At 47.7% G+C, this 70,987-nt stretch overlaps 2 protein-coding genes and 1 long non-coding RNA gene across 3 annotated transcripts; 2 read left to right on the top strand and 1 right to left on the bottom strand.

The window, feature by feature from the left end:
- The first annotated feature begins 24,784 nt into the window (after positions 1-24,784).
- FMOD (fibromodulin) lies at positions 24,785-35,139 on the top strand. The gene is made up of 3 exons (XM_081254733.1): positions 24,785-25,041; positions 27,742-28,729; positions 33,232-35,139. The coding sequence occupies exons 2-3, from the start codon at positions 27,751-27,753 to the stop codon at positions 33,381-33,383; spliced, it is 1,131 nt and encodes a 376-aa protein (XP_081110859.1). The 5' UTR covers positions 24,785-25,041; positions 27,742-27,750; the 3' UTR covers positions 33,384-35,139.
- A 20,365-nt stretch (positions 35,140-55,504) lies between these two features.
- Positions 55,505-60,039, bottom strand: BTG2 (BTG anti-proliferation factor 2). Its single transcript, XM_081223573.1, has 2 exons — positions 59,728-60,039; positions 55,505-58,368 (listed from the first exon to the last, which is right to left on the bottom strand). Exons 1-2 carry the CDS (start codon positions 59,879-59,881, stop codon positions 58,034-58,036), a joined length of 489 nt encoding a protein of 162 aa, XP_081079699.1. The 5' UTR covers positions 59,882-60,039; the 3' UTR covers positions 55,505-58,033.
- LOC308610508 lies at positions 58,885-64,266 on the top strand. Its single transcript, XR_014014565.1, has 3 exons — positions 58,885-59,359; positions 60,329-60,510; positions 64,065-64,266. It is a non-coding gene; the product is annotated as an uncharacterized lncRNA (long non-coding RNA).
- The last annotated feature ends 6,721 nt before the right edge of the window (positions 64,267-70,987 follow it).

Genomic DNA, 70,987 nt, shown 5'->3' with positions numbered 1-70,987 from the left:
CCCAAGCCGTGCGGCTCGGCCAAAAAAACCAAGAAACCAAAAAACGAAAACAAAACAAAACAAAAACCAAGGTAATAAATACTCAACACTCATCACTCACTAACTATCTTACTGCGTTTTATAATTACTTACGTTCTGGAGGTTACGTACATCTATTGTATCAGATGGTAGAAATATTATGAAATGGAGTGCCAGTGCACATCTCTTCCCAACTCCATGTTCAGGGACTTCACTTTTGGTAGTTCCAAATAGGCCATGGAAATCAGCAGGCACTACGCATCAGCCTCCGGCCCCGCCCTGCCCTGAGAATTGGTTGTTAAACATTTACCAGCACACCACTGGACTCCACGGACCTGAGGGAAGTCAGTTAGAACAACCCCAGCATCAGCCCTCCTCCGGAACCCAACGTTTTCTCTGCCTTTTTCGTACACCCTCCTCTGCTCAGGGACGGGGCAAAACTGTATTTACTTACTTAAAGAGCATCTGGGTCAGATGGTTTCCCTCAGACAGCAGTGCTGAGGAGCTGGCTGAAGAAATATTTTCCCAATTCTGCCTGGTTTCCATTTGAACAGGAAAAAAAACTGGTTCTAAGGAATGCAGCCGGTAGGTAAGTAAATAGGGCAGCTGTGATGTGAGTTCCAGCTGAAATAAAGAAAACTTATGAGTCTGGTTTATATAAAAAGAAAGCTTATAGATTCAGATTTTCCTCCCTCCTGCCTCTGGTCTCTCTCCTACAACAGGGCACAGTCTGTGCTTGCATTGCCCTTCCCTTCCCCCAGGGATGTAATTGGCACCTGGTTGCTCCTTGGCTCTAGCACAGGATAAACTTGCTGTTTTCTGGACACTTGTTTTCAGTGGTGGAGTTATTCATTTCTCTTTTCATAGTGGACATTACTTAGACTCCATTGGACTCTCTCAAGGGCCCATGTTCAAGGATCCACTATTCTGAGTTGGAATAATCCTCCAGCCCCAGTTCCGTTCAAAACTCAGTCATTTCCCTGGAGAGCCAAGGACTGAAGGAGGAGATGGGGAACCCAGCAGGTTTAGGAATTCAGCTAGACTTCTGATCCTCCCTGAAAAGATGCAATTTTCTTTCCTACCCCCAAACCTGGTAGTGAATTAGCCACACCAAAGATGCATGTGTATATGCACTCCATGTCAGTACAGGCAGACCTTGGAGTCTGCCTGTACTGACATGGAGTGCAGGCTGGGTTCCAGACCACTGCAATAAAATGAATATCACAATAAAATGAGTCACACAAATTTTTTGGTTTCCCAGTGCATATAAAAGTTATGCTTACACTACACTGTAGTCTATTAAGTGTGCAATAGCATTAGGTCTAAAAAAGTACATATCGCAATTAAAAAATACTTTATGGCTAAAAAAATGCTAAGTATCATCTGAGGCTTTAGTGAGTAGTAGTAGTCACATCAAAGACCACTGATCACACATCACCATAACAAATATAATAATAACAAAAAAGTTTGAAATATTGAGAGAATTACCAGAATGTGACACAGAGACATGAAGTGAGCAAATGCTGTTGGAAAAATGGTGCTGATAGACTTGCTCAGTGCAGGGTTGCCTCAAACCTTCAATTTGTGAAAAATGCAATATCTGCAAAAGCAATAAAGTTAAGCACAATAAAATGAAGTATGCTTGTATATCGCAATAACACTGCAGAAATGGCTCTATTTACTAGTTTCTATTTGTTCATATGTATGTGTGCCATCTATTGTGAATCTGAATGTTTGTAGGTATACGTGTGTGTGTGTGTGTGTGGTGTGTGTGTAGACAGGCATGTGTGAGTGCCATTTTGTAGATACCTATGTGTTTGAATGTGTATAAAATCACGTTTGTGTGTTCCTCTGTCTGTATTTTTGCATATGCAGATGTGATTCGTGTGAGCAGGAGTGAGACTTTCACAAACCTGGTTGAAATGCTTGGAGAATGTCATCATCTTCTAAAAAGAGAGGAATGAAGCATTTTGAAGGAAGGATTAAAACACCCAAACATTTCTTTTTTAAGACTCCCTATGTTTTCTCTATGTGTAATGGAAAAGTACCAGATATTTGCATTTTTCTGTCATGATAAGGATGGTTGATTTCATCTAGGGACAGGATTTCATCATTAAGTTTAAGCTAAAAATTCTTTAGAAGGAATGTTGTAAGAGGAGAGATGAGAGACCATGGCCCCTGAAGGGGCAAGTTTGGACATGTCAAGCTTCCCTTCCCCTTTCTCCAGCTGCTGCCATCTGCCTCTAAAACATCGTGGCCCTCTTCCCACTGTTCAAAGGGAAAGGTCTGGTCTCTAGCTGTGGATCCCTTTAGCACACGGGCAAGGGGCCATGCCCTTCTTCCTTCTGAGGACAAGGAGACACAAAGAAGACATGAGATTGTGTTGTAGCAGAATGAGCAGGGGAAAATGTCTCTACTTCTTTATGGGCCAGGGGATACAATAAGGCCTTTCTGAAGTGTTTGTGAATTCTCTTCCAGGTGATTCTAAGAGGAGACGACTCATAGTTCTCTGAGGTGAATTAGAAGTAGAATCATGGAGGGGCATACAATCGGCAGGATGACCTCTGGAAGTTTTACTAATACAATAACTTATGTTTATCGGGTATTGTTATGGTGCCATGAGGGCTCTGTGTGTGTCAACTCATTTAATCTCTGCCACACCGTTTAAAGATAATTATTACCCTTATTTAACATATGAGGAAAAAGAGACACAAAGAGGTAAAGACACTTGGCTAAGGTCATATAGCTAGTAAATGATGGATTCAGGATTCACACCAGGTGGTCTGGCTCCAGAGTCCACCCAGTCAACCATTAGACTGTCCTAGTCCTGACAACTCTGCTCTAGGGCTCTGCATCACTTCAGAGAAGTCAGTGCCTCTTCTTGTTGCTGACACCTGGAGGGTTAGGGCTAAAACGGGTGTGCATCAAAGGCCCAACTACCAGGAATACTTTCAGATGCATGTGTCCATTCCATGAAAACCCAAAGCTGGAACAGAACCTCAGGAAACCACCTGCCCTCACAAGTTTGGGGTTGGAAAGTTTCTGGCAGGAAGAAAACTCACATATTTAGCGCTGTGTGTGTAACAGCTGCTGTGCTCCTTGCTTGTTATAATCACCATGTCCTGACACACTGGCGTAACAAACCCTTTGCCTTGTTGTTTCCCCTAGAGTTGTAAAGTGTTTCTTCAGTGAAAGCTTACCATACCCACAGACTTCTCCTACGGAAAATTGCCCTGCCCAACGCCCCTGTAACTTTGCGATTCTGTCTTCTCAGATACAGCTGACTGGGGCAAAGGTGACCCAGTGGCAGCCAATTCACAGACTGGCCAGCCCTGGCTAGAAGATTAACCAGGACCCTCAGATGGTTGCTTTCAGAAATCCAAGGTTGAAACTATTGGAAGGAGGAGGTAGTTAACAGTGGATGTTGAGGTGGAAAGATATAGAGAAGGGAAAGGCCATGAAAGTTGTGTGCAAGATGAGGTTATAAGGAAGCAAAACTGGGAGTGAACAGAGGCTCTAAGGAAAAGAAGGCATGCACAGGGAGAGAGAATTGGCTGAGTCCCAACAGCCTTCTGGTTTCAGAGCAGCCACCAGCCTGCCTATGCCCTAAAGCAGCTTGAATGAGCTCCTTGCTATACAAAGACCTCTTAGAATACCAAAGTTTTCAGATTATTTACATTTTTTATATTATGTTAGAATTAAAACAGAATCAAGGTTATCACATAATAAGTCTTCTGCTGATTTCTGTTCCAAAATGCCATTTTGGGTGGGGGGAAAAATTAGTAAAGGTAGGCAAATTTCACATAACACGAGATTTATCTTATCTGTGCTTGTAGTAACTACATCTCACATACATTACTAGTTGTAACAAATACAGACTATTGTAGTGCTTTACTTCCCTGCAAAATTGTTTTAGGTATTATAAACATCTGGTGTGTCATTCATGTGAATATCATCCATTCCAATTTGCAGTGTGTGGCAGTGGGAAATGGATGGGAACAACTGTGAGGTATTTTTACACATCTTTCCACAGAGAGTCAAATTGAAACTCAAAAGGTTAAGTTCCATGCAGCTAGCACATGTCAGAGGCAGGATATAAATTTAAATCTTGACTTCATAAGGCAGCAGTTTGATGGACTAAAAATTCTGAAGATTTCTGCTACAAAACAACTAGACCCTATACAAAATATAATTGTTACTTCAGTGCCAGACTTGTAATAAACAATTCTACAAGGACGAAAAAAGGCCTTATCAACCATGAACTAAAACCAGTACTGTGAATGGTTAAGCATAAGTAAAAGGTGAGGGTTGCCCAGAGGATAAATGCTGATATCAGGGCTGCTTTTAGGAGACTAAGCCTTGGGCCATCAGCAAAGTAGAGGAGCTGAACCCAAGACCCCGAGGTTTAGCCAAGGACCCACTAGGGTATAAAGCTTTCTGTGGTCCGTGGTGGTCCTAGCTTCCATCAAAAGCAAATGCAAATTCTCACTGAGAAAAGAATCTTCATTTTAGTTCTCTAGGTTTTTCAGAAATAAAAATCAAATATGAGCTCGCCATCAAAGACCAGTAAACACACAAGAAATAAACCACCACAACAAATGTAGCCCCCTGCCTCCCAACAAGAGCTTCAGGTATTGAAATGATCAGATACAGAATATGAAGTCATGGTATATGAAATGTTTAAAACATTTTTGAAGTGGAATGACAGATATGAAATAGACATTACCAGAAATGACAGGCATACATATTTGAGGGCGTTCCAGGGCCTAAACCCTTAGCAGCTCTCCTTCATGAAAAGCCCCGAAGAAGTGAAAACATCACTGCTGTTCCCTAGTGGCGGCCTGTGGCTGAGAGGGAGCTGGAGCTGAGCGGAGTTGGAGGCAGTCATGGAACTCACTGTGAAGGCCCCTCAACCCCTTCTAGACCTTTCATGCTACCTCTGAAGCCACAGCTTGGTAAACACTATACATTTAAATACTATCTTACTGGAGTGAACATAACCTGCAGGCATAGCAATAATCAACTCTGTTCTCTCTAGGCCTGGGGAGGGGGTGCTTAGGAGGAGCTGGATTTTGCCTTCTATTTTTCCAAGGTCAGAAGTTACTTTGTAGTTCACTTGGCTCAATTTCCCTTTGGATCAGCACTAAAACAGCTTTTAACTAAAAGTTTTCTCCCCATTGAAGTGCACCAAGGTCAGCTAAGACTTCTGGCCTTAGATCATAATTCCCTTCCTTTTCCTCCCCTGAGAAGCAGCCCTGAAGGGTGATTGATTTGCTTAACATTTGTTGGTGCAGATATGAAAGGCAGCTGCTTCTCCTGCTAACATTTGAATCAATGTATGCTGTTTCTTTCTAGGGCCTGGTATTTCTTGAAGGTCTTCTCTGGCCTTCCTCCACAAAGAGGCAAGATCCTCCTCTCAACAGGAAATGGGAGGAAACACAGGAGCAAAAAGGGGTTAAAATGTTGAAGTTGCAAAGAGGAAAAAGGAGATAGCTGGCCAGGGGACACAAGAAGTCAGTGGAATGACTGCTCGTCCCTCCCAGGATCTGCATCTCAGCTTCCCTGGCTTAGGGCTGGTCTATACCTCCTCTCTGCCCCACCTTAGCCTACCCGGGTCCTCTTCTTCTTCTCCTGGACCCCTGGACAAAAAAAGACTTTCCTTTTGTAACCTAGACCTTGCTGCACCATCCCTCCTTCACATTTAATCAAGGTCTCTCAGGCTTGGGTGCCTGGAAGTCCTACCCTCACTCCTAAGTGTTATAACAAGTAAACCCTTTGTTCAGATTGTCCATATGCCTTCCTGATTGCCAACAAGATGCAAATACATTCGAATCTCCTCCCCAGGTACGCTTCTCTAAGGTAACAAAGTACCCAGTTAATCCAGCCCTGAGGGTCAGGAGCAATAGAACAAGAATGCCCAGTCCCTAGGCCCGAAAGAGGGAACAGTCAGCCTCTGCAAAGTTCACAGTCCTTGGTGCTCATCAGAAACACCCAGAGAGATTGATAAAATTACAAATTCCTGGGCCCCAACACAGAACCACTGAATTAGAATCTCCTGAGATAGAGACCCCCGTGACTGCACCAATAGATCTTCAGGTAATCCAGATGCACACAAAAGTTTGGGGATTACTGGTTTAAGGGTATCAGTTCTATGGAATCTGGAATGAGAGATACTCCAAAGAGACCCTGAGATATCATAACTTAGAATCCTGTAACAATAGTAATAGAGGTGGGAGTAGTAATGATTGCTAGCACTTATAGCTACCCTCCATGTGGCAGGTACTATTTCTAAGTGCTTTACATGTTATTTCCTTCTCACAGTAACCCTCTGAAGTAGGCACTACTATTATCTCCATTTTATAGATTAGGAAACTGACACATAGAGGGGGTTGTCCTAAGATCGCATAGCTAGTAAGTAGGAAAACTTAAATTTGATCGGACAGTCTTACTGCAAAGTCTCTGCTCTGAGCCACTATACCATACAGTTGCCCTGCCCTAACTGGCCCCCTCTCCTTGTTTAATAGGTGTGTGGGGGGGGCGGTTGAAAGGGGAGAAGGAGTCTAGAGAAGAGCTGGGAGGAAGATGGAAAGACCACTGAGCTCCATCTCTCCCACCTGTCACCAATCCCTGCCACACTAATAAGAGGAGGACAACAAAGGGGTCAGAGAGGGGGTGCTGAGAAAGAACGGCCTCCCCATTCAATTTGACCACTGTGGTAATAACTTCCTGCTGGCCCATCCATGCGTCTGAGGAATGGCCAAGTCTGCTCCCTTTGTCTGCCATGTCCTTTCTCTGCATCAACACCTGACAAGATCCTCCTGATCCTTCAAGGCTCTCTGGAAAAGCATTAGTAACTCTCCACCCTGACGGGGCTTATGGTGACAATAATGATATATGTTTTTTGCAATGATATATGTTCATCTCTTTCTTCAGCCATGTGTTCCTTAAAAGCAGGGACTCCACAGTCCTGTTTATCAATGTAGTCCCTATACTCGGCACTTAAGGACTCTCAATAAGTGTTGTTGAAAAAAAAAACGAATGAGGGACCTACTGTGTGCAGGCACCACTAGACCCTGTGGATCATTGAGGACCGTGCACGGTCCCTGATTGCATGGAATACACAACCCTGTTAAGAGGAGCAGATGTGACCCCAAGCATCACTGGCCTGCTGTGTCACTGTGAGTCAGCCACTGCCCAGTAGAAATTCTTTCCTGGTAGAAAAAATTTATAAAGCCTTTGGGGATATTTTCTATAATTCTGTTACCTCCTGTTTCCACATAGAGACATCTTTAAATAGAAAGACCCGTGTACTTGTGTACTTGTGGTTTGGAGGATGGGAGGGAGCCAGAGAAGGGGAGATGAAAAGGCCACTTTCTGACTGTACTGGGGGAGGGTAAGTGGTGACACAGTGAGGAGGAGAGGGAAACTGACCGAGGCTCCAGGTTGCTGGTGAAGAAATGAGGGAATTCTCAGGGAGCCAGCCTGGGCAGAGGCAATGATCTTAGGGGTGATTTTTACATCTGGGTGCCAGTCCAGGGCTGTTCTGCACAGTCTTGCTATTTTAGGTGGGGCGTGAGGGGCTACCTTCCTATTGCTCCCTCTCCTCAGCCAGCTCTACTCAGAGCCCAGAAACCCTGGGGCCGGATTGGATCCTCCGCAGGCTGCCACACAACATTTGTTTGGGCCTTGCATACCAACTGGCTCCATGCTGTGGTTTCAGGACTTAATTGTGAGCCCATCACGACCCCTTCTGTCCTCAGATAGGAATGTGCACAGACTCATAGCAGAAACCGGGGTTGCACAAGTACAGGAGGCTGGAGGGGGTGGGGGGTGGGAGATCTTGGGTGTTAAACTTTGCCTGAATGGATGCACGGTCATCTTCTGAAGGATGAGAGGAAGCAACAAGGTCAGGAGGCCCAGCCAGGGCCACAGAGGTCAGGAAGGAGGCAGTGGCATCCCATGAATTTCCCCAGTGGAAAACCAGGTGTCAGAACACAGGGTGTGGAAAGTTAATGCATCTCCCAGATATGGGCTATTTTCTTTTTCTTCTGATCTCAGATGCTTCCAAATGACTTGTCCAGGCCTGGCCAGTCCCCCAGCAGAGCCTGGATGGATGAGGTTAGGGACGAGAGGTCAGCACTGCCAACAGGACTCAGGAGCCCCAAATTTGTCTTCTTTCCAGAATGAGTCAGTCCAGGCTGCCCGAGCAGGCTACCTCGCCTGGTCCCCGCTCCTTCAGGGGCCCCAACACAGTCTGGTGTTCCAGTCCTGGACCTGCGCAGGAGGGATTAAAAGTGTTGGAGCCCTGGATTTGTGCATCAAGCCCTTGCCTGTTCATCCACCTCTGACCTCAGGCCCCAGTTCTGACAACCAGCTTTCTTCCTCGCTCCTGAGGGCCAGTTCCTCATATCCTGAAGATCTCAGCCTCTCCACCAGAATTATAGTAAAGACTCAGTCTGGTAAACCCCTGCCTCTGGGGGGGGGACAGCCCCCTGCTCTTGCCCAGGGACAGCAGATCCTCACTAGGCACCCGTGGTAGCCACTGTTAATCAATCACACCACTCTTTCCCGCTTTTTCTGCTGAGGTCAGACTTAAATCCCCCCCCTTGACTCAGAGCTCCAAACAGTCACTACTAATTCATCAGACCTGGCATGGGAGTTCCCATTCCCTCCTAATCTCAGAGGGCTACTGACATTATTCTACCTATTTTAGGAAGAGGAGAATTTGGTAGAGAAAGAAGATACAAGAATCTTATCTGGTTCTTAATCCAAAGTGGGAAATATCCTCTAATCAGGCTGAGCAAAGTCCCAGAATGTAACCAGGACCACTAGCTTTATTCAATGCCTCCCTCATTAAAGAAACAAAGTGCGTGATCTCCATTTACCCCAGGGGAAGTCCTAGCTTTCACTCAGCCATAAACTCTCATTTCACACCTCTTTCATGCTGCTTGCTGCCAAATACATACAGAGATGTCTATGTATATGACACTGTCCTTGCCCTAACTGTACTCAAAGTCCACTTCCTCAGTATCCCCTGAGTGTGTCTTTGGGAATCCTAAGCCCTGACTTACAATGTAGCTCTAAGGCACTGATTTCCTAAACCTTGTGCTTCAGAATCACCTGCAAGTTTGTTAAAAATACAGATGCCTGGGCCCTATCTTATTCTCACTAAGAATCTCCTGGACTGGGGCCCGAGATTCTGGTCCTATACCAGTAATCTTGAAGGGTGGTCACAGACCAGTGGCATCATGAACACCTGAGAACTTCTGATAAATGCAAATTCTCCCTACGTACCACAGACTCTGGAGATGGGGCCCAGCAATCTGTGTTTTAACAGCCCTTCAGGTGATTCTGGTGCACACAAAATTCTAAGAACCACTGCCCTAGGTGATTCTGAGACAGATTCAAATTTGAGGACCATTGATCCGAGGGGCCTTCCAGAATTCTGATTTCAGCCACTGTTCCTTCGGGCACATCCAGTGCAGCCCAAGAGGTAGGGAGAAAACACTGGAACATCTTTAGTCTTCTCTAGGGGACCGGCATATTGCAAGGGAGAGGCTGGAAGGGACAACTTCTCCAGGCTATTGCTATACCTGGCGTTAGTTTCTGCTGGCTGCTAGACCACTAGCCAGCCAAAGGCCCTTCTGAAAGGTTCTATTCAAAATTGTTAAATGAGCAAACACCATCATTTTTTCCTTTCCTCTGCACCTGGAGCTGTGACCAGAAGTGTTGGCAGCTGCAGCTGTGGACCCAGAAAATGGTCAGAGCAAAAGAAGATCAGTCCTCACCTGCTGGGGAGCTGGATCCCTGGGAAGGAGCTAGCCAGTGGGTTAGAAAGAGAAAATGTCTGACGGAAAATTGGGCCAATTCCTTGGAGTGGGAAAACCAACCCTTGTCTATATCCCTAGCACAGTGCTTACATTTGACAGGTACCTGAACAGTGAGCTGTGCTGAATGCTTACCAGACGGTCTCTGGGGATCTCTCAGTCTGAGGGGGACACATGGACAGGCCAACCACCCACAGACAATCCAACAGCAACATTATAACCAAGATAGGAACCTATGCCATAGCCCAGTCAGGGGTCAGGGCACTTTGGGGTGGGAGCTGTGGACCTTTATAGTTGCAGACAGAGCAGAGATTTGAATCTGTCCTGTCCTCCACAGCCCATATCACATGACCAGTGCAGGACTCTGTGCTGAGCTGGCCACTGAGCAGAGGGAATTACACAGCTGTGCATCCTCTCTCAGGGGTGTACACTCATAATCATTTCCACAAGGCAGTGTAAGTCCTGGGTTCTGAGTTCAACTACAGTTTATTTTTTAACTTCCTATCCTTTGATTCACTTGGGGACCAGGAATAAACCCTCTGGTGTTTTATAAAATCATATGGCTTTGACTTGTTGAATTTGAGCCCCAGAAGGGGTCACCATGCACTTCCTCTCCACTCATATCCCAGAAGACCCTTCTTACTAGCAGTGGAATCGGGTAACTTCCATGCCCTTTCCCAGCCTCAATCTTTTTATCTGCAAAATAAGGATGACACTGTCAACCTCACAATACCCTTACACCACGTTACAGGCATTTAACAAATTCTAATTTCCTACTTATTTTCTCATTTAGGCTGAAGAAGCCAGTGCCCAAGTCCACAAAGTGGTAGAAGTGGGGCCTGAGTCCAGTTTCTCTTATCTCTCCATCCAGAATTCCATTGCAGTGGGTTGAATTGTGTCCCCCAAGAGGATATGTGGAAGTCCTAATCCCTGGTACCTGCGAATATGACCTTATTTGGAAATAGGGTCTTTGCAGGTGTAATCAAGTTAAGATGAAGTCATACTGAACTAGAGTTGGCCCTAAATCCAATGACCTGTATCTTGATAAGAGACAGGAGACTGAGATTTGGATACAGAGACACACAAAGAAAAAGATAGTGTAAAGATGAAGGCAGAGATGGGAGTGATGCAGCTGCAAGCCAAAGAAATCCAAGATCTACGGGGAGCCAGGAGAAGGTAGGATGAGGCAACGAAAGGCTCTTCCTTGGAGCCTTCAGAGGGAGTGTGGCCCTGTCAATACCTTGATTTCACACTTCTAGGCTCTAGAACTGTGGAAGAATACATTTCTGTTGTTTTAAGCCACCCAGATTGTGGTAATTTGTTCTGGCAGCCTTAGGAAACTAATACCTCCATCCTCCCCACAAACCTGAAGCATGGCTGCTGACCTTTCCTTGGCTGGCCCAGTTCCCATCAGCAGCCTCTGCTCTCCTGCTGATCTCTACCCTTATCTGACTCTCCATAAAATAAAATAATATTCTACATGTGAATCATGCTTTATAGTTTACTGGGTATCAACAACACACAAGTTTTTCACTCAACCCTCACAGCCACCCTGAGAGCTTTAAGGGTTGTTGACCCCATTTTATAGACGTGGAAACTGAGGACCAGAGAGATTAAGTTGACTATACTATGATCTCATGACAAATAAGTGGAAGAGCCGAGGACGAACCCAGATATTCTGACTCGTAAGCCAGGATTGTTCTTCTTTAAGCTTTTTTGTTGTGAAATATAACAATACACATACGTAAAGATGCACAAAACGGGGGACTTCCCTGGTGTTCCAGTGGTTAAAAATCTGCCTTCCAATGCAAGGGACGTGGGTTCTATCCCACATGCCGCGGGGCAACGAAGCCTGCGTGCTCTAAATCCCGCATGCCACAACTAGAGAGCCCACACGCTGCAACTAGTGAGCCCACGCGCTCTAGAGCCCTCATGCCACAACTGGAGAGAAGCCTGAATGCCGCAACGAAAGATCCCGCATGCTGCAACTAAGACCTGACTCAGCCAAATAAATAAATAAATTTTTTTGTTTAAAGATGCACAAAACACAAATGTATAGCTCAAGGTCAGCAACACCCACATAACCACTCACTAGGTCAAGGAATAGAACGTTGCCAGCTCCCAGGCACCCTCTGCCAATGACTCCTCCTTCCTTCCGCCCAAGGTAGTCACTGCCAGGCCATTCCTCTCTGTTCCATTTTGACCTTTGCATCATTAGGAATCAACAGAGACCACAGGAAAAGACAGGAATCTGTCAACTTTTTCCCCTAAGGCTTTTCTCCGGAAGCTAGGACACTCTAGGGCTCTTCCCCACCCTACTCTTCAGGAGAAAAGCAAAAATAAAAACAAAACTCCCAACTGGTCTTGACATTTCAGAACTATAAAATCTGGGAGTGGCTGCCACTTTTTGAAGTGGTCAAACCACAGACTTTTAACAAGAAGAGAGGGAGGGGGGAAAGCAGAAGGATAGGCCCAAGGGCGACAATCATGGACGAGTTAAATAAACAAAACAAAAATTACAAAGTCCCCCAGGACCCCCTGGCTGCCACATCTTCCTCCCCATCCCATCCGAGATGCCTCTGCTGTACTTGCAGGGGTCAGCTAGATCCACAGGATTTCAGCCTAATCTCATCCAGAGGCAGGGGTGAACCACATGGATTCTTGGATCTTTCGTGCCTGAGTTTGTGACACCTCTCTTCTCCAGAAGTCTGTGCTCCTGCTCTTGGTATCATGGGGCAGGGCAGAGTAAGAGAATGGGGGCTGAGCAGAAAGCTCCTGCTGGGAATCTGTGCCGTCTTTCCCTTGCCTGACTGCTGGAAAGTCACTTAACTCCTCTGGGCTGCAGACCCAGCCCTCTGAGGTGAGGGTACTGGTCAAGTCCCTCTGAGGTGCTGGTGAGTTAACTTTGATGCAGACGTGAAATGCTCAGGCGGGCTCCCAGATGAGAAGAGACAAGCAGATGGATCCTCTGCGCAGGGGCGAGCCTCTGGGTCACACACCCGCCCTGGGTTGCCCCAGGAGGAGGTTCATTGTAACTATTTCTGCAGATGGGCCAAAGGCAGGAAAACCAGGGGCTCTGGAGGGACAACAGGAGTTCAGGGGAAGTGAGAGCCCAGCCAGCTGTCAGTTACACTCAGCGCCACTCTCCACCTGCTGTCAGGCTGCTGTTGCAGAGCTGAGGCCCCGGGAGAAGGCAGGACAGAGCAGAGGTTGGGAGAGTAGAGTGGGAGGTCTCTCCCTTCTCAGTTCTCCCGTCTCTTCTCCTTGGGCTACGGCAGGGCAGGTCCCTGAGCCCAAGGGGAAATTCACACTATTGGGTGTTTTTTTTTTTTCCTGGGGAAAAGCCATGGCCTGAGTTCCTGAAATCTGTTGGAAGAAGACTGGCTCTATGGTCTAAAATTGGAAGCTGTGGATTTCGTTTAGATTCTATTATTTACAGGGAGCTTGAGCAAGTCACTTGAACCCTCTGAGCCTCAGTTTCTGCATCTGATAATAATAATATTTTAAAATTTATTGAGCACTTATTATGTGTAGGTAATGAATGACCTAGATGCTTAATATGCATTCTCTCTAATATCTGCCCTGTCTACTTCACAGGGGTGCTGTGAGGACCAAATAAAAAATATATTTCCTCAAAAAGTTGAACATAGAATTATGTTTAACCATATTACCCACGATTCCACTACTAGGTATATTCCCCAAAGAACTGAAAGCAGGTACTCAAACAAATACTTGTTCACAAATACTCATAGCAACACTATTCACAATAGCCAAAAGGCTGTAACAACCCAAATGTTTATCAATGGATGAATGGATAAACAAATTGTGGTATATACATATAACAGATTATTATTCAGCCATAAAAAGGAATGGAGTCCTGATACATGCTACACTTTGGATGAAACTTGAAGACATTATGCTAAATTAAAGATGTCAAAGAATCACACATTGTATGATTTCATTTGTATGAAAAATTCAGAAGAGGCAAATCCATAGAGCTAGAAACTAGATTAGTGGTTGCCAGGGACTGAGCGGGAGGGAAGGATGGGGAGTGATTGCTTGTTGGGTGAGGGGCATTCTTCAGGGGTGACAAAAATCTTTTGAAACCAGAGTGGTGGTAGCTGCATAACATTGTGAATGCACTAAGTGACACTGCATTGTACATTTAAATGGCTAATTGTATTTTTATCTCAATAAAATATGTACGTATAGATGGAAGCGTGCAATGTGTGAAGCCTTTGGTGTAAATGACCACTGGCTTGCTTACTCCTGTGCGATGAGAAGAGATGAGGGCAGCTTGCCTTAACTCTCCTCTAAAGCATATTGCAACCATGCTCCACTACCTAGGGTTCAATTCAGCCTCCCGGGTCAGTATTGTCGCCAGACTGTGCGGGCATATGTTATCATGCATACACTGATGTGCCCACAGGCGGTGGTGCTCTTCAGAGAACACAGTTCCCACGTGGAGCACCCATCCCTCTGCAGTGAGCAAATATGTCCTAATTCACCCATCTCAGGTAGTAGGGAATTATCAGCAAATCCAATGAGTTCCTACTCTCATTGAGTCTCTTCACACATAGCAGTGCCCACAGAAGGCTCACAGGAATGCAGGGCAGGCTCCAGAGACAATAGCAAGTGGGAGGCTGCGGGCACTTGCAGCCAAATGCGAAGGCAGGATTTGCTTTTAGCTAGTGAATGACACACACACTCCCCTGGCGCCTCCCGCACTGATCTCCAAGCACTTAAAGGGTACTGCTTTCCTCGGGGAGGGTCCCTGGAGAGGCAGGGGCCCAGAGGGACCCAAAGCCTGTAGGGCTGGATGTGTGCCATGGGGAAGGAGTGTGGCCAAATTGTTGCTGCTCTGGGCACTCCGGGTTGGTACCCAGGCTTCTTCTGCTGTTAGGGCCATTAGGCCCGGGTTTATTACTTTGCATGAAGATCCCAGTAGGGTTGGGTGGACAGGACAGTGTGTGTGAGGTGAGGAGAGAACAGTCTTGGGGGCTGTAAGCTCACCAGGAAGACTGCTTTCTCAGACTGCCAAGCAAGAGGGGCTCCAGCTCCCTTCCATCCGTCGCCTGCTCTAAGCCCCAGAGGATGCAGGGTTCTAGCAGGCGCCTGGTCACCAACCTCTAGAGGAGCTGCCTTGCTGCCCCTGGGGCCACTTCCTTAATGACCCCAGATGAATGGGGCCAGGTGACCTCTCTGGATCCCAGAGCTTAAAGTGGAAGTGAGTTCATGCCCTGGGCTCCTTTGCCCTGGTTGACGGGTTGGAGCCACGGTTTCTAAATGAGCAGCCAGAGGCCCTGCCAGCAGCACTCAAGGTTCCTTCTGCCTGGTGGCCAAGCCCACTCAACTGCCAGAAGCCAGAGGTCTTAGGTAATGGCTCCTTGCTGTTTCCTTGCATTTCCCCCAGGCCTGGGAGGTACTGGGCTTTAGGAGATGCTGCTGGCAGCCTGGGGCACAGACAACAGTCTGCATGAGGTAGGGAACCGGCACAACCAGACAAACTGTGCACACCTATCGCCCTCCCCAGTGCTCGTGCACGTGTACGCACACAGGCACTCATATGCGTAAGAAGCAAGAGGATGAATAATGCAGAAGGGAGGAGGTTTGTCAGGAGGTGGTCCTCTGTAGTTGGAGAGGCATCCAGCCAAAAAAAAAAAGAAAAAGAAAAAAGAAACAACAACAAAATCTGACTTTCCTTGACCTATAACCAGCTGGTGCTCTCTTCCCATCCCTCCTGCTACGTTAAATTAGGAGAGGGCCTCACACAGCAGAGGAGAGGATGTTAATTAAAGCATCAACTTTGTGCCTGAACCCCAGTCACTTTTCTCACTCACTTAAAATGCCTCCTGATGATACAGCGACACAGCTCAGAGCTTCCATGGGGCTCCCAGCCCTGGGCTGCAGACATAGGTCTCTAAGAACAACGGTATGGCTAGGCAAGAACATCTCTTCAGCTACTAACCTTTCAATTCTTCATTCCCTTCCAAATAACAGCACTTGTTCATGTCAAATCCCACTAATTGGTGACACTAACTCCTCCCTCCAGCAAACCCACAGTAGCCAACTAAAGACCAAGGCCTTCCTAACTCAGGGCCTCCTCCTCCTCCCTTCCCCAGTGTCTCCCTCCTCTCCTCCACTTCTTGTCCTGTCCGGGCTCTCTTCCCTCCTGTTGAGACAAGATGGTATGTCTGGCAGCTGTCAACTCAGTGCACTTGACCAAACCTTGACTGAATACCCACGATGCCCTAGGCATGGGTGCAGAGTCAGAGGAGATGTTCCTTCAGCAGTGTCACTACCAACCAGGGCCAGAGTCAAAGAAAACTAGGCCAGAACACAGAAAAAGAAAGAAAAAAAGAATCAAAGAACACCTGGACTTCTGTCCCCTTCAGGGTTAGTTCTCATGGAAACTTGGCTCTGGAAGAAAGAGAGACGTGGAAGGTGGGTGTTCTGCGGCAGGTCAGGTGGCTTCCCACAGTCCTGGACTCCGTGGTGGAGACCCCAGGAGCAGATCTTCTGGAATTGGGGCTTTCTGGGAGAACTTCCTTCCAACTAACTTTCCCAGGTGGGCACAGAAGACTCACTTAGACCGTATGGGTTATAATACAGGTCCCAGGGCAAATGCTGAGTGCCTCTGCTGCTGCCCTGGGCCAACAATGGGAGGCTGGGAGCCGCAGCAGCAGGAGAAACACAGACAATAAGGAGTTGGCACTGCCTGTGAGAAGCCAGGGACAGTCTCCTTCAGTATATTTCCCTGAGGGGATCACTGACAATAGGGACTTCTGGTGACCCTTGGGCAGGTGGTGCAGTCAAAAGAATCCTAATTTTGTTTCCTAGTTTACTCCATCCATTCATTCATTTATCTGTTCATTCATTCATACATACTATATATGCCATATGCTTGTGTTTAAATCTTAGTTCACCTCTTTGAGCCTCAGTTTATCTCATGTGTTACATGGAGATAATTGTAGCTGTGTTCCAGCATTTTATGACGTTTAAATGAAATGATGTATGAGGACTTAGCCTTAAAAAATGTTAATTCCCTCTGTTTCCTTCTTCTAGTTCTCTGGAAAGAAGGCAGCTCCTTCTAATCCTACACCCCACATCCCACTTATCCCCTCAAACCAGAACATGTTTGCTCCTGGAAGATGTTGTTTTGTTGAAATGTATGAAATGGGGGGCTGGAGGAGGAGGGGGCAATGGATTTGGAGAGATGGGCAGGTCCAAAGGAAAGTAGTAGGCCAGACAGAAATGCCTCAGGGCAGGTGAAGTTCAAGAACTTTCAGTGAGGCTGGCTGCTGGCAGGGAGGTAGAGGAGAGAGCAAATTCTCCCACAAGGATGTGTTTCTTAAAGCAGTTGGGGATCTAAAAAGTGGGAGGAAGGGGGGAGAGAGTGAAGCTTTCTGTATCTTGACTGAAGTTGAAAACAATTTCTATTCTTATAAATTCCCTTAGAAATACAGCCTCAGGAGGATTGGGAAAGGAATCTATTTCTTCACAAAGCTTTATCAAGCTGCCTGGCTAGGAGTCATTGGGCAGTTTCTCTAGCAAGAAAGTTGTGGAAGAAGCAACAGTGCCCCCTCTCAGGCTACAGCAACAGACATAGGGATCTGGGCCTGTCAGTTCCTGCTCTGGGTGACCCCACAGCCAGCATGATGCACAGGGGCAACCCCCCGCCCAGCTGTCCCTCCAGTGGCCGAGGAGCTCATCAGCCAAGGTGAATGACCTAAAATTATGCTGTTCAGTTGGGGATTCCTGGGATTCATGATGCCCTGGAGAAGCATGGCATATCTGGGGCACCATTTTCACTAAAGGAGATTTTTTTTGGGGGGGGGAGGGGTAATTTCTATTGAAATAAACATGAATGCTTTATGGAACAAAATTCAAAATTCAGATGATATTTTTACATCAAATGTGAGATTTCAGTTTGAATGAGCTGCTTTGGATTATGTTCCTTGATCACATTCATTCTCTCCTTTTCTGGGTACTTCATAAAGAAAAGTTTGAAAAGCCCTTCTTTTTGGAGCTAGATGTTAGGATGACCTCTATCTTAGAAGTCATCATGATCATCCCCCTGCCTCCAGATAGCACTCTCAAACCTGGTTTCACACTAAAATCATCAATCAGTCCACAAAAAGATGTCAGGCTCCAACTTCAGAAATTCTATTCCACTTGTCTGGAGTGGGGCCTGGGCCCGGGTGTGTTCCAAAGCCACCCTAGTGGCTCCCATGTGCAGCCGGGGCTGAGAACCACTCCTAAATGGAGGGCTGTATTGTCAGACTCCTAGACCCTTTGGGCCTGCTAACCCCCATTTCTGTTTTTTCTTACAAGTGTCAGGTATTTAGTCTGTTTTCTTTCCAGGCTGTCACCAGCTACAGTCCTACTGAAATTGTCTTCCCTCTGGCCTTCCCATAGATTAGGATATAAGGTCCTATTTTTAACCAGTTCCTGGACAAACACGCAAGGTGAGGAAAGGAAATGACATTTTCTAAATGTCTCCCATGTGCCAGGTGCTGTACTAGATACTTACAATTGTTTTAAAACCACCCAAAGAGCTAGGTGTTAACATCCTCATGCTACAGATAAGGAACCTGAAGGAGAACCAAGGAAATTAAGGAAACCAAGGAAATTAAGGGGCATGCTGTAGATTCTGGGATTCAAAGCCATTCTGTCTGACTCAAAATCCCTGTCCTTTCCAAGACAATGACAATATATTGCCCTTCCTCTTTTTGTTTTTAAGGAATTTTTCTTATTTGTTTTTTTATTTAATTGTTAAACTATTGTTTCATTTCAGGGACCACAGAAGGAACTAGAGTTCTAGATATCTCACACCATACTAAGGATCATTATTCCTGGTCTTTGCAGACCTAACTGAGCTAGATCCAAGTCCACAGACCTTTGGATGGGCTCATGGGACCTGTTCCTAATTCTTGCTTTGAGGACTCAGCCTCATCCATCTCCAGGTAGGAGTTAACCACTCTCCTCAGCCTGAGGGTATTCGGAGTGGTGCTACCAGTTAGGTGGTATTCTCTCCCCAACCCAAACCTGATTCTTACACTCCTGTCTGGGAAGGAGCTGAGGCATCTCCTCTTGTGGGCTGCTCTGTATATGGCTCTTGAATCCTGACCTTTCCATGACCCCCCCAGATAAGTAAGATATTTCCCTATCTATCCCCCAAAGATATTTGTACATGTCTGTGGAGGGTTCTACACTGACCTTATAGTCACCTTTCTTGCCCTTCCTTGGGGCAGTTCAATAATTCTAGCCCTGAAAGTCCCACCTCTACCCTTGGCTAGCTTCTCTCCGATTGGTTTAAGTTACCAAAGTATGTTTACTACCTTTTAGTAAAATCCAGCTTCTTCACCTTTCATTTATTCATAATGCTTAGAAAAGGGCTAATACATGCCAGGCACTTGGCCAAGCATTGTACTAATGGGAGGCACAACGACATTGCCTCATTCCTCAGGGAGCTGGCAATCTACTAAAATAACCAAAGGATGCTACCATTTATTGAAGGTCCACGTGTGGCAGGCTCCCTACTAGGACCCTACGTCCTTTATGTCATTTAGTCCTCCCAACATCTCATGAGGTTAAGGTTATTGCCCCCATTTTACAAATGAGAACGTTGTCTCACTGATGTTTAAGCAGTTAGCCCAAAGTCACAGAGACTACTTTAATAAGTGGTAGAGCTGGAATGTGAACATATATCTGTGTTCCCAACCCATGCTTTTTCCTTTACTCTGGAGACTCTATATAGCATACTGGTTAGGAACTCAGACTCTAGAGGTGGACAGACTTAAGTTTAGAATCCAAGCCCTGCTGCTTTTAATTGCTATATGACCTTGAACAAATTAATTAGTCTTTCTGAACTTCGGTTTCCTCAACTGTAAAAGTAAGATATGAAAATACCTATCTCATAGGGTTGTGGTGAGAATTCAGAAATGGTACGTGGTATTTTAGAGCTAATATCCAGACCTGGTCTCACCTACAGCCAGGTAACATCCGTGACAGGTACCAGCATCCTGGGAACTGGTCTATCCTACACCTGTTCTCTCCAACAGCCCCAAGCACAGTCTGAGGGGAACCATTAGCTCATTTGCAGAACAAAGAGGGATATCACATACTGAGTCACTGAATGACCAAACCCTCCAGGTTTCAAATTTCAGGTTGTCTCCTCTGCCTCCTTCCTCATTTAGGTATCGCTCCCTGAACCAACAACCTCCCTTTCCTGACTCAGATACACTCATATTTTCCAGAAGGTGATCTCCTGGAATCCATCATATATGTCCTCATCATGTTAATAACAGCAAGCATGCAGTAAATATACAGTAAAAATAAGAGATGCTATCCATTAAATAAGAAAGGTTGTTCTCTGTCTTATTTTTAAAGAGCTTATTAAAAGGAAATTCTGAAGCCCTCAATGCATTTCCCAGAACTTGGAACTTGAGGTTCCAAGTTCCTATTCTCCTATTGCATTTGAAAGAAAACAAGTCTTTCTCCCAGCTCCAACATCTTTGTTTCTTCCTCTGGAGAGAGGAGACTATCCATGATGAGGACTTCTAATGACCACTCAGTACCAAGGGAATAAGGGGAAACATCTCCCTTGGAAACTCTGAGACACCACTGTTGGGTGCCAGTATAGCCAGGACTTCCCATCAAAACCTCAGACTAGTAAACAGTCCCTCTCTGGCATCAAGAGTTTTCAGGATGGGCAAGCAGCAGGGCCTGGATTGTATCACCATGATCATCTTTCTACTGACCTCTTTATATCCAACTCAATAATTCTGTTTGGGTGGATTTCAGGCTTACCCCTCATCTCTTGGTTGTTTGGGATCAGAGGCTGTTTTATAAAAACAGTGGCTTTTGGGTTCTGTGAAGGTTGAAGAGGAAGGGTTTGGCGGCCACAGGTGCATAACTCTCTTTGCGGGTAGGAAGTTGAATCAGAAGGCACTTTGTCTCTTCCAGACAGGGTGGGTCCAAACATCAAAGGCAATCAGCTTTGCCTAGTGGTTGTGGCTTAACCTGTACTTTTCTGGGTGGGAAGGAAATAGCAAAGACATGAACCCCTGGAAAGTCTAACTGGTCTGAAGGCCTAAGGGTTTTCCTGGCCTGGTTGGTGGTGGCTGTTCTATGAAACATTGGGTTCTGAAGACAGGCAGACTCTGTAGGGAGCCAAAAATACAGTTCACTTTATAATACTTTACCAATTACCTACTAAGCGCCAAGCACTATATGCCCAGCTGGATAGGGGCTACAGAAATGAATAACATAGCCTCTTTCTTTAGTTTGCTTGCAGTCTAGTAACTAGGTAGTGCTGGCTTGACACCTCTCAGAAAGCACCAGTGTCCCAAATGAACTTTCTTCACGTGCGGATTCCTTTGGCAATCTGAGAGACATCAGGATCCCCTACTTGGTTTCCTACATTGAAATCAAGCTCTGAGGGCCTAGATCCAGGAACCAGGGAAACAGAGAGGCAGTGGTCAAAATGGAGGTTAGAATCCATTGACAACGGAATGTTTGAACAGTGAATGGTTCCCTGAAACTCTTCCTCCTGACCTGACCTCAACCATCCCCTACCTCTTTTCTTCCTCCCAAGCTACCTTGAAACAGAATAGATGACTAAAGACCTAGTGCAAATCCACATGGGGATCCTGTGTTTTTTGGTAGATCTTAGTTGGAAAGAATCCCAATCAATGTTTGGCCCCCAGACTCTACTGACTTTCACTGTTACTAAGTGAAGTATTATTCGGTATGCTGGAACTTTAAAAAATTAACATCTGTACCTAATGGATGTATTTGTCCAGGCTATCTAGATCCAGCTAAGGAGTGTCTCTCAGGCCCAGTTGCCAGAACTAGTGTTTTCCATTGAAAAGTGACTGCTTTCTAGACTCAAAAATGATGGGAAAGTTATCTGTGCATTCTTTTTTTTTTTTTTTTTGCGGTACGGGGGCCTCTTACTGTTGTGGCCTCTCCCTCCATTGCGGGGCACAGGCTCCGGATGCGCGGGCTCAGCGGCCATGGCTCACGGGCCCAGCCGCTTGCAGCATGTGGGATCTTCCCAGACCGGGGAACGAACCCGTGTCCCCTGCATCAGCAGGTGGACTCTCAACCACTGCGCCACCAGGGAAGCCCATCTGTGCATTCTTTATAACCATCTTCACATTAAGGCCACTCTGCCTCGGTCATGAGATCAGAGTTTGCTGCTTATACATCTGCTTTATTTTGAGCAGCTATTCTATCAAAACCTTCTTTGTGTCCCAAACACTTAAGAGCATGCCAGGCCCAGAGTAAATGTTCATATGCATTAAATTGAAATGAAATATGTGTGGGGTCAGGAAGAGAAACCCTGTATCCCAGCCCCCTCTCATCTTTACAATCCCCTGTCCCCAAATTCAAGCAGATTGGGCCACTGTAATTAGCTGCACTCCATATTAATTGAGTTCAGCCCTGACAGCAGGGTGGTCATTACCCCCTACACTCCACCAGTCCTCTGGTCTTGTGTTGTGAGAAAGGTCTCTGGAGTCATGCAGGTCAAGGTTCAAATTCTTGTTTTACCACTATCCAATCACTTTATATCTGTGATCCCCTATTTCCAACACAGAATATCTATTGTGATTATTAATGAGATAACATAAGTAAACCATCTAGTTTATAGTAGGTAGTCAGCAAAGGCCCATTCATTATATTTAATCTTTTAAAAAACTCTTGGAAGTTCCTGAGGAGACTGGGTCGCTAGTAAGGACGTTTCATATTATGTCAACAGCTCAACCCTATTGGAGCAACCAAAAGTGCCATTCTTTAAAATTCAAATTCTAAATTCTTCAAATTCAAATCTGAGGCTTTCTCAATTGGTACTTTTAAAAAATAAGGAGTGGGCTTCCCTGGTGGCGCAGTGGTTGAGAGTCCGCCTGCTGATACAGGGGACACGTGTTCGTGCCCCGGTCCGGGAAGATCCCACATGCTGCGGAGCGGCTGGGCCCGTGAGCCATGGCCACTGAGCCTGTGCATCTGGAGCCTGTGCTCCACAACGGGAGAGGCCACAACAGTGAGAGGCCCGCGTACCACACACACACAAAAAGGAGCGATTCAAATTCACACCCTTGTGCATTGTTGGTGGATATGTAAAATGGTGTATCCACTATGAAAAACAATATGGCAGTTCCTCAAAAAGGCTAAAAATAGATTACCATATGATCCAACAATTCCACTTCTGAACCTATAACCAATATAATTAAAAGCAGGATCTCAAAGAGATATTTGTCCACCCATGTTCATAGCGGCATCATTCACAATAGCTAAGAAGTGTAAGCAACTCAAATGTCCATTGACAGATAAATGGATAAACAAAATGTGGTATATGCATACAGTAATTACTCAGCCTTTAAAAGGAAGGAAATTCTGACACACACTACAACATGGATGAACCTTGAGAACATCATTCTAAGTGAAATAAGCCAGTCACAAAAAGACAAATACTGTATGGTTCCATTTATATGAGTCATGCAGAGTAGTCAAATTCATAGAGGTGGAAAGTAGTTCTTTCTACTTTGGTGGTTGCCAGGGGCTGAGGGAGGGTGAAATGGGGCATTTTTGTTTAATGAATATAAAGTTTCAGTTTTGAAAGATGAAAAAGTTCTAGAGACTGGCTGTACAGCAATACTTAACACTTCTCAACTGCGCACTTAAAATTTGTTAAGATAGTAAATTTTATGTTATGAGTTAGTTACCACAATTTAAAAAAATTTAAAGGGGTGTTCCTTGGATGTTAGCATGAGGCAGTTAGTTGAGGAAAGAGCATTCAGGATGCATGGGTTCATCTAAGCTACTGAGATTCTAGGTAATCCAAAGTCTTCTAGTCCCTGAACTTCCAGTTCAGACTCATATATCTAACTGCCTGCATGCATCTCCACTGGAATGCCTAACAGGCATCTCTAACTTAGACCCTGTCCCTCCCCATCTTTCTAATGTCAGGAAATGGTGCTACCACCCAACCAGTTGCTCAAACTCAAAATCAAGGACTCATCCTTGACTTCCTCTAACTCCCTATCTGGTCCATTTTCAAGACTCCTTATCTAAAAATACATTGTTCCCTCTTCCATTGCACTAGCCCAATCTGCCATTATCTCTCAACGAAGGTGGGCTAGAGCTCCTGCTTCCACACTTTCCTGCTTTTTGCCACACAACAGTCTCTCCCATGTGCTTTTAAAAATGTAGCTGAGATCTTTTCACTTCCTCTGCTTAAAACAGGTTGCTTTTTAAACATTCAGAATAAAAGTTAAATCCATTCCATGGCCTAAAAGTCCCTTCATGGTCTAGCTGCTGCCTACTTCTCTGACCTCATCTTCCCCTTGCTCAGGGTCTCTACATCTGTAAAATGGGCACAATAACAATCATGTCTGGGCCAGGGGCCTCACACAAATTACCTCACAGAGTCCTTGCTACAACTCAACAAGGTACTTGTTGCTAACCCCAAGATCATCACGAGACAGGCGAAAGTGCATGAGGCTAGTGAACAGTAAGTGATCAACAAATATGAGAGTCCCTTTCTTCCCTTTTGTCACAGTGGGGAGAGAGAAACTCTACAGCCCAGACAGGTCTACACTGGTCAGGGATGGAACTGGAGCCAGAGCCAGCTGTCCTGTGTCCTCTCCTTTGTCCATTAGCCTAACCACCTGCCCGTAGAGGGCGCCAGAGCCCAGAAAGGTGAGCACTAGCTCTCCGGTGGGACCCGTGGGTTGCTGAAAGAGTTAAGATGCCTCTTCCCAAATCCTGGCCCTCCCCATCCCTGCCTCTGCCCTTGTGGGTTTAATGAGAAATCCAGGCGCTTCCTAAGAGACTGTACAAATAACTTCTAGGGCGCCACTAACTCATTCAGCAGAAAGAGACCCTGAGCTGCCAATGCTTTAGGGCAGATGAGTGGAAAGAAGGTGGTTTTTATAGCGTCAGGCGGACAGCAGGATTTTGTGAGGTTGAGTGTGAGCTCCGCCCCCGCAGCAGAGCCGAAAGAGCCAGGATCCGGCCTCCTCAACCCCTCTCTTCACAACATTTGATTAGGAATTTGGGGGCGGGCCCTGGCCTGGCACAGACACACACACTCTCAGTAGACACCCTCACTCCTCTCCCTCTCACACGCTCTCCAACCAAGGAGGCCAGACAGAGAGACGTGGTCATTCTCTGAAAGGTTCAACTCGAGGTAAGTCAGTCATTTTACTTCAGGTTTTGTCCCTGGTAGTTCCATAAAGGAACAAGAGCAAGGAGGCTGGGGAGCGGGGAAAGGGCCGGGCGGAAGGAGTCATTCGTCCTTCTCCCATCTGGGCTGTGTCCCAGGATGCTGGAGCAGGGAAAGGGGAGTAGAAGGAAGGGTTTCCAACATGCTACCTTTGTCCTACAGTTTCTTTCTGTTGTTGGGGGACATCCAATTCTCAGGCATGAAAGAGTGAAGGGCCAGGTATCTAGCATAGCCAGCTCTGCCCTACTCTGCTCAGAAAGCCCACCATCCTAGCCCTGTGTCCCTGCAGTCTCTCTTCAGAAGGGTTGTGGTAACTAAATTCTGTTATGAGAGCGGAGAGGGAGTTTTGCGTGCACACGCGTGCTTGTGTGTTGCTGGGGTGAAAGGGAAAGAATACACAGAAATGTTGAGACTTGACCAGGTCCAAGGAGCTGTGAAATGGGGATCCAATTCAGGTGAGGAAATAGCTCTGGCTTGACCTCCTGGACTCTGACAGAAGGGAGAAATGGTTCTCTAGAATGGAGAAATGAAGGAACAGCAGTAACTCCTGAGTAAGCCTCCCCCAACTCAGAGAGCGCCAGTCCTAGAAGCTCTCCACCTTACAAAGCTCTGAGCACAGGAGGGTCTCTATCATTGGGGGTGGGGGGGGTGAGGATTTAAGAGTATAAACCCTGGAGCAACATTGCTAAGAGATGGGAGTAGGGTAAAGAGAGGAATAAGGTGCCACCAAACCCTTTTAGCGGTCATGATTCCAAAGGAGAGTCAAGTGGGCAGGATGCACAGCCCTGGAAGGCTGGGTCTTGAAGAGGGAGATGGCTCTTGTCTGCCACGGTGCCTAGTCTGGAAGGAGAAATGGAGACAGAGGCTGACTGTGCCAGCCTCCAGACAGCCACCGTGATCCTGCAGCAGCCCAGAGCTGAGCACGGAAAAATGTGCTACTGGTAATGGGCCATTCCGTCCGTCTTCCCCTGGCCAGTGCCAAGGCCCAGCCAGCATGCCCAGGCAGTGGGTGGCTGGGTTGGCCCCTCAGAAACACTGTGGGTTCTTTGTCTGAGGCTGCCTGAGGATGAGCCAGGGGCCTCGCCTCTGCAACCCAGAGGCTAATGGAATAAAGTGGGCCTAAGGGAATTGCTTTCAGGGGACAGAGAGGTCTGACAGAGATGGTGGCCAGAAGGTGACTAGACTGTCACCATTAGGGTCCTTCTCATTGGTTCGTTGGGTTTGATGTTGGCTTTTAGACTCCTTTCTTCCTCCTGTCCACGGTTGCCAACCCCAGCAAGGGCCAATAGCAACGTGAATGGCATACGTGACTATTCCCAGACCAAGAAAGGTTCTAAGGTTTTCTGCCCAAGGGTGACAATCACCCCGCTGGAAGGTACCCATTGCTCACAGGGGTTATGCAGTGCTTTGGCTATAGGTATTCAGAGTAAGACATCCAGCCTGATATGCCACCCCATGACCCCTCATCTTCCAGTCCTTCAGCTTCCCTCTCAGGTGACACCAAACCCACACTTCTCTCTAAGCCTACCCGGCTCTTATCTCGCTAGCATAACAAGCTCGAAGGCAATGGGCTGCCAGGAAATGTGGGGGCCTAGATATGGAGCCTGGTAATCCAGAGGTGGCTTGGGATGGGAGAGGAGGATGCCAGAATCCCATTCTAAAGCCATGTTCCCTTGGGCATACTCAAGAGTCTTCAATTCCTGTTCCATTGTTTGATGTTCCTCATTCATTCTCTTGGCCCCATCTGCCTCTTGCATAATGTCCATGGGGGAGCGTGAGAAGTAGTAACACTTTACTGGACAAGTGCACTAAGACTTGCATGCACTCAGTGCCCACTCTAGAAGACAAGTGCCATACCTGGGTGGCAGTGGCCCCAGTCTGGAGGGAATCTGTAACTGTTACATGAAGACCCTGTGCCAGGCGAGCTGCATGTGTAGCCACAAACTGCCAACCGGAGAGTTTCCTCACCAGCAGACTGTTATAGGTGCTGGCACTGTTACAGATGCTGGCACCGTTACAGATGCTGGCACCACGAGCCCAAGCCTTGTGGTGGCTGCAGGGGGACCACAACCTTCCCCACAGACTCAAAACAGAAACCCTCTGCCTTGCCAAGTAGTTCAGATCTTCCCCTTTGAGATCTCAAGCCACTTCTGGATGTCTCCCAGAGATATGGAAAGAGCCAGAGGGCTTTTTCCTTGGACTCTTGGGAAACATTATGTCCTCGGGAGTCCAAACTGGATGTGAATTCAGGCCTAAAGAGCACCCACCACTACTACCACTCCCATGGGAATTGCTGTGGCCTTTCTAGCTCCCCCAACAGTACTTTCATGTTGCTAGAGGTTACTATGGACCTGCCCTCCCCCAAAAATGCAGCACCTCCATTCAAGGTCCTTCTAACCTCAAAGGCTATGTTTCTGTGACTCTATGACCAGAGGAAAAGGCACCTAGCTCCCCCCAGCCAGCCACATTTCCGCTGGACCAAGTGTGCAGAGGCGGCACTGGGAGGGGGCCCAGAGGCAGTGACAGCGAGGCTCCTGCTCACAGCTGTTTGCTGCTCAAGTCAGGTCTGCAGAGCTCCAGGACTAAGGCTCACCTGTTCTGCCTCCCTGCCTCCCCAGAGTCTCACTCACGTCTGCTTACTCTGTTCTCTCCCCCTTTTTGCAGAGAGACAACATGCAGTGGGCTTCCCTCCTGCTGCTGGCAGGGTTCTGCTCCCTTTCCCGGGCCCAGTATGAGGACGACTCCCACTGGTGGTTCCACTACCTCCGCAACCAGCAGTCCACCTACTACGACCCCTATGACCCTTACCCTTATGAGCCCTACGAGCCTTACCCCTACGGGGGAGAGGAAGGTCCCGCCTACGCCTATGGCTCTCCATCCCCACCAGAGCCCCGCGACTGCCCCCAAGAGTGCGACTGCCCCCCCAACTTCCCCACAGCCATGTACTGTGACAACCGCAACCTCAAGTACCTACCCTTCGTCCCCTCCCGCATGAAGTACGTCTACTTCCAGAACAATCAGATCTCTTCCATCCAGGAGAGCGTTTTCGACAACGCCACTGGGCTGCTCTGGATTGCTCTCCATGGCAACCAGATCACCAGTGATAAGGTGGGCAGGAAGGTCTTCTCCAAGCTGAGGCACCTGGAGAGGCTGTACCTGGACCACAACAACCTGACCCGGATGCCTGGCCCACTGCCTCGATCCCTGAGGGAGCTCCATCTCGAGCACAACCAGATCTCGAGGGTCCCCAACAATGCGCTGGAGGGGCTGGAGAACCTCACGGCCTTGTACCTCCAACACAACGAGATCCAGGAAGTGGGCAGTTCGATGAAAGGCCTCCGGTCACTGATCTTGCTGGACCTGAGTTACAACCACCTTCGGAAGGTGCCTGATGGACTGCCCTCAGCCCTTGAGCAGCTGTACCTAGAGCACAACAATGTCTACTCGGTCCCCGACAGCTACTTCCGGGGGTCGCCCAAGCTGCTGTATGTGCGGCTGTCCCACAACAGTCTCACCAACAGTGGCCTGGCCTCTAACACCTTCAATTCCAGCAGCCTCCTTGAGCTCGACCTCTCCTACAACCAGCTGCAGAAGATTCCCCCAGTGAACACCAACCTGGAGAACCTTTACCTCCAAGGCAATAGGATCAATGGTGAGACTCTGGCAAAGGGGAGTGGGGAGGGCCGTCTGCTGCATTGCAAAGACCCAATTCTGAGTGCTGGGAGCAATACAGAAGAAATAGAAGTGGGGGAACCAAAGAGTACCAATGAAGTAAGCTGAAAACCCTGCCGTACCCCTGTACAAAATGGTACATAGTGGCATACTCTTATACTACACAGCAGTGCTAGGAAAAGTCAGTGGGAGAGTGGGTTGGTATGGAAGAAGACTTCCCAGAAGAGGTAAGTCTCAACCTAGGTCTTGAGAGATAAGCGGGCATGGGCTGGAGGAGCACAGGACTGAGCCCTTCTGAGAAACGCAATTGCCACAAACAAAGGGACCAGTCATTTAACAGGCCACCTGGAGGGGGGCAGCCAGGAAATTCCTGTGTCTAAGAGGAAGGGGTCATGTGTTAAGCAGTGAGAGAGGAGTTTGGAGAGGTTTGGGAGGGGGCAGTTCATAGACAGGGGGATTTAAGTTGAACTTCTATGGTCCGTCTCAGGAGGAAAGTGTGCTGTTAAGAAACCTTGGTATCTGTACTTTCTCACTGACCCAGAAGAGGATGAGCTCTCTGTTTCCACCTGATCTACTCATGCCTCGACAGCCTGGTCTTGTGTTTGGATGTTTATTTGCTTTTTAAACATAACAACTGGTGGACAAGAATTTGTAGCCTCTCAGAGATGAATGCGGCACCTGCTCTGGTTGGTTCTCCCTGGAGTACTAGGAGCTCCTGGTGGCAGGGCAGAGGCCCCCTAGGGTAACATGAGCCTGACCACCGCAAAACCCTGGGGTGGTGGACAAGGACAAGGGCTTCTTGTTTTCCAAGCTCTTCCCAGAAAAGGCCTAAAGTGCTGCCTCTCTGTCTCCAAGAACTAAAATCTTCATTTCAGATTGGATTATCTAGTTGATTTTCAGCTCCCTCTCGGGATCTTGTGTTCACAATGTGCTTACATTACCCCAGGGCCTCTGATACCTTAATCCAGCTGGAAGGTAGAGCCAGATTTTAACCGCTCTTCCTCTGCAGCAAAGTACCCCTCTCCCTGGGGAATGAAGGACTCATTAATGACCATCGGCAAAGGGCTTTGAAGTAGAGCCTGCTGAGAGCAAACAGCACCATCAAAGCATGGATAGGGACTGAGTCCACAACCTCTCCCATCAATACTTTCTCTCCCTGTGCTCAGGGAAAAGATCAGTCGTTTGGCCAGATGTTAACGAGCTAGACAGCCCTCTGAGTGAGAGGCACCAGTCCCAGAGGTTGACTGTGAGGCGGGCAAGGTGAAGAGGTGCCTGGTTCTCTAGTTGGAAGTGCAAGACACCAACCATCAAGCATAGGGCAAACTGTTTTGTATTTAAAGTCTCTCTTTCTTTGGGGGGGATGCGGGTCTTCCTATTCCCAAGGCAGGGTTCTCTGGTCTCTAAGATGTTGCACGCTGCAAAGGGTTTGACATTTGCTTGTAGCTGTCCATCATCCCACCCAGAAGTCACCACTACTTATCTGCCGCCCATTCTAAATACAGGAGGATCGTCACAACAGAAATGTCATAGTGTATACTGTGCTTTATCAGAGTTTGACCTTGAAAATGTGACAACAAAGAGCAGCTGTCATGGGAGAGAAGCCGTTAGATATCGCCTAACTGTACAGTCAGTGAAACTTGGGGTGGGAGAGTCTCCGTTGCAGCATCTTGTCACCCTGCCTTCTTGCAGAACCACATCTGCCGCTCAAATACAAGGCGGTTCACCCCTTCCCTTCCAAAAGCTCTGCCAAAGATAAAATCACTTTAGTCGAGTGTCTCAAGGTCTTGCAAGAAAGTTGTCCCTTAAGTCAAACCTAAAAATGTCCAGTGTCTACCCCAAATCCCTTCTTGTGCAATTTAAGCCAAAGCCCCTTTGTCTGGTTCTCTCCCTCTTAGTCTTCTTTTGGCAAAACAACACCAACTCCTTATTTTTCTTAATTAGTGGATTAATACATGTAAAGTGCTCGGTTCGCCTGGCACATAATTGAGAAAGCGCTACATAGTAACTATATTATAAGCTTTTCTTCTCACTGCCACTTTGAAATTGCCAGGTACAGTTTTGTTCTGTTTTATTTTTTTCATCGCAAAGATGGGGAAACTGAGACACAGAGAAGGAAAGGCAATCTCTTTAGGTCACCTAGGTCTTGTAGCATAGCCTCTACCATCAACGTCAAAGGACTGAAAGCCAGGCTTCTCTAGCTGAGAGTGGAAGGAGTATCTCTCTGATTCAGACCACCAGCAGGAAAAACAGTTCTCCAAGCTCAGACCCTCTCCTGGGCAGATGTGAAGGAGGTCACCCTGCACAGCTGGTCAGGGACCCAGAGCAGGGGTGGGTGGTGAAGGTGGGATATTGAAGCAACCCTCTGAGAGGGGAGCTAAAAGGACAGGAGCTGAAGGGTGTGCAGTGGAATTAGGCCCAGCCCTCTCCCTCCCGCTTCCTTCTTCCATTAGCATCTCCCTCAGTTTTTCCAGCCTGGCAATAGCAGGAAACACAGCTCAGAATGTTATTCAGTAGCTCTGAGATCCAGGGAGCAGGGCGGGTATACCAGGAGGAATTTGGAAAGACTTTTGTCAGAATTTAATCTGGGATGGAAAGTGTCCTCCAGAGTCTCCAAGCAGAAGCCCCTGTCCTATTCGTGAGCTTAGGGAAGATCAACAGGGGGGCTCACGGTGCTCAGCCTGTGGATAGAATCTATACACGCTGTGTGTTGAGCAGCCCCTAAGTGCGTGCTCAACAGTTGGGATCCAGGACTTTAGCAGGCAGTCTGAAGGCCCCAGGATGGTGTAGAGAATCTCTGGTGGAACCTCTAAGTGCAGTCCCCCGACAGGGTTGGAGGTGATATTTAAGCTGGGCCACTTTACTTCTCCCCAGCCCACCTCACTCCACCTGTTCCACACAGACACCATAGACCTGGCCCCTGGCCTTGGCTCTGCCCCCAACCTGTCCACCTGGAGGCCACTTGATCTATTCCCTGGGACCAGAAAGGAAACATCCAAAAGCATTCCAGGTCTCCACCCCCTCCTCTGAGTGCTCTCCAAAGAAGGGCATTCCCTGTTCTTCTCATTATTCTCTGGGGCTGGGTTTTCTATCTTACATTTGCAGTACAAGTTAACTGGCTGCATGCAGCCTCACCCCATCTCCTCTCTGTCAGTCTTGACAGAGACTGAAAACAACTGCTAGTGCTAATTTAAAAAACAACTTCTTCATCTATCTAAGCTCTCCATACTGTCTTCCTTGCAACCTTCACGTTCATACCCATAATCTCTCCATCCACAATGCCCTCGAAGGTCACCTCTAGGAAGAGAGTCAGGAGAGCCTTCCTCCCATTCCTCCTGCCCAGCTCCAGGCTGACACACAGCTCCTGACCACTGTGGCAAGCAGAGGAATGCCTCTGGTTGAAGCGAAAGCAAGCCCAGCTCTGGGTCTGCCTAAGTGTTACAGCCTACGGAGACCCGACAGGTAACCTCACCCAAAGCCCCTTGGACGTGAGCCACCTTCCTGACGCTCTCACACACCATGTTGAAGGCAGCCTCTAGGGGCTTCAGCAGCTTCTCAGTGGTGACTCTGGCTGTCCTTGCTGGAGTTTTAGCTGAGTTCTTGGTTTTTATCCTTCAAGTTCCTGACCCAGTAGGCTAGAGACAGAGGTGGTTGATTTGTCCAAGACGACAACCAGAGGGAGAACAAGGTGAATGGTAGCGGAAGGATATGCGTTTAAATCAAACAGAACTACTGTATCAATTAGGATTGCGTGGTTGGGAGGGAAAATCTTCAAAAAAGGGTACTTCTTTTGAGATTACAAAAAAAGGAGGCTAAACCACATCATATTAAATGCGGGACGCAAGGGAATTATTTATTTGACTTTTGAGCTCCATAGAAGCCCTGTTCATCTCTCAGTTTGCATCTCCTTAAACCTCAGGGCCTTGCTCACTCCTTTGCCTTTACTCAGAATGTACACGGACAACGCCCTCAAAGCTCTGCACGCACAGACACTTGTCTCTCAGTCTAGATTTTCTCTCTTTAATTTTCTGCCACTTTCTCTATCTGCAAAGTGTTAGGAAATATTCCAGATTTAAGTCCCTGCATTTCCCCAGTCTTCCTTCTCAAAGCGATTCGGAAACACCCTCCTCTCCAAAAGCAATCAAACCTGCTAGGGTTCGTCTTTGACTGCCTTCTGCTGCCACCTGCTGCCCACAGATGGGAAAAGATCAAGGCCTGGCTGGAAGGACATTCCCGGACATTCCAGGGTCTACAGAGAGGGATGGGTATGAGGTGGAGCTACGCAGGCAGAGACCCCACTCTGTCTCTGGTTCTGCCCACTAATTGGTGCAAGTATGACTCCGATCCTGGAAAGTGCCTGCCCCACCCAGCCGAGTTCCACCTCTCACATTAGAAAAGCTTCACAGAGGCTGTCTGGCCTCACTGCGGACCCAGGTCCCTGATCTGGGCTTCTCCGGCCCACCCCCGCCCCTCTTGTTCCCACAGAGTTCTCCATCAGCAGCTTCTGCACCGTGGTGGACGTCATGAATTTCTCCAAGCTGCAGGTGCTGCGCCTGGACGGGAACGAGATCAAGCGCAGCGCCATGCCGCCCGACGCGCCCCTCTGCCTGCGCCTCGCCAGCCTCATCGAGATCTGAGCGGCCCACACACTGGGCACAGGGCCAGAGCCCCCATGCCCCTTTGCATTTGGCTTGATGGTTTGGTTTGGCTTTTGCTGGAAGGTCTGGGACAGACCATGTGACAGAAGTCCACGGGCTCCCTCTACAGTCTTCTTCCCTGTAGGCAAGTTTAGGTTGAATCAGGGGACAGGCAGCCTTCTTCTGAGGGACGTGAAACTCTCCTTTCCAGGACAGAAGTGGTGGCAGAGGGAGTAACCCCTGAAGTCCCAACCCCAGAAATCTCATTACCCATTCTTCACAATGATCTGGTGCCGTGAACCCTAAAATTCGCTTGAGCAATAGTACATAACCTTACTTTTTAAACAGTCACTGATTCTGTCTGTGAGCAGCGCTTGACAGCTCTCCCATGCGCTGGGCTAGTTGTGCAGATACTCTGGGCTCCCACTCGCTGCTTCTCAGTATATATCTCTCTGGCCAACTGCCTCCTCCTACGTCCACCTCATCCACTCAACACTGCCCCACAGACACCTCTTCTCTGCCTTGGGCAGAGGCAGGAGACCCCAAGGCATATGCTCATGTGCCCAGTGCCTGTGCAGAGAACTCACACTCGTGTCTGAGGCTGGAAGGACACCAAGAGTCACCTCTACACCAGAGGTCACCAGTATGATGACCATGTTCTTGGCTTGATGTGGGAGGAGAAAACCAACCTCAGGCTTAGCTACATGTATGGGGCTATACTTTAGCAGCTAAGCAATTCTTTGAAGGGGGATCAGACTTCAAAAGAGGAAAGGCCGTGGAGTCAGCTGGAGACTAGTTTGGGTTTGACCAAAAAAAAAAAAAAAAAAAAGAGGAAAGGCCAGATTCTGCTTATCATCAGCATCCATAATGGAGGCAAACACACCTCGAATTGGCTGAATTGAGGAAGCAGCTCCAGTAGTTTCATTCTTAGCCAGCACTCTCTGCATTCCCAGCAGGTCCCTACTTGGGTCTTTATCTTCAAAGGCAGAGTCTCAAAGCATGAGAGAGGTAATTTGTCCTCTCCTTTTATGCAAGCGGAAAGGTCCATATCCTGATGGGAGAGACAGACTCCAGCCAGCCCTGGATTTGCCAAAGGAGGAGGCTGTGGTGTTGATTGTGTTGGTATCTGAACTAATTGTTTTGTCCTAAGGCCACAGTGAATAGTACGAGCTCTGGCTGGAGACGCTCACTGGGGCAGCGAAGCCCAGGCCAGGCAGCCAAATCTCGCCTGTGCTGAGCACTGAACCCTCTGCTTTCACATCTCTGAGCTACACCCTCATTACTGAAGATGGCTGTCGCTTGAAAGCTTGGGTGGGGAGCAGTTAATTCTTCCCATTTCTGAAAGCAGTGCTGTCTGGGGACCTAACCCTCCTGCTCTTTGGGGAACCACTGGGATGGAGCCATCCAGGCAGCCATGGCCAGGGATTGCTTGAGGGCAGCTAGCCCTAATCTGCTCCTTGCCTAGATGCCATTTGTCCCTGATACAGTGCATGCTTTGAAGCAGTATCCCTGAAAAGGGAAGGGGGGGGGGGGATACTTGGACTGCTTCTGGACTCCAGACCCGGAAATCCACAAAAGCCAAACCAGCTCATTTCAACAAAGGAGCTCTGAGGTGAGGGGCAAGGCTGCCCCTTGCCCCAGGGCTCTTCAGAAAGTATCTGCATGTGAACACCATCATGCCTCTATAAAGGATCCTTATTACAGGAAAAGCATGAGTGGTGGCTAACCCAACTAATAAAGTTATTTTACAATTGCATCTGCAAGAATGAAGTCAATTAAGGCAGACACAGAAGGGTTACTTTAAGGGGGAGGGGGTCACATAAGCCTCAGACTGGAGGAGCCCACTTTCTCATCTATTCTGCTTGGGTAGATATAGCTAAGAGGTTTTTAAGAAGTCACCTGTATAAAATCTCTACTTAGCAAACTCTGTGCTCTGGAATTTCTTCTTTAGGTCTAACTTCAATCTCACTAGCTCCATATTTCCTTCCATTTGGTCCCCAAGAGATAAAGAAAAAAAAATTTTTTTTCAATCATTCTATCATTTTTCTCCTTCAACCATCCTCCCTTGTTTACCCAGTAATTATGGCGCTGGTGGGTCCAGAGTATTGTTGTCTTAACCGCGCCTGCCCTCTAGTGGCAACTATGTAGAACTGAGGGCAGTCAAGTACTGCAAAGCCAAGCTGGGCCTGGAAGAGGAAAATAAGCATTCAGGAGCCCATCTGCTCTTTCATTCAACTTCTCAATGCACATTTCTTGAAAGCCTTTAAGAGCTAGGCTTGTGCTTTTAGGACAATTCACTATTTTCTAATAGAGAAATAACCACAACTGATATTTACTGAGCTGAATATATTATTTACTGAAGATATTCACTAATAATATTCCATGAAATTCTGTTTCTAAATCCAGTGCTTCTCAAGAGGGTAGCAGGAGTGGATTATCCACCAGGCTCTGATGGATAAAAGTTGTCTGTTTTCCTTTAAGCTACCATTTGATCAGTACTTATGTGTTAGGTGTTTTATTTATGTGGCTTCATTAGCATTCCTAAACATTCTGTGCCAGAGGTCCTATTATTTTCACTATTTTATATAGATGGAGAGACTGAGGCACAAAGAGGCTGAGGTCACCCAGGAAGGAAGCATCAAGGCCAGGATCTGACCCCAGGCCATCTCTCTCTCCAGCCTGTCAGTTTTGCTATACTGTTTCTACTGTGCTAGCCTGAAGATCTCTGTGTTACTGGTGTATGCAGAACTGCTAGGAGTGTGGGGGATGCTTGGTGGTAGATGGGGTCTCACAAGTCGGGGGAGGCCATCCGACTTTATTTTTTGTGGACCTAAATCCATTCTGCTAGCATTCACAGTCCCTTTATGAATTTTCCAATTAAAATTCACTCTTCATCAGTAAATATTTACCGCAAGCCCTTGGTCAGGCACTGGGGATACTGCAGACAATAAAAGCAAGGCTTCCTTGCCATTGGGGGATTTATAATCTGGTGCAGTGACAAGCAGTGAACTAAAGAGTCACCCCAAGGACCACATAGTTACAAACTGAGAAAGGGCTGTGAAGGAGATGAGGATGGGTCTACGTGAGGATTATCAAGGAGCCTGACCTAGTCTGGAGGATCAGGGGCAGATAATCAGATATGGAGGGAGAGTGTACTTACCTAGATGAAGAGATGGGAGGAGAGTCCAGCAAAGATAACACCATGTATAGACCTTCTAATGCAGGAGGAAGCTTCCTGGACGCTGAGAGACAGCAAAAATGGCTGGGGGCACAGTGGCAAGGAGCAACGAGGCTGAAGCTGTAGGCAGGGGTAAAACCATCTACTGCCTTTATTCTCTTATTTCAGACACAAGTACCAAAAAACTTTACCAACATTCCAAAGCCCCGGCTCAATCTCACAGTTCTGTCTTCCAGCAACTAGTGGGCAGATCTCACTTCGCACCATCAGAGCCTTTTCTAAACTTTTAAAGGCAGCAATCCATGCCCACTTTCTCCCATTCGGCTCTGATCAGTACCGAGCCCCAATGGACACTTAACCAATAATCAAAGCATCAGAAGGTATGGTGTAACCAGGGAGTCTTGACATTTGTGGACACCTTTGGCAGCCTGCCAAAGCCCATGTACCTCTTCTCAAAACGTTTTTGAAGGTATAAAATAAAATCCATTGGATTCCAAAGGAAACCAATTACAATGAAGTACAGTTATCAAAATGTATATTTTAGATCATATATATATATAAATGTTTGTTTATTAATGTCATAAATAACGAGATCCAGCAACAAGTCTAAATAACTACAGTCATTTCGAAGTGCTAATGAGCATGAATGTATGTATTTTCAGTAACTGTAATGTGATATGAAAATACCTGTAATTTCAGTTGGTGACAAAGCTTCAGGTTGCTAATACTGCAGTGACTTGTTACCTTCATAATTGAAGGGAATGCTAAATTTCAGTTAGCAGTGTGAAAAATGAAGATTCAGTGTTTTCTCATCCAAGTTCTGGGACCCTCTCTAAATTAAGCCATGAAAAGACAGGCAGAAAGGCAGATCATAGAGGAAAGGCAAGAGGAGAAGGCAAATCATGGTCTTGTCTCTCTATGAGCACAGCTCAATCATTCAACAAATTTTTACTGTATGCAAAATCCTGAGCCAGATAATGTCAATAGTTGGTGCATTTAGTGTATGAAGGAATGAATGTAAAGGTCTCCAGGTACTTGCCGTGGAACTTTGTGGAGACAAAAATAACTAACTTGCATTACATCCACAGGGGAAGTAGAGAGTTGTTTGTGTCTTTAAACTTTACAGAGTAGCACTTTCTGTATTACTCTGCTTCTTTCAGTGAACATTAGGTATTCAAGATTTATCCATATTGATTCTTGTAGTTCCAGTTCATTCATTCTAACCATTGTATGAAAACACCTAAATTCATTTCTCTATTCTCCTTTTGAGGGACATTTAGATTATTTTCAATACTGTAATGTTAGAAACAAATAATGCAGTGAACATCCTTTTATGTGTCTTTTTTTTTTTTTTTTTTTGCGGTACGCAGGCCTCTCACTGCTGCGGCGTCTCCCGTTGCGGAGCACAGGCTCCACGGCCATGGCTCACGGGCCCAGCCGCTCTGCGGCATGTGGGATCCTCCCGGACCGGGGCACGAATCCGTGTCCCCTGCATCGGCAGGCGGACTCCCAACCACTGCGCCACCAAGGAAGCCCCTTTTATCTGTCTCTTTGAGATTGCATTTGAGAGTCTCTCTAGAGTTTACATCAGGATTTCTTAACAGTGCACTACTGGCATTTGGCTCTGGATAATTCTTTGTTGGGCAAGGGATGGGGGGACAGAGTGGACTGCCCGTAGGATGTTTAGCAGCATCCCTGGCCTCTATCCACTAGATGCCATTAGCATCTGTCCCCTCCCCAGTCCAAATCAAAAATATCTCCAAAGTTGCCAAATGTTCCCTGGGGGGGTCAAAACCACCACCAGTTAAAAACTACTGGTATATATGCCCAGGAGGGAACTGCTAAGTCGTGAAATATGAACAATTTACCTCTACTAGGTTCTGTCAAACTGCTCTCCAAAGGGGTTGTACGAATGTGCACTCACACCAGTTGTACCTGAGCCTCCATTTCCCCACATCCCCGTGACGCCAAATACTGCTTCAGACTTTAGTAATTTGGACAGTCTGATGGATGAGACTTGGTATTGATATTTATTTTAATTTGCATGCCCATCTTTTTTTTTCAGAGATGATAGCAATTACACTGATCTATTCCTTCTTAGAAGCTATGCTGAGCCTTTGTTGACAGTCTCCAAAAAGGAAAGGAGCTAAATCTGCTGGTCCAGCACAGAGAATCTAGAGCTGGAATCTGCCTGCTGAGCATGCAGCAACAGAACTGGTCCTCCACCCCATCCCAGACTAGCTCCCAACACCAAGAAGGCTGGGGGGAGCCCCAAATGGGACACAGCCCTCTGTGCTGTGGGGAAATGTGAGCAACTTGCATCTTTTCTAGTCTACCTGGCCATGGGAGCAAATACAGAGATTCGAAGGGATAGGGAGGTGGTCTCTCTTGCCGGGTACAGGGGGCTGGGAATAATAGTACCCTCAGTGTCCCACCCAAAGCCCACCCCACAGGAGCTGCTGTAGCTACAATGGCTGGGATAGCATCTGTAAGCATTGGCAGTGGGCAGGTGCAGATGAGAAAGCGTCAGGAACAGGTAACTACATGAACGGTAAGTGAAGGGCAGCATCAAAGGTGAGCATCTCCCCAAGCTCAGGTCACAAGGCATCAGGCCATGACTCATGAGCACTGGCAAAGGCAGCAGTGAGGATGGCTTGTAGGACCCCACACCCCACCAAGGATAGAAAGAGAGAGGTAAGAGGCAAGCCGTTGTGCTAGCTGCAGCAAGGCACGTCCACCTATTGGCTCCATTGTCACACCACCAGATCATCCTTTACTTGTAAGATAGAAGAGGATACGTGGGGGATCTGTCCACCTATTGGCTCCATTGTCACACCACCAGATCATCCTTTACTTGTAAGATAGAAGAGGATATGTGGGGGACCCACAGTCAATACGACACATCATTTCATGTGTTAGTTGAGCAACCTGGTTAGACTGTAAATTCTTTAAAGGTAGAGATCGTGTCATATGATCCCTCCATATACCTCACAACAGTTAGCACAAAGCTGGGTTCATAAGTTTTTAATAACAACTGTTGGATCGTATTTCTGGGAGCCAAATGGAAATAGGAGCATAAAATGGATTTAATAGCCTGTTGCACACACCCACACCCACATAAACACACCCCTTTTAATTTCCAAAAAAATATGAAGTGCTTTCAACAGTATGACCCCAGTTATTTTCCCAAAATATCTATAAAGTAAGGAGACAGGTCTGATTCACCCACTTTACAGATAGGGTAATTGAGACCTAACACTTTTTATTGACTTTCCCCTAATGGCATACACTCAACACTGAAACCCAGGTCTGCTGGCTTCCCATTGAACTACACCCCAGTGCTGGGTGCCCCTTGCATCCTCCCTGTCCCCGGCATCTGGCACCACTGAGGTGCCCCAGACACATCATTGCTTTTGTTCTTAATAATGCAAAACATCAACAAAGGCCACTTCTGATATCAACAGGGTATGGCAGGTGATAGAACATGGCAGGATGACCACTAGGGGTCTGTGAGCACTGAATTGCCAGCCTCCGTGTTTACTGAAGAAAATCTATGGACCAGTGTGTAGCATTTGGGGGAGAGGCAAAGACTGCAGAAAAGATGAGTCTCTGAGCGACAAGACAGGACTTCAGTGGAGAGTTTTGGGAAAAATTTAACAATCACACCTTGGTGTTAATGTAAGTATATGGAGAGGTCAGGTAGGGCACTCCATGAGTCCGTGAAAAAAAAAAGGAGAATGTTAAATCCTATTAAAATGGGATTATTGTAAATCCTCAGATGCTGCTGTTCTAAAATTTTTGAGAGGGAGGAATTTGAAGAAAAGTCCTTGACTCTGAGCTTCCACTGCAGGGGCACAGGTTCGATTCCTGGTTGGGGAATCCCGCATGCTGAATGCGGTCAAAAAAAAAAAAACCTTGTTAAGAGAAGTCCTTGAGGAAAAAAGAATCCTATCTTGCCAACAGATCTCTCCCTTCGTAAAATCTATGAGCTAAAACAGGACCTATGTGAAGCCTGGGGGCTGTGAGACTGTGCTAAGTTTTATTCTGAGTCCTAAATTGCTTTACTGATAGTAATTTTAAATGTCCCTAGAATCTAGTTGTTATCCCTAGCACCTAAACCAAGAATGGGGGGCTGAGATTAACTGTGGGGAAGTAATACTCATTCCTTCTTTATTAATATCTAAAATAATATCATTTATTAGGCATTATGTGTCAGGCATTTTGTCATAATAATGCAAGGACGTAGGTGCTATTATCATTAGCATTTTTCATTGGTAAAAACTGAGGTTCAGAGAGGTGAAGTATCTGCTCAAGGTCACACAGCCAGTAGCAGTGGCAGAGCTGGAATTGTACCCTGTCACGGTCTCTAGAGTCTTAATCTTGATGCTACTGTGCTAGGTTCTTTGAATATGTATGTGTGTATGTTTGTGTGCATTGAGGTGGGGGAACAAAGTTATTCAAAATGCTTTCTCTTACAAAGCTTACAATGTATGTCCTCGGAAATGTATACTGTACTAAGTCTAGGAGGTTGGTGCCAATAGGTACAGTGTAATAAAGCGGATGATTAATTTGGTTTTAGAGGATGGGTGACTGGTAACACGGCCCTAGGAGGGCTTGCGCACACACAGATATACAAGAAGAAAACGAAGAGGGCCCGAGTAACAAACTTGGGAAAATAAACGCCCCAATACAGAGGGACTTTGGAGAGAGGACCGAGGAGGTTTCAGAAACCCGGAACCTCCAAAACTGCTCAAGAAAGGCTGCACCAGCCCTGCAGTCGGTCAGACTGTGAGGAAGGCCTGAGAAATGGGGGAAAGACCTAAGCTTTAGGGACTCGAGACGCTCTAGCAGCAGGTGGCGGGAGGGAGGGGGTCCCGGCACAGAGGCCGCCACTCCTCGGCCCCTCCCCCGCCTGCCCTTTCCTGGTGAAAGGCCCGATTCTCCGCTACCTACCCGCGTAGCACCTCCACTCCGAAAACGCGTAGTGTCCCGCCTCCGCCACCCCCCGCCCCTTTTAACTCCTCTCTGCCAAACCTCGACATCAAGGAGGGCTTTGACTGGTCCGCTGTGCCCCACGGCCAGCCAATCAGCAGCTTGTTACCAAGGTGGGGGCTTCCCAGAGGGGGCGGAGGCTGCGGCACCACCCAGTTGCCAAACTAGGAAAACCAACTAGCTAGCGCGTTTGGTCGCGTTTCAAGGTCCCAGCCAGCTTCTCCGTAGGGACTGAGGGACGTGGATGATTGGCCGGGGGCTCCTCCCTCTGCCCACATCCGGGAGGGAGGGAGCCAAACACCTGCTTGCCCTCACGCCCCCAGCCTCCCCGCAGCACCACCCTTGCTGTGCACGTCTGAGTCCGGGCGGCCCGCGCGGGATCATCCTCGGCTGTCCCCGACTGAAAGCCGTCGCCGTTGCCCCCCAGGCGTGTTGAGGACGGGAGAACTGCCTCGCTGGAAGGTGCAGAAAACAAGCCCACCTCACACGTTTGAGGCCGACCAGACTGAGAAGTTCAGACAGGCTGAGATGCTGTATTGCACTGTGTGCCCCACAGTGACCAAATGACCAATTCATTCCACATGACCTTGTGGCCTGGGCGGGGCTAGAGTAGGGAAAGCCCCAAGAAGCAGAAGAATCAAATCTCAAGTCCCCTAACCCCTTTGAATTGGTCCTCCCATCAGTAAAATAGGGCTAACAATAATGCCTAAACTGCCACAAAACAAGGGTCTGGACCAGAGGGTTTCAGAGCCCCAGGTCCTGGAGCTGTTTGCTCGCCCCGGTGAAGGTGGAAGAGGGATGCAGGTGGGAAAGGGGGGCTACCCGAACAGGACTACTATTTTTGGAACAGCAAAGACCACATTTCCAACCGTAGCTCATTACAAATGGGAGAAAGGATGGAGGCAAATCTACACCCTTACCAAATTCCCCTTTGGCCTTGTACCCAATCCCCAAATTCCCTGTTTCTCTCAGTTTCCATTGTATAGCCTATATAAAGGCCTCCTGATCTGGTAATGGTAATGACAATAATATTTAATAACATTTATTTTGTCCTTACAAAGAGCCAGACACTCTTCTAAGTGCTTCACCTATATTAATCTCCTCAAGAATACTGAGTGGGAGCAATTTTTCATCCTCATTTTAAAGATGAGAAAATTGAGACATTGAACAATTAAATAACTTACCTGTGGTCGCAGAGCTAGTACATGGCAGAGCTGAATTCAAATTGAATCTGACTAGTATGTTTCTACCTAGGGACCTAGGGCCCCTGTGCTCTTGGGGGCACAGACTGCCTTTTGAAGCATCCTGTGCCCCAAGAGCAGGACCTCCAATTATTTGCTTTCTCAGTATTTCCACAGACTCAGTGTATGGTCTCGCCTTATAAAATGAAGCTAGATAAAATGGTGAATATTATGTTGCAGAAGTTTTACCACAAGTAGAAAGAAAGAAAGAAAGAAAAGAAAAGGAAGAAAGGAAGGAAGGAAGGAAGGAAGGAAGGAAGAAAGAAAGAAAGAAAGAAAGAAAGAAAGAAAGAAAGAAAGAAAGAGGAAGGGAGGGATGGAGGAAGAGAAAATCCTCCTATGCATCTGCCCAGTTCAGGTCACCATTGAACCAATCTGGAACATCCCTAAGTGCCAGAAGAGAAGGGGTAATCCCCTAAGCTTCACAGTTTTGTTGTGTGTTTCCAAAATGGTTCCCTCTTAGGGCAGATACGAATTTCAAAGTTGGGGAGTGGTGGGCAGGAGTACAGAAAGGAGAGGCTGAGAGCCTGCCCCCAGCTGGTGTAGGCAAAGACTATCCACAGGGCCTGCTTGGGTCTAGAGGGCAATCTCTGTTTCACTTCCCCTCCCCCATTCTCTTACTCCCTGAACCCTGACCTCTAGCTCAGTCCTCCCTACCTCCCCCACCCCCACCCTCACCCATCCTGCACCCAGTTTCCAGGTTCCCAGCAACTTGGGCACACCATCTGCCTATCCTCCCCCTTCCCCAGGGTCTTAGCTCCTTTTAGTGAGCCCTTTAAATAATTAAATGCCCCAAAGCCTCCCACACACTGATCCCAGCTCCTGGCCTGGGGTGTTATTCAAAGACCAGGAGCTGGGCTGGAAGGCTGCCAACCCTGTCATCTCTATTCAGCTCCTTTTTTTTCCTGCTCAGCTGCTGGGTGGTTAATGGGCCTTTCCTCCTGCTTTGGCCCCTCTGCCTGCCAGCCTAGTACGCAGAAACCAAACAAAAAGAAAAAAGCTGTAAGGGACTGATGGGGGTGGGGAGGGAGGAAGACACCAGACCCACCTCCAACTGGGAAAGAGATGGGGACAGAGGGTGGACAGAGAGGGCCAGAGCAGCTTTTCCTGCTCCTCATCCCTGCAGAGGAGCTGGGGCCACTCCCTCTAACCCTGGGGAGCTGTTTGGCCGAAGGGGGAGGGGGAGGGGGATGTGACCAGGGGAGAGGGCTGGAGGTTGTCAATCACTTGGGTGTTTTGGGGCTTAGGCAGCTTCCTCATGCAAATCACCCTAGTGAATCACTCAAAGTTTGGTCCAGACACAAAGAAGCTGCTTCTCTCACCCGCCGCCTCTCTCCACTGCACTACAGCAACCCCACCCCTAGCCAACCAAACAAAAGGCCCGAGCCCAGCAGTGCGTGAAGGAGTGAATGGGCGAGATCATCCCTGGTGACGTCCCACCAGACAGATGGCAACAGTTGCCCCACACCAGTTTCAAGCCTCCTTTCATCCTTCTGCCAGTCATAAAGGAGAACAGCCTCCATCCCTCCAAAGTCCATCAGCTACTCAGAGCCCACCCAAAGACAGAATGGGGGTAGGGGGAGGCTGCCTGGGAGCTGGAGGTGAGAGGGGAATGACGTTGGACGTTTGGCTGGAAAAGAAAAGGGTTGTTCAAAGTGCTGGCACTGGGGCCAGCCTGCCCATCTGTTTCCCTCTGGGGAGGCTCTACCCCCACACTCCTCCTCGGCTTCTGTCCAGCTCTGTGCAGAGCCAGGATCCCTGGGAATGGAGGCCTCAATTTGGGGCAACAATGCTACACTGTGGTAGCTTGGGGCTTTGTGCTTTGAAGGCTTTCGTTCTGTAAAACTCCCTTGGCTGGGCATTGTTTTGCCTCTCAAAACATAGGGTTAAATTGAAAAATCCAAGACCTAACAGGTGGAGAACAGTGGGATCTGGCACTCTGCCATTAAATAATGAATTTTGAGTTGTTCTAGAATAGGATTCTATCAAAATAACCCATGTGTGCTTTCAAACATTAAGAGGCTAGGTGGAAAGAAATGGACCAGGAATCAGGAGACTTGGCTTCCATGCTCAGCTTACCATCTGCCTGCTGTATAATTCTGGGCAAGTCATCTAGCCTGTCTGAGCCTCAGTTTCCTCTCCATCAATGGTAAAATCACCTGCCACCTCTACCTCCCAGAATAGTGGAGAGTAAGCTGGTGTGCAATCCAGTGCTCTATAAACAGGACAGGCTGTGAAAATAGGAGGTTTTCTTTTCTTTTCTTTTCTTTTTTGGTGGGATCTTAGTTCTCCAACCAGGGATCAAACCCGTGCCCCCAGCAGTGGAAGCATGGAGTCTTAACCACTGGTCCCCCAGGGAAGTCCCCCATGGAGGCTTTACTTTCAGCTTCCCCACAGTCATAACTCTCAGGAGGTGGAGTGTTGAAACATTTTTCAAAGTGCTTCACATCTATTATTTCATGAGGCAATTGAGACCAGAAAGGTCTAGGGCAATGCAAAGATCTTTTTTAAAGAGTAGAGGTGAAGGCTCCCCTGGCCCCCTAATCTCCTGAATCTCCGATTTCTGTCTCCTTCTCCCTCCACCCTCCAACATCAGTCCAGTCTGTTTTGGAAGGATTAATGGGAACTCTAGGTTAAGGTGCTAAGAGATCTCGACAAATTCAGAACAAAAGGGAATCATTCCCTATGTCTTAAAACAGTGAAAAGGTATAGCATATGCAAAGTTATGATTCTGAGGCCACAGGTCTGCATTCTTCGGGGCTGAAGGCCCCCGGTTGTTCTTTCTGCAGAAGAACTGAGCTGTGGTGCTGGGGGTGAGGGGTGAGGGGAGAGGGGTGAGGGGTGGGAGTGGGCATAGTCGCTCAGAGCTTAGGGAACAGAGCTCACCACTCTCCTCCTACCTGGCTCCATGCCCTGCTCCTCCACCCACCCACCGGACCTCCTGTTGTTAGAGTTGGCCAAGGTGCCTGTGCTCAGAGCTGTTTGGGCACAAGATAATAAAGGCATTTCTCAAAACATCTGTCTTTCCCGATCCTTGCTTGAGCTAACCTCACCCATCTCTAATCATTTCCATTTGTCTAGCAACTGTCTAAGCACTTATTTATGTAGAATGTATCATTCTATGTAGTTCCATTAATTTGTATTTAATCACATATCAGGTTTTTTTTAAAGGAATTTTGCCTTTTTTAAAATTTTTATTTATTTATTTATGGCTGTGTTGGCTCTTCGTTTCTGTGTGAGGGCTTTCTCTAGTTGCGGCAAGTGGGGGCCACTCCTCATCGCGGTGCGCAGGCCTCTCACTATCGCGGCCTCTCGTTGCGGAGCACAGGCTCCAGACACGCAGGCTCAGTAATTGTGGCTCACGGGGCTAGTTGCTCCGCGGCATGTGGGATCTTCCCGGACTGGGGCACGAACCCGTGTCCCCTGCATTGGCAGGCAGATTCCCAACCACTGCGCCACCAGGGAAGCCCCACATATCAGTGTTTTATGTACTGGCATTTATGATTATCCCATCAACATATTTGGATTGACAACACACTGAGGACAAAAACTCTCACCTCTGCCCAACCCCCCACACTGTGCTTCTCACAAGGACCCATCTCTGGACATAAGAGAGCCCTTACTCCAGGACACATTGCCTGCCTGCCAAACTGAAAACTCAAAACCATAAATATGTCCTTCAAGCTGCACGTGCAGCTGGCTCTGTGCTAGAGCCCAGATACAGACCCTGGACTCCAAGACCTGCGTTGACCCACTTCAATCACTCCTATTCAAATAACACTAATCTTAACAAGTGGTTTTACATCGTGTTCCGCCCTCCTGGGTATCTTTGAAGCTCATCTCAGGACACAGTCAGTGTTCCTTTCTCTTCTCTCCCACCTGGGAGGTGCCATGGGAAAAGTCATGGGAAAAGCCTATTGGCGACTGTGACAGGGAGATTATTTTCCTTTTGCAAAAACAAGAAAGCCACTGAGACCTAAGCCTCTACCCTGAGCAGGTCCTAGTAAGAAAGGAAGTGGGTCACAATGAGCACAAGGAGTTCCTGTGTTTTGCACAAGAGCTGGGAAGTCAGCAGCTGAGGATGAAGCAATCCATCTGGCTGGTTGGTCTCTATTGGATCAGGATTTCTCCATCTGGAAAGAGGCAAAGGGCAAAGGAGAGAGAGAGAGAGAGCCCTATGGGGTTGGGGGGAGTCCACTGAAGTGTATAGACTAGACTGCTTGGTTCCCCAGCCCTTCTTGCTCTCAGTTTCATACCCAGGTACTGCATTAAACCCAGAAGCTACAGTGGGTATTGAGAAATACCAGAGGTGATCTCTAGAACCTTCAAATTGAAATATGACATAAACAAAAAAGAAATTCAAGGAAGACATACACAAATAAAAGATCATATACATGAATAAGCGAGGGAAGAGCAACTTCTTCCTATAAAAGTTTAGAGGGTTGTTATAAAATCAGTCGAGGCTAGGATAAGTGGCAGGATTTCAGAGGACAGGCAAGCTGAGTTTGGACATAAAATATACGTAAGATTGAGATTCCAGACTTCTTACCTTTTGTTGACTATCTGCAATGTGAACTGTGGCTTGGTGTAAAAGTTCCTGGAATCCAGAAGACCAGAGGGCTAAGGGTGACAGGGGGAATTAGAAGAAACCCTGGATCCAGTTTTGCCTTAGTTTTTATTTCTCTTTTTTCCCCCTCTGTTTATTCAGCCAGTCCTGGATTTGACCCGACCCTGTCACTTACTAGCAGTACGCCTGTAGGTAATTTGCTTCACCTTCCCTGAGTCTTAGTCTCTTCATCTATAGTCTAAGGGTAATAATATCAACCCATGGAGTTACTCTGAGAATTTAATGATATTATATGCATGGTGAATGCTCACTAGTGCCATTTATTATTGTGTTATTCTGTTAGCCCATTGCAAACACAAAGACAGAAAAGGATTAAGGAGGTAACATTCCCATTCATTCATTTACAATATTGTTGAGAACCTACTGTATGCCAGGCCCTATGCAAGCACTGGAGATACAATGTAGCATCAAGATACGCAGCCCAGCTCCCAGAGCCAACAGCCTCCCAGGGAGACATAAATAAAATAATCATCCAGATGAGTGGATCACTTCAACTAAGATGGAGAAACTTGAACCGCAAATACTACCCTACCTTCCTGGGAAGAGTGGCCAGGGAGAAACCCAAGACAGCGTTTGTCTTTGCACCAACTGTCTGGGGTTGGGGAGGTTTGGTGAAGATGGGGTGTATAGTCGCTTCAGCTCTGAGGTAAGAAAACGGAGGCTTTGTCAAGACGGCCCCTTCCACTCTCAGCCTTTGCCTTGAGAAGCAATGCACTCCACTTTATGGCAGGTGAATGGTGGAGGGTGACCCAGCACCACCAGCCCTTGTCATGTCGGTGTTAGAGTCCAGGGCAACCAGGCTTTTGTGCTGAGGTCCCTGTGGTGACTCACACTTTAGACCTTGACCCTCTCCCCTGGGGAAAGGGGAATTAAGGTAGGAAGCTTCTAGACATTTCACTTGCGAAATGACCCTCTGTTCTGACCCAACTGAAGCCCCTGCCCTGCTCTGCTGAGAGAGCCTTCTTCCTCTTTGGGCCCAGTACTGTTTATACACTCTCAGAAAGGCAGGTACCAGGAGGCAGCTGCTGTTTGTGGTCAGTTCTCCCCAGATACCGGAGCTCCAGACCTACCCCCACACTGGCTGTCATTGGTTAACAGGAAGCCAAAACAGACTCCCACTCGCTGCCCTCAGCCACCCAGCCAGCAAACAAAGAGCTACAGGAAACACCTGGAGGAATGGGCAGCTGGCAAGGGGATGCTCTGCCCAGGAGAAGAAAGGGCTTTCAGGATTAGTTAGGCCAGTGAGGAGCTGGGGGAGGGGCTCGGCTGCTTAATTGCACTTTTCTGGGTACCCACCAGCGGCGAGAACTAACAGCTGAGTTGCTCAAATGCACTGTCACTCCCCCACCACCCAATCACACACACACAGAGGAAAGGGATCATCCCCCTCCAGCACCAGCTTTCCTAGAGCTAGGACAAGAATACTCATAAAGGAAAGACTCCTGAGAGGGCTTGTGCCTCTGCCCCTCTCCGTCCTTCCGTGGCCTCCTCACCCTCAGCCAGAAAGTTTACTCCTCTTCAGACCGTGTAAATTTAAACCCATGGTATAAGCATGAAGACAGAATCCTTAAATGATGCATCAGCCTATGTTATGTGAAAGCATTTTTCCAACAATAAGTCTCCATTTATTTCCAAACTTATTTATCCAGATCTGCATCCATATCTGCCTACTCATTGCTTATTATTTCAAGTTGTTGTGGTTCCAGTTGTGTGGAACAGGTTTAACTGAAAAGATCAAATGAAGTCCTACCATCAGCATCCACCTAAGAACACATTTTGCTGGTGTGTAGACCATGTGCTGGGAACTGTGATATCTGCAGGGGGACTCAGCTCACAGGGCTCCCTCACCCCCTCTTAGGAAACTCCCAAAGTGGGCAATTTCCCTTTTAGGTCCTGAATGGGAGGGAGGATTAGAAGAGGGCAGTGAGGAGAGGGCACTTGCCCTCCAGTCACCTGTGGGCACATCCTATCATTCAACTGCCAGTGTACTCAGTGTACTAAGACTGTCTCATGCCAAGTTGTGGATGGCACATGGGGGTATAAAAAGAAATAGAACACAATGATTCCTCCTATGGAGGTGTATACGGTAACAGCTGGAGAGGGGATGCAAGCTTGCAAAGCCACCGGACCTCAACCAAAAGCAAAACATGAAGATGTGCTGACTCTTTGTTATGAAAGTGTAAACAGTAATAAATGACATGTATGTACATCATGAAGAGGCTCTGGAGTAAGAAATGTGTTATAAAAGTGCAAGCAGGGCTTCCCTGGTCGCGCAGTGGTTGAGAGTCCGCTTGCCGATGCAGGGGATGTGGGTTCGTGCCCTGGTCTGGGAGGATCCCACATGCCACGGAGCGGCTGGACCCGTGAGCCATGGCCGCTGGGCCTGTGCGTCCGGAGCCTGTGCTCCGCAGCGGGAGAGGCCACAGCAGTGAGAGGCCCGCGTACCAAAAAAAAAAAAAAAAAAGTGCAAGCAGTTTTAAACCATATGTACAAACATTGAAAAGCCCTGAGGTAAGAATGTTTTTAAAGAGGACTAGCAGGATTATTCAGGAAAAGTATCCTGAAGAGGCAACAGGTGAAGGAAAAAACTCTAGAGAGTCACATAGGTTTTTTTGGTGGTTTTTTTTTTAAAGCTTTATTTATTTATTTATTGGCTGCGTCAGGTCTTAGTTGCAGCACAAGGGATCTTTCGTTGTAGCGCATGGGTTCTTCATTGCGGCACACGGGCTTCTCTCGAGCTGTGGCATGCATAATCCAGAGCGCAGTAGTTGCAGCGCGTGGGCTTAGTTGCCCCGCAGCACATGGGATCTTAGTCCCCTGACCAGGGATCGAACCCGTGTCCCCTGCATTGCAAGATGGATTCTCAACCGTTGGACCACCAGGGAAGTCCCAAGAGTCACACAGATTTTAAACTTGTTTCCACTACCTCCCCCTCTAGTCACTGGTGCTTTGCTTTCTTCATCTGTGAACTTGAGGTAACAATACCTCACAGTGCGCTGTGGACATTACTAGAGACATTCTGTGTGTAAGGCACCAGGCAGAGTATCTGGCAATTGTCGGTGCTCAGCACATGGTTAAGTGCTCATATCCTAGAAGAAAGTGTGTCAAAGTCTTTTACAAGCAGTTTTGGGCTGTGATAATTGTCAGAGTAGAGAAACTTGCAAATGTGGACTTGGCTGCAAGGAAAGGTGAGCAGGTAAGAATTGACAAGGTGAGGGGTCCTGGTGCAGATAGGCCATTGCAAAGAGTATTTGGGGTTGGAAAGACTGGGAGAGCCTTATATTCCCATCTTAGGGATTCAGAATGACAAAGAAAGGCAGCAGGAAGGGAATGGCACGATAAAAATAGTTTGCACTTGCCCCGGGCTGCTGGCCAGGCCAGGTAGTAGAGCAGGTAGAAGGCTGTTGTTTTATTTCATGTGTGACAGGGGCCCAACTAGGACTCTGTGCTGGCCTAAATGGGACAGAAGAATCAAAGATTTTCCTGTTCCATCTGGAAATGGAAATAGAATGGTGAGAGGTGATTTAGCATAAGTGACTCATTTTACGGATGAGAAAACCAAGACTCAGAAGGCGGAAGTGACCAGTCTAAGTTGTCAAAGACATCTATTACTAGCTATTTTCAGACCTGAAGCTAGGGCCCCTATTTCCCAACTCCTAAACCTGGAGTTATTTCCACCACCCCACAGCTGGCTTCACAAATAGACATTGGGAAGAGAATTTCTGTAGACAGCCTTAGTGTTCAGGAGGTGTGGACTCTATTCTCTCTCCTGCCACCTTGGAATTCCTTCCTGATGGCAGCCCAGGCTTTTCTTCTCCAGGTGATTACCTTCTGGGTAAACCCATTTAGGGAGTTAATTGTTAACTAAGGCTCTCCCTTATTATGACTTAAAGTGTGTGCACCCCTCTTTAAGTGACACTTACATTTCAATGGCAGGTGCTTAAAGACCTAAGAGCCTGCTAAAGTCAAAGGACTGTTGTTTTTTTTTTTTAAGAAGGTGCAATCACAGGTTGGTATTTTGAGCTGGGACCCCTCATGGCAGACCCTGAATGGACTTGAGTTTTTCCTCCCATCCCTGATCTAAATCTCTTTCATCGACTAGCCTCTACTCTTGGCCACTTTGACATTCATTCATTCAACCAATATTCACTAACACCCACTAAGCGCCAAACACTACTCAGATAAGGTCCCTGGCCTACATTCTAGCTGTAAACTCAGGGTTATAAGGACTAGGGTAGAGGAAAGAACTGAGTAACATGGGAACACATGTCCCAGACTGGGAAGGGGAAATGTCACAGAAAAGTTGCCTGGAAGAGATGGTCTAAATCTTGCGAGGCAAGAGTTAACCAGGTGAAGTGGGTGGGTAGGAGAGGGGCAGAGCATCCCTGAGTAAAGGTCCAGAGGCCACAGTCCCAGGCACAGGTTAATGGACACCAGTTGAGGGAAGGGAGAGCTGCTTCTAGTCCAGTCCTTGGAGGGGGAAGAGGCCCCAGGTGTGCCCTTGGTTCTATTAGGGGTGTTCCTTCCTAAAGATCATGGCCATGGTGACAGCCAGCCACTGATGTCCTCAAGGCAGAGCCTCACTCTTAGTATGGTGGATGGGGTCAGAAACCTCTACATCCCCACCCCTAGGGGCATCATAGGTCACAAACTGGCAGCCTAGGCTGATATGCACTTAAAAAAAAATAGCTTAACACTTAAAAAAAATAGTTGCCATCATTAGAATTTAGGGAGATGTCAAATAGAAGTCTACATTTCAGGTTTCTCTTGAAAAATTACAGTATCTGGTATAGAGCTAATGAGTGGGGTCCTTTTCAGACAAGGCTTGAGCTGGCTATCCTCATTCATTGACTGTCTGGCCTTACCCTCACCTCTGCTACCCTCCCTGCTGGTATATAAAGTAGCCCTTGGTCCAACCTGCCCAGCTATAACCTCCTCTTATCTGATGTGTTCTGGGCAGCCTGTCAGGTTTACTGAACCAGGGTTGAATTAAGGCCGCCCTTGTTTATGGCAATGAGGGTGGGGACTGGAAGAGCCTGACTTCAGCTGGGAACAAAATGTCTTGGAGCGGGTGGGAGCTCAGAGAACCAGGCTTCTCTCAATCCAAGGGGAAAGGACTGGCTGCACATCTGGGGTACACTTGTTTTATAAGATCATTGTTATCCAGGGCCCTGGTAGCCTTTTAGACTAAGCTCAAATGGGTTTTCTTTTTTTTTTTTTTTTTTGCCAGCTCTGCAAAGAAATGGTGCAGAGAGAAAGCCAGAACTCTCCAGAACTCATCACCCTTCCCCCTTCTCAATCTCCCCATTTCTCTCTCTTCTGGGAAGGGAGAGCAGATGGGTGTGATTCCACAGATGGGCAGGATGGAGGTAAGCAAAGTTGTTATTGGAAAATCCCTTTCCCCACCCACTTGCTGTGTGAATGAGCACGTAGCCAGTTTGGTTAATCTCCACAAGCAGAACATGAAGCCAACAGGTCAAAACTGCTCGGTGGTCAATGAGATCAGATGTCTGGAAAGGACACTGTCCATTTCAGCAAGAATGACAAGAGTCAGACATCATTCATTCATTTATCAGCTACTTATAGAGGCTTCTTGGTGTTAACTGTAGCTGCTCTTGGAGGCCCTAGTAGGAACTTTAATAATGGTTTCCTTCCAGTTATCAGAATGTCAGAGTATCCTTATTCGCCTCAGGACCAGTTCAGAGCCCGTGAAGAGATGAGGTTAATTTCTACTAAAAACTGCAATTCTCATTTATTTAGTACTTAAATGTGCAAAGCACTATTCTAAGTAGAATATGGATCTCATTTAATCCTCATATCATTTTGAGATAGGTTCTATTCTTAATCCCATTTTACAAATGGGGAAATGGAGGCCTGGTGAAGTAATCTGCCCCAGGTTTCACAGCCAGTAGGTAGGTGGTAGAGCTGAGATTAGACCTCCAGGCAGCCTGACACCAGGGCCTGAGCTCCTGACCTCTTTGCAGCACTAGATCTGGAAATTGAAACCTTATCAGGCCGGAGTCTGATCCGAACAAGGGAAGATTATTACTGACTTCACTTCCCAGCCCAAATGAACTTTTAGTTCAACTAATTGAAAATATGATAATAATTGTGCTAATTTGCCCTCCAGTAATTGCTAGGATGATGGAGATGATTTAGAACCACAAGCTGAAGAAAGGAACAGAGTTTATCTAATCCACCCCCTAATTTCTGAGACAGGAAACTTTAGGGGTTTATACGAACTCACATAGCTAGTTAGGAAGAAGAACCTGGACCACAGCCCATAGATTCTACACCCCGCACCCCCCGCCACAAGAACTCTATTGCACCACTCTTTGTTGGGCCAGGTTCCAGCACTGGCCCGGAAGCCAGGAGTCCTCACTATCTTTCCGGACCACAGGTTACTCGAGGAGCAGATGTCAGCCTCACAGAAGTGGGTTTCTTCCCCCTGGGGCTCGTTTGTTGCAGCATCAAGGACTTCCCCACCCAAACCTCCTTATCAGGAGCCAGGATGGGCTCTTAATCTGCAGCTCCCGGGGCCTTGTCTACACTCTTTGGGGTGGTGCTTATCATCGAGAAACAGCTGACCAAGTACAGGTCTCCCAGGCTTGGCACTGTTTACCAAGTGGGGAAGCTGGGAGCAGAATGGACCAACCAACGCCTGGTCCTTGAACACATAAAAGCCACCAACTACAATTCCTCAAGCAATTCCTGTCTACAGCCCCTGTTCCCTCACCTGGCTAAGGGGTACTCTCCACTCCTATTGACATTGGTCAGATCTAAAGTAAATAACAAACTGCTTGATCACAGAACACTCTTATTTAAATTGAGGGACTATTAGTTCTACCTAGAGCCATGAGCAACCTCAAGATCAATCTGCCATTCTGTGGTTTACCGGGCTTGGAAACAGAGGTGGGTGATGGTGTCCCCTTGGCCTCCAGACAACCCTCCCTGAATTTCAGACCTTCGACTAAACAATGAAATATCCTTCATGAGAGAAGCCCGTTAGGAAACAAGAAGTTAGATGCTGATTTTGTACTGAATAAGAGAAGAGTACACCAGGATGTCAAAAATTCGACCCTAACCTCATTTGTTAAGGACCTAGGTAGTTCCTTAACAAATGAGTACCTAGGACATTTGTGTTAGAAGCTAGACATGAAAATGTGACCATTCCTTTTTTTTTTTTTGCGGTACGGAGCACAGGCTCCGGACACGCAGGCTCAGCGGCCATGGCTCACGGGCCCAGCCACTCCTCGGCATGTGGGATCTTCCCGGACCGGGGCACGAACCCGTGTCCCCTGCATCGGCAGGCAGACTCTCAACCACTGCACCACCAGGGAAGCCCTGGGACAATTTTTTTAAACAACTCCTTGACACAAGTGGGTCCCTAACCAAGTCTATTTGTGATACAGATGAGCTAGCTTCCCTGACCCCCATCTCCTGGCTCACCTACCCTCCCAGTATATCATACACAGCCTCCCAGGCCTACCTCCCACCTAGGACACCTAGGTCAAACTGCATGTTTGTTGATGAGGGTCATGGAGGTATGAAATGAAGTGTGTGTGGGGGGGGATGGTGCCACTGCTCATGAGACAACATGTTTAAATTTTAGTTTAAGTATAGCCCACTTACAGCCAAGAAAAAAGATAGCCCAGGTCAAAAATGTACTTGTGACCTTAGTGCGAACTGCGGAGCTAGCAAGTGAAGTGGGGGTGGAAGACTGTTTCAAAACCTCATGGGTAGAACCCAAGAGTCAGGGATGAGAAAGGCTGTTTCTATGTCCTTGCATAGATCCTATCTACATAGCCAGAGTTACAAATGGGTAAGAAACCTATGCTCTTGGTGTTTGCTGTCAGAAGTAGCTCCTTTTTAGCTAACTGGTAACATTGGCCTTCTGTCACATGTTTAGCTCCAGTGCCTGTATCCTGAGGCCCAAATGCTCTTGTATAATAAGAATGGTGGGTGCCAAATGGGAGCCCCAAAGATGACAAGAGAGCTTGACCAGGAATTTCAAAACATTCTGCCCCAACCTGGAAAGGGGTTCACTGTCCTCTGTTTACCATCCCAGTCTGTGAGCAGGCTGTGAGTCTTAATCATTTTTAATAATTTTTGTACCTAGCACATACAATAAATGCTTGCAGAATGAACTAATGAGTAAGGTGGAGCAAGAACAGGATGCATAAGATGAGCCCTGGCTAGACTGAGGAATGCTCAGACTAGAACACTGGCCCATCTAGCATTTTCACAGGGAAGTTAGAATATGCATTAAAGAAGGGAAGTAGGAAGCTATCTCCCAGGAAAGAGGGGATGCTTGGAAGTGTCCCTACCACCTATGCGATAGGTCTTCTGAATCCAACTGAAGAGAAATACTATGAGACACAAAGGATTTGCTTCTGAGGGAAATGCAAATTAGTGATGTGGGAATTTTATCTTCTCTATACCACACGACTTCATCTGCTACATTTTTATTAAAGAAACCAAAAAAAAGTGTACATTTGTCCATAAAGCTGTACATTCTTCCATATAAAAACACTATTATACAATTAGTAACCTTTGTCTTTTCTGTCAGAGTAGCTTACAAACGTACTATTTATTTTTACTTAATGGGAGAGACAGGACTGCTCAACAGTCCAGCTCTGGGTGTTTTGTTGTTTTTAAAGTGAATGTGAAAAAGAAGAGAGAAAAGATTAAGAATGAGACCATGAGGCTGCTTATAAAAAGGCAGGGACCTGTTTGCAGACAAGATGCAACAACAATCTGCAGTGATTCACAGCTTTGTTTCAACCCACAGACCAGAAAATGAGCTCTTGGGTCTACTGGCCTGAAGTTAACTTTAAAGCAATAAGGACTGGAAAAAGGATCTGGGAAGGTAGCTCGGGATCTGGAAAGTTGAAGAGGCAGTACTGGCAGGAATGGGTAGGGGAGTGTTTGGTAACTAGCACCCTTGAGTCAGAATTGAGTATTTAAGAAATCCAGGAACGGGGACTGGCAGTGGGGAGAAAGTTTCCTCACTAAAGGCAACAGCAGGAGGGTAGCCATGTTGACCAGATGTTCTAGCTACAACCTTCTTAAGGTGATTCGGGTTTGGGAAACTCAAGGCCTTCTGAGGATCCCTCACTAATGTCACCGAGAAACTGAAGGAAGGAGATTTCTTCCCTGTGTAATTTTCCATTTTTCTCCAACCCAGAACAGTAAATATTGCACAAGTCTATAGACAAATTTGGATTGTACTGAGAGAGACAGTAGCCTCTCCCACAGGTGCTCTGAGCACCAGGGAGAAAAAACAATGCCCAAGGTTTGGCTTTTAGTGTCAGCCCTACAAGAATACCAAGTAGTCCTGCAGAACCTGGGGCATTCTCCCATTCAGCCAAGGAATATCTACAAGGCTAAGCATCCAGCCATAGTCCTGAGGACAGAGGGAGAAATGGTTCCTTAAGCCCATCAGGGCACCAGGAGGTTGTGAGAGCCAGTTCTCCTCCAGATCCTCCTGGGACCCAGGAGGCCATATTGCACAGTGACTGAGAACTCTTGTCCTAGAAAATAGGGTAGCTCCATGACCCAACCAGAAGGGGAGAGGAGCGGCGGGGAGGCCCGGGGCGGGGGCAGTTAGAGAGGAGTGTTGTGCTTTTAAAAAGAAGGCAGTCAGTATTCAAGGACCTGAAGTTCCCTGTAGCTTTTGAGCCACATCTCAAAGGGATAATGGCAGCCTCATGAGGACTTCCATCTGGTTACAAAAAGAAGGGTTTTGGCCAAAAAACATCCCAGTGGATACTCTTTGGGTCCCAAAATTCCATTGCAAATCAACCCCAAGGTATTTGCCACACATACTCACACACAGAGCAGCTCATAGCAAGGCGAAGGTTTTGTGCGGAGTGCCCTTGTGTCCCAACTCCAATAACCCTCAACCGCTGCCACACTCCCCTGACTCCCAAAACAAAAAGCTTTATATTCTTGGTGGGAGGCAACATCTACAGCCCCCTGAGAATAGAATTAGAAACAAGTCGTGATTTCAAGAAAAGCTGCTCAGGACAGAAGGAATCAGGGGAGGCCTTTTCACTCTCTGCCTAGGATCTCATCAAAAATTGAAAGAGAAGATTAGGCAATATAGTATGATTTGAGTCTGGGCTTGAATGCCCCTGAGTAAGAGTAAGAGAGGGGCCAGGGATGCAGGTGTCCTGGGTGAGAGGTTTGAACTCAGCCTCTCTCCTCTCCCCAGGGCAGATCCTGACCTCTCTTTCACAGTTACTAACCTTGCTTGCTCCCTCTCACATCCTCCTGGGTTGCTAGCCAAGCTTCTCCCACCTCACCTCGGCCAGACCCATGCCCTCCCTGACCATTCCCCCCTCCCATTCCAGACACTGCCTCTCAGACTCAAGCACACAACAATTCTCTCCAAAGGCACCTGGGGAGGCCACTTCCAAGCAGCTTCCTTTAAGGATTTTTTTCTTAAAAAAATCTTTTGGTCTTTTTTCCCCCTTTTCTTAAAAAAAATAATATATGTATATATAAATAACTCTTCACTTAAAATACAATTCCCCAGGTAGAGGTATGCAGTGGCCCGTTGTCACAGCAGAATGAGTACAGCAGAGTGCCGGGTGGGGCGGCGGGGGATCTAACTGGAGACTGCCATGATGTAGTTCTTTGAGGGGCTGCTCCTGCCCAGCATCATTTGATTCTTGCAGGTGAGGAGCCCATAGGAGGTGGCCACCGGGGCCTCCTCGTACAGGACGCAGATGGAGCCATCCTCCCCAATGCGGTAGGACACCTCGTAGGGGTCCACCCACAGGGTCAGCTCACTGGGCAGCAGCTGGTGCAGCTGAGGCTGGCTGAGTCCAATCTGGCTAGCCACTTTACTGATGATGGGGTCCATTTTGTGGTTGATTCGGATGCAGCGGTAGCCAGAGCCCTTGGATGGTTTTTCAGGAAACCAGTGGTGTTTGTAGTGCTCTGTGGAGACAGTACAAGGGGGATATGTACTGGTTAGAGCAGTTGGGCCATGGATGCTACCACAAGGGGGGTGGGGGTGATGGGATAGGAGAGGAAGGGACCTAGTGATTTTAAGTAAGCAACATGGTTTCTCATGAGTTTCAGGACCCTCCTGACACCCTCCTGACACTGTAGCAGAAAAAAAAATTATGGGATCTGGAAAAACCCCTCCTTATAGGACAAGGGTTTGTGTGTATCGGGAGGGTGTCCCAGAGCTCTGGGTCAATCCTTTGTAGCCAGTAGATTGCCTTTGGCACATCCCCAGTTTAAGGAGGAGGGGTGTGACTGGGGCTGGCATGTCCAGGCAGGGCCTCTGGGGACCTACGAGCTGAAGTTTCAAGGCCAAGAAGGCTGCCATCATTGTCGGACCCATGTCTCCCACCCTGTGCCTCAGTGGTTCCCTCTGCCTTGAAAAGTCAGAGGCCTGTCTCAGCGGGTAAGGGAGGCAAAACCGGGATGTTTGGATGAAACATACGTTGTTCCTCAGAAGGCAGGATCTGTGTGGGCACGTTCAGAGATGGCTGTTGCTGCCCAAGACCGCCGGCCAATCCGCTAGAAACAGCTGGGAGATGGGTCTCTCCCCAGCCAGCGGCTGCTTGTATCTTGTCAACCTCCTCCGTCTCACATCGCACCGCCCCCAACCCCGACACACGCCCGCAGAGCGCAGTTACTACGTACAAGGCTCTCTCTGTACCATAATAGGTGGCAAATGGCTAAGGGGGTGGGCAGAAAATACAAAGGGGGCCCGGATTCCAACTTCGACTGAGTCAACAGCAGACGCAGGCTCAGCGCAGCCCCGCGCGGCTGGAAGAACCACGGCTGGGACTCCAAGTTGTTGAGAAGGTTCAGTCGCGCCTTCTTGTTCCATAGGGACCCCCCGGCCGGTCGGGCTTTGTTGCCTGCAGGGTCTCAGGGTCCAGTGAGGGAGATGAGCTCGCACTCAGACCCGCAGGTACCCCCCGCCCCCCCCCCCCGCCTTCCGGGACATAAGCCGGGGACTCGGGATCGCACTCAGGACTAGTGTTTGCGCCCGCGACAGCTTGGAGGGGAGCGCCCAACCAGAACAACCGCGGACCGACACCCGAGAGCAGGGCCGAGGAGGAGAGACAGGACCCAGAGGAATGGGCGGAAGGTGGGGATGTGGGGGTGGGGGGAGGAGACTGCTGGCCGCCCCGGGAGCTGGAAGGAAACCGAGTCCCGGAGCTGCTCAAGTGGGGAGCCCTGCCCTAAGAGGAGAGGAAAGACGCCTCAGGCAGGGAGGGGGGCCGAGCCCCGGTGGCAGGGTTCGACGGGCGCCAGGACCCTCCGCAATGTGCTCACCCGTCAGGGCTTCCTGGAGAGCCCCGCTGAAAACCTGAAGTCGCTGCTCGTTCACGCAGCCCCGGGTCCTCAGAAGGCTGGAGAGGAAACCCACAGCGGCGGCGATCTCCGGGAGCATGTCTGTTCTCTTCCCGGCCCAGCTGGCCTGGCTCATGTCGTGTGCAGCTCAGGGAGCGGTGGCGGAGGCGGGGGTCAGAGAGAGGTCTCTGATGGGACGTGCCGAACCGTAAGCCTCTGCTCGCTCGCCGGTCGCGAGGGCTTTGCCCGGACTTTACCCGCTACGCGCCTTTCATACTGTTGCGAGACCCGGAGGAGCCGATGGCGGAGTCCATTGGTCGCAGCCAGCGGATAGGGGCGGAGCCTGGCGTCCTCCCCGCCCCGCACGCCATCGGTCTCAGTCCCACCTACCGCCGCCCCCTCTGCGCTGAGGTCATCGCCCGCTGACGTCAGTGCTAGGAACCGTAGCTGAGCTTGCAGGCTGAGGGAGGCGGGAGGAGAAAGGGGTGGGGGGGCTGGGGGGCTGGGGGGCGCGAAGCCTCTCTGGAAAGGAGAGCGGCACTTCAAGCTGGGGATTCTCTGACCTCTCCTCTCATTCTTCCAGACAGGTTAAAGAACACCTCCAAGAAGAAGCCTTCGTTGAAACCACCTCTACCAGGAGGTCGCCTTTTCTGACTCCCCCCACTTTCAACCACACCCTGTCAGAACTCACCCATTTTACCGCTTTGCCGCGTTTCCTAACTAGTCGGAATGGGTTCCTCTTGGCTCTCCGGAAATAGAGACTAAGTATTCTATTTACTTCCACAATAATACCAACTTCCCCAACAAGTTATGCTCTTCTACAACAATGCCTTTTCTCTTGCCTAGAGCCATCCGAGTCTTACCTACTGCTGGGTGGGTAGGGGTGGAGGGAGTGTTGCAAAACTTTTCAGTCTTCCTCTTCCACACGGGGAACCAGGCTCAGAACCTGGCGGCATCACAGGCACTCCTAGAGGTCTGTTGAATGGGGGTAACTCCTAATCAATATCCCAGGGTCCAGCACACATAGGTGCCTCATACATATATGTTAAATGAATCAAAGCCAGTGGCCTCTGTAAATTCTTATTTTCCTTGACCACCTTTTCCTGGAGGCAGTCTCCCCTCTTTTTCCTTGACCCCAGGTTTCTCTGTCTCCTTCCCCGGCTGTGTCTCCCCTGGATCTCTTCCTGTCCCCGTTCCCTCACTATGTCCACTCACTCTTCCTTTTCTCTTCACTTTCTTTCCTTAGAGAGATTCTATTCATGTTGTCCATTTTGATGTTTACTTTTTTACTATTGACTTTCTTATCTGCATAGTCTGTCCACATCTTCTCTCATCCCGCCCCTCCTACCTTCTCTGTCTCTCCCCTTGGATGTCCAGCCACCACATCAATGTCAGTCTAAGCCCACTGTCTTCTCCAAGGCCAGCTTCCTTCCTGATCTCCATTTCTATCAGATACCATCGGTTCCCAGTCACTCTACCCAGAAAACTCAGCCTCACTTTTGGCTTCGCCTTGTACTTTGCTCCTTAGATCCAGTCTCAAGACCTGTTGCTTCTTCATATCTAGATGATTGCAGTAGACTCTGTCAAATCCAATCCCCAAATTACCCTTCCCACTGTTGGTAGACTTACCTTCCTAAAGTTCTGCATTCACTTGCTCTTCTTTTGCTCAGATCATTCTGAGACACCCTCCATTTGTCTACTGCATTAAGTATGGACTCCTTTGCCTAATAGTTAAGACCTTTCATAATTTGGCCCCATCTATCTTTTTAGGTTTCTGCCACTTTGTGCTCCAAGGTGACTCTCCTCGCTGTTCTCTAAGCATCAGAGCAGCTCTGCATCTCAGAGCCCTCAATATTTGCCTATGATCCCTATCCCTGCCCTGTAATATGGTCCCCATTCTATGTATGCCTATATGTGCCTGGCATTGCTGCACCATGGCTCATGCCATTATCTCTTGGATAGCTCACTGCCTCCTTCCCATCTTTCCTAATCCCTCACACTCCTGAACGCACAGCTTAAGCTTGGTCCTCCATCTTGAAAACCTGTGCTGACCATTCTCTCACTACAGAATTAATATTATCCATACCATTCATTTGGCATTTATAATCTGTTGTTTGATATTCTTAGTGATCTTTTTAGAGGTTGACATCTTGTTTGCAGACTGCTTGAAAACAGGTTACTATGCTCATATGTCCTACATTTCCAGGACAGTTCGGGTTTCAAATATTCTGCTCCATTGCTTCATATAGCTCATTAAAATGCCCTGGAATTCTAGTATTTTGGCATTGAACACATCTCTTAGATGGCCTCTTCACTGGCTCCTCCCCAAAGCTGGATCAGGCCAGATGAGACCTCTGCTCATTGAGGGGGAAACAATTGTTACTGGAAACAGGGCTAGGACTGGAAACAAGATAACCTGGAGTGCATCAAACAAAAAGATCAGGTGTCAGCAAGACCAGAATTGACCAAGGTCAATCACCAAGGAGGCCAGGGAAACAGGTCAAGGTATAGACAGGTTTACAGGATGGTTTAGCACCAAAATCTGAAAATACTTAACATCTTCCTGGCTATGCTGTTGACTGGGGTCTGGTGTTCTGGGCCTTGCTGTAGTCCATAATTGATGGGAAAAATGTCTTGTGACAGATCATCACCTGTTTTTTGCCTTAGGAAATAGAACTCTGTCCTTATGTAGGTTCTCGTATCACTCGCCAGGTCACACAGCTAGTTCTTAATAGAGCCAGGACTGGCACCAGATCTGCTGGCTTCAAATATGCCCTTTTCATTAGACCATGGAGTCCCTGTGCTATTACAGTGGCTGCTGGTCCCACCTCATCCCACAGAGCTGTTCTAGATGATGATGCAATGAACTGGAGGGAAACAGTCTTCATTTTGGGACAGTAGCAAGGTCTTATCCCCCACATTCCCCCATTACCTAGGAAGTGTCTTATTCTCATCATTGGTGATTAGTTCCTGAACTTTGTAGAGGGCAGTGATAATAAGAACCAGAAAGCACTTCACCTACTTTCTCATCCTCTCTTCTTTCTACACACAAGCCTAGGGAGAGGGAGTTTAATGTATCCAACATTCATAGTTTCCAAGTTACTCTACAGTGTAGTTGTACCCAACTCAGGATTTAGATTCTCAGTCAGTTTCTTTTAAGGCCAAATATTGGGTTGGCCAAAAAGTTCAATCGGGTTTTTCTGTACCATCTTATGGAAAAACCAGAAGAAACTTTTTGGCCAACCCAATACATTATAATAATCCAAATTACTTTTGGAATTTGCTGAAACTGCCCTTAAACTGCTAGGACCACGGTCCTTAGAAGCTCTAAAGTCCAGATTTCACTTCTTCTTCTGTTGCCCACTGCCTCCCTTTCTTTGGTATAGCCAAGGCATAGTTCAAGCATCAGGATAAGGACAGTGTGTCTCTCCCTCCCTCTTCTCTTCTTCCTGCTTCTCTTCCTCCTCACTCATCTCTTCCCCTCCCCCGAAGGGCCTTGAGTTGAATTTTGAACATTAAATGTCCTAACACTGTGCTGACCTGTGGCTCTACCTACTGCCAAGTGGGCAGGTAGTGGTGGAGGTGGGGGTGGATGCCAGTTTATGCCTCAACTGGATCAGAAACTTCTTCTGTACCATGTGACCCCTACCCACTGGCTCCCTTGGTCCTGGATGCCCATCTCACCCATTTGCACAGCCTACCTGTGTGGCCCCTCTAGAGTGACCCACAGCATCCCAAACTGCCCTCTTCAGACCAAATCCCCACCAGAACTGGGTCCCTCTCCTCAGGTCTCAGCCCTGGCCTTGTCTGTGGAGTCATCACACATGCCTTGCTCTCTACGACCCAGTCAGGAGCAACCAGAACATTGTACGCGACTGTCTTGCTCAGCATCCTGCTGGGCCTGCAGGGTCTTGGCTTGGTTCTCAAGGCTACCTCCCAGTTTCCTGACCACATGTTGAAACCTGAGGTTGGGTAAAGTTGATCTGCAGGCAGAGTCTGGGCTGCGATATCCTAGGAAGATGGCATCAGCTCACTCCTACACTGTGCAGTGCATAGTTTTACTAGGTCTGTGTGTGAGTGTGCATGTGTATGTGTGTGTGTATCAGTGTGGGTAAGAGGACAATATATATATATTTGAGTGTACATACTGAAATGTGTATGATGTTTGTGGATATATGTTTGCAGATGTTAACATGTACTTAGTATATGTTGAAGAACATCCTTTTGTGATGTGTGGGTGTTTTGGTGGAGTCTGTATGTTGGCAGGCATGTCTGAGTGTGGCTGGTATAGATGCTAATTTGATCTTTCCTCTTTTCAGGCCTCATCGGTGACAACCTTGCTCTGCGCCCAGAGCTGATAAGAAACATCACCCAGGGAGGACAGATGCCTCTTCTTCACTTTCTAATCAGAGTGGAAATACCGCTAAATATATTCATAATTCTTTGCAAGCATCATTGAGTAATATCCAGAACACCTTTTTGAGTTCCCTATCACCTTCTCACAAAGTTGTACCCTTCAAGATCAGCTCTAGGCCAGTCAGTCTGGGGGTTACTCTTTAGAATCAGGAACAGGAATCAAGGACAAAAAAAAGATGACATTGTCCCTAGAAACTGTTAACAAAGGCTAAGAAAGCGGGGATGTTAGCTATTTTTAAGTTTCTGTCTTTAAATCCCTCCCCCCAACCCCAAAGTGAACTGAGAACAGGGACAGAAACAGATGATGCGAAGATGATTAGGGTAGAGTGGAAAACTACCCATCTGGACTAAAGGAAGGCTTGGTAGAATATAAATATGAAAAGGGCTTTCTAATCCCCAGGTCACAACAATTTTCAAGTCCCTAAGGACCAGTTCTAAGAATGTGTTGAGGGCCGGAGAAGAGTCAGAAAGCTAAAAAGTAACCCATTTCTCCACTTGCTCTGAAGATGGATGCAAAAAGAAGATTCCATTGTATAAAAAGCACCTAAATTAAGCAACAGAAGAACTTCCTTATAGGAAAGTGAGCAACTAGGATATGCTAAACAAGGTGTCTGCTCCAGTCAGGACTCAGACACTGAGATACAGGGCATCTTTATAGTGAAGGATGAAAATAGCCACAGAGGGTGGTGGAGTGAAGTCTGCTGGCCCCAAGCAGCATCTAACCTGCAAAGTATCAGAACCTCAGCCGTTGCCCACACAGTTTCCAGGTGATGAATAGAAATAGCCATGGCAGATGCAGGCTCCACCTGCTACCACCAACCTGGGAGCCCATCAGACACCTGGTGGCTAAAAACATCAGGGCCTCTCTAAGCTTTACTGGGCTCACCCATAGGCAAACTTGGGAGCCTGGGTGGGTCATGGTTCTCCACAGCACACAGTCTCTGGATTTCCTCTCAGTGTGCTCAACTCTCTCTCCCAAATACGGTCGGTGTAGCTCAGAAGTCACAAGTTGGAAGCCTGTGAGGCAAAGCTGACTCAGTCACAGATATCTAGTGCTTGGTCTCTATAGTGTTTAAGCATTTAAAAAATTAGTTGTCAGCATTTAATGATTAGGAAGTGTCATATCAAAATAAAACCCTAGAATTAAAATTTCTCTTTAAAAATCAGAATATCTGTTTACACTGCTTCCACATTCTTAGTTAGCAATGTCTGTTACTTAAGACAGGAAGTATGTCCTTCAGTTCACTCCGGTCCCCACCAACTCTTTATCGCATCCCTGCTGAGACCAAGTGGTGGTTATCATTTACCATGGCTGGATGCTGGGATTTGTTATTATTATTATACTTAATCCTCATTTGTATAACCTACCTTGATCCTGGAGGTATTTGAATTAGCATTGCCTGATATAGAGCAAATGTCAAAGCATCATCTCTAACCCTAACTTTCCTGCTGAACTCCCAACTACTTTTTTTTTTTCCAGTTGAGAACTGGACATTTTTGAAATATTTTTTCTGGTGTTTTTCTCTCAACATGTAGGAATCAAGATACTTTTCTCCCTTCTTCTCTACTTCTGATTTCGTTCTCTCTCTCAATAGCATTACCATTCTTTGTCTAGTCACCAGGCTCACAGTCTGGCAGGCATCTTTAACTGTACCCCTGCTAATCAGTTGCCAAGGCCTAGAGAGTCTACATTTGCAACATCTCTCCTGTTTTTGCCTCTTGCCATGGGCAGTGTCCTCCCTCCCCCAGTCTTTCTGCTCTATCTAGACTATTGCCACAGCCTGCTGGTTATTCTGCCCTCCAGTCTCTCCTCACTTCAATCCACACTGAAGACTGCTTGCTAGAGTAATTTTCTTTGAACAATATCCTAATCGTGTCACTTTTCAGCTTTAAAAAACTTCAATGGCTTCCCATGCCTACAGCATTAATTAAAAATCTCTTATCCAGCATTCAAATCCCTACACCCTGGGACTTCTTAGGACAGTAACTCAGATCACTGGGGAGTTTGGTAAAAATTCAGATTAAGCAGCCTCTCCCTTGATATTCTGATTCGTAGTTTGAGATGGGATATGGGCCTGTTTGTAATGGGAACCCAGGCCATTCTGATGCAGTGGTCCATGGTCCCCACTCAGCACACCTTGTCTCAGAGGCACTCTTAGAGCTCCAAACCCACCTGATACATCTGCCCAGACACCACCATCTGTGTCAACCCCTCCCCCTGCTGCAGCACCTGGATCATAACTGTTGGCTGAACTGGTGGTGGTCAGGCACATGCAAAGGGTGGCCTGTACCCCCAGCCAGCATTCTGAAGGCAGCCCCCTGCCAGTTCAGACAGACCTTCACTATGGGAAGCCTAGTTTATCCTTCTTATTTATTTATTTATATATATTTCTGGCCTCACCACGCAGCATGTGGGATCTTGGTTCCCCGACCAGGGATCAAATCCATGCCCCCTGCAGTGGAAGTGCAGATTTCACTGGACCGCCAGGGAAATCTCCCACGGAAGCCTAGTTTAGAAGAGCAAACAGCAGTCCCTCTAAAGAGGAGGCTTCTTTCATCTCGAGACACATTCAGACAATTTTTCTCATCTTTATAATGAGGACAATATGTTCTTCACAGACTTATTGGGTAGATAAGTAGTAATATATAGAAAGAGCTTAGCGCAAAGCCTAAATATTATAGATAAGTATAAGTAAACCACAGCTTGGTATTGCCAACAGTCAGAAGCAGGGTTTTCAGAAATCATCTACACAAAATTTTTAATTTTGCAGATGAAGAAAAGGAGGCCGCGAGATGGGAAAAGATACCCCAAATCACACAGCTGTTTAGTGGCAGGATTAGGACTAGAGCCTCCGTCTCCCACCCCATCTAGTGCCCTTTCCATTTTTCCGCATCCCGTCTTGTGACACATGCTTCATTCACTCCCTCATTCCTTTTTTCACTTACTCAGGGACTATGTATTGAGTACCCTTGGTGCCAGGCTCTGGAGGAACAGTGGTGGGTTTTGGAGTGGCAGGTGTTGGAAGCTGAGGGCAGGATACGGTCAGGTGGAGTAGGAGGCTGAAAGCCCAGGAGGCAGAATGAATAGAGCTGCTCACACACATGGTGATGTTTCCTCAGGTGGAGGCAGGAGTTTGGGACAGAGGGAAAAAAGACTGTGAGCCCTGCAGGGGCAAGACCTGGGGTCAGTGCGAAAGAGTGACCAGGAGGGTCAAAGACGATGGTACAGCAGGACAAAATGAACTTCAGAGAAGGTGATACGGAGCGACAGTCAGAAGAGGTAACGCAGAGCACGGAAGATGCTGCCCCGCCACGTGAGCCTGAGGGGTGTGGGGTGTGACAGAGGGACAAGCTCCCTTTGACACGACCCCATTTCTGTTAGGGTCAGGAGGCACAGAAAATGCTTGGATGGGGTGGAAGGTACAAGGGACTTTGCTGGACGCAAGAGGGCTTGAAAGGGAGGTGGCGGGAGCTGGATTAGCAGAGAGCACTTACACAGAGGGTGGGGATGAGAGTGTTTGTCCTTTGGACGGCGACCAGTGTGAGGAGGATGAGGACTTAGACCTGACCGGGCCTTGGGAGACAACTGAATCCAGGGTCTCAGGGCAAAGAGCCACGAAGACATGAGACACGGAGTGTTGGACAGGACAGGGGACTGCCACTTTTGCTCTCAGAGGTCAGCCAGGGGACCACCAGTGACCTCTGTGGCTTGGAGGGTTGAGGCCTCCAGGTTCCTGGCATTGGGCTCTAAGGGCCCGCTTCGTGCTCTCCAAAGTCACCTCTTCATCCCCTTACATCATCCTGCACCACATTGGCTCATACAGGTTCACTCTCCTTCTGCTGGGAGGGAGTGCTGGAAAGTGTTATTAATTCATCAAACTTGTGACATATGCTGACAGTATGTCAGTTCCTATCTAGGGAGGAGAGCTGCTCCCCAAAGATAGCTATTCCCTTGAGGGTTGCTTCTCAGCTGCTGTGCCCTACTGACCCACTAGAGGAATGCTCCGGTTTCCTTCCCTCCTTTACCAGCACGGGCCTGTGGTGAGGGCAGAGCAAAGGAAGGCAGGATGGCTGAGGGTGTTTGAGAGAGAGAGTGAATAAGGTGGGAGCTGGGGGAGAGGAGGCATGTGGACAGATGGCTAGACCAGTATTTGGCTGGAAAGGTCCCCAGGGATGTGTCTTTGTTTCTGTGACTCCCTAGGTGTATCATAGGAGCAAAAGGATGGAGACTATCTGTTAAAAGTCTATTATCCTGGAGGCCCCCCCCAGGAATGTGACCTCCCACACCTTCACCCTCTGGGCCTTCTCCAATAGTACTCGAAGGTGTGACTGAAAGTGCCGGAAACTCAACGGGGGAACACATGGACTTGGGGACAGCAGCAGATCTGAAGCTGAATTTATTGCCTCTTTCCCAAACTTAGAGGACAGACACATTGCAAACGCTCCTCATCCTCACTCCCAGGGGCCCAGCATAAACCCCCTTCATCTCCAGACAGAAAACAAGAGAAGAGGCCCTGAGACTGTTGGAGCTGCCCCAGATGTTGTTTTGGCAGAGCCTTAATGGGGCTGGGCCTCCTGGGGCTGGGTGTCTGGGGCAGGCAGGAAGCTGGCATGACAGCTGTGATAGCCAGAAACCCCCCTGGGTAGGGGGCTAATGTGTGGAGAAAGACAGACTCAAGAAAAAGGGACATGAGGAAGAATCTAAAGAGGTACTGCAGCTTCCCCCTCTGGCCTCCTGGCTCTGGGCCCCAGGTATTTCTCAACTGCACCATGGCTCAGAGCCAGGGGAGGCCGAGCATTTGATACCTGTGGTTCAGAAGAGGGAGCCTGGTGGCTGGATTGGGAGTCACCTCCCTGAGTCACACTCTGCTTATCTATAACAAGAGTGTGGGCCAGGAGACCCACCCTGTCTCTTCCTTAATCTGTGTGAATCCCTATGTTGTAATATCGGAGCTGAGGAATCTGAAGTTATTCTCAGTGGCATTTAGTATCATCTTCAGTTGAACTTTAATGAGAGCCCATAATGACAATGGGAGTAATCAGGTCAGGATCGTGGCTGGGAAAATAATAATCAACATCCTTTCCATATTCCCTTCTATGCTCAGCTCAGGGCTTCCTTCCTTTCCTCTTGGCTCAGGAAACTCCCTTGAGGTCAGGGGTTGAGTCCTACTGAGTCAAAGAGTCAGGTGGCCCCAGTTATTTTCAGCTGCTTTTCTCTAGCATTAGACATGTGTGGATGCAAGTGGGTCCCATGGCGAAATCTCCTGAGGGGAGTGGAGAGAGGAATATTATAAGATATGTCTAAGAGGGATTTGAGAAGGTTGAGCCCCCAAATTTGAGCAGAATGAATGATGGTCGTAGTGGGGATGGGTAAGCTCCTAGAAAGAGAACAATTCCCTGCCCCCCAGGTTTTGAATTTAAAGAAGAATCTATTGTAAGTAAGCATCCCTATTTAAAAATGTATGTAAGTCCAGGAAGACTACCAACCACCCCACTCCAGCCTGGCCTGGCTTAGGAGGAGGGACTCTGCCTAAGAATTTAAACACACAGAAGTTTTGGGCCCATGTCACTGAATTTGTAGAGAGGCACAGAAGTGTGGGTAGGGGTTAGAAAGAGCTGACTTACTCTGCAAAAGAAAACAGGAAGAATCTGAAAGGAAAAGGGCTGAAATCCACTGCTCACATAGCAAGAGCACTTATAGATTGGCAAGATGATTCCTAAACTGATTTCACTTAAGAAAAATAGGAGCTCAAAGCTAGAGACATCTCCACTCCCAGAGGAATCTGGAATATTTTGAGGAGGGGCATTGGATTTCCCATAGTTCTTAGAATGAGCTTTTTTTTTTTTTTGCGGTATGCGGACCTCTCACTGTTGTGGCCTCTCCCGTTGTGGAGCACAGGCTCTGGACGCGCAGGTTCAGTGGCCATGGCTCATGGGCCCAGCCGCTCCACGGCATGCGGGATCTTCCCGGACCAGGGCACGAACCCGTGTCCCCTGCATCAGCAGGTGGACTCTCAACCACTGCGCCACCAGGGAAGCCCTAGAATGAAGCTTTGAACCAATCTTAGCCAGCACCTAAGGAGCAGTGGACCTCAGCTGACAGTTTACCAATTGGGAACATGGCCTTAGGTATCACCCTCAAGTGCCTTACCTTTAATGAGAACAACCACCTCCAAAAGGAGGGTACCTGCCTCCTAGCAGGGTACCTTCCCTGGTAGCGCAGTGGTTAAGAATCTGCCTGCCAATGCAGGGGACGTGGGTTCGAGCCCTGGTCTGGGAAGATCTCATATGCCGCAGAGCAGCTAATCACGTGCGCCACAACTGCTGAGCCTGCACTTTAGAGCCCGTGAGCCACAACTACTGAGCCCATGTGCCACAACTACTGAAGCCCACGTGCCTAGATCCTGTGCTCTGCAACAAAAGAAGCCACCACAATGAGAAGCCCGTGCACTGCAAAGAAGAGTAGCATCTGCTCGCTGCAACTAGAGAAAGCACAAGTGCAGCAATGAAGACCCAATGCAGCCAAAATAAATAAATTAATTAAAAAAACACACAAAAAACTCCATACGTCTAATTAAAAAAAAAAAAGTACATTAGAAGAAACTGTATTTTCCCTCTATTGCATTAGTAAATACACAGAAGAGCACTGAAATAAATGGATTACTTCACACTACTGGTTCTTACACCTGTGAACATGTATCAGAATTACTTGTGGAGGTTTTAAAAAATATTTAAGTCTAGGCCTCACTCAGCAGTTACAATGGGGGTCAGGACCCAGGTATTTTTTACAAGCTCTTTGGATAGCTCTGATGAGTTTCCTGCTGGT

The sequence above is a fragment of the Mesoplodon bidens genome, assembly GCF_964165515.1.
Source record: "Mesoplodon bidens genome assembly, chromosome: 2".
Taxonomy (NCBI): Eukaryota; Metazoa; Chordata; class Mammalia; order Artiodactyla; family Ziphiidae; genus Mesoplodon; species Mesoplodon bidens.
This window is presented reverse-complemented; position numbering and strand designations above follow the sequence as displayed.

Coding starts and splice junctions, on each gene's coding strand:
- BTG2 (XM_081223573.1), bottom strand. CDS start 59,881: ATGAGCCAGGCCAGCTGGGCCGGGAAGAGAACAGACATGCTCCCGGAG. Junction 58,369..59,727: donor TCTCCAGGAAGCCCTGACGG/GTGAGCACATTG, acceptor CTGTCTCCACAG/AGCACTACAAACACCACTGG.
- FMOD (XM_081254733.1), top strand. CDS start 27,751: ATGCAGTGGGCTTCCCTCCTGCTGCTGGCAGGGTTCTGCTCCCTTTCC. Junction 28,730..33,231: donor CCAAGGCAATAGGATCAATG/GTGAGACTCTGG, acceptor TTGTTCCCACAG/AGTTCTCCATCAGCAGCTTC.